We start from the raw sequence: 72,089 nt of genomic DNA on the forward strand, positions 1-72,089 counted from the left end.
GAGGTAATCATTGATAGCTATGCGTGAGAGGAAAGTCACCGGCCACTATTAGGTGTTTAAAGTGTAAGCTTTGTCATGTGATGTAAGTCAACAAGATTGGGATTATCTTAAAACCCAAAGACTTTTTCTTGACGGGAAATGTGATTCGCAAGGAAACCGTCTCTCAAAACAAAATTATCAAGATCGATGACTTGTTCCGGCAAAATAGAGTATTCATGCGGACACGCGTACAGAAAGCAAATGCATGCTGCACACGCGACAAGAAAGCAAACTTGCAGTGACGTGACAGCGAGCGGTAGTAGTAGGACCTGAAAGGTTTACGTGTCACACTCATTTGATCGGGCGACTTGTAACTTGCATTCTGGTCGAATTAAAAAATCGCTGCCTTTCACAATCCACCTTTTGTTGCTGCAAACCCATTGTTACAAAAACTGTTTGTTAGCGGTTTGGACTATAGACGACGACATCGACTGCAATATATTCAGCCAAGAAAGTTGATGCCCAGCGGTAAATATTCAAGCGAGGAAGAACACTCGCAGCATACAAATACCCGAGTCGGAGCAGCAGATGCTTGCTGGCTAGAAATACGTTGAGTGGACAAGAGGCACCTTCCAGAGCTCGTGATAAATCTTATAAGAGAGACCCAGTTGATTGGTACATCCTAGAAGCACGTTTTGCAGACGATACAAATTGTCGACCAAAACGTCAGCCAAAACAAGCTCCTAGCATTTAAAATTTGAGGGAAGCCGAATCGATTGAGTATATGCTAAGCAGTCATAGATCAGCCTAGTCACCTGATGGCCAATAATTATTAATCAGCCTGGTCACCTGATGGCCAATAATGATTTTAAACAGTTAGATACAGTTCTTCGTCTGGTTAATTTTATCTGCCTTCTTGCAGCGAAATCCGATAGCATTTCCTTGTCGGACACTCTTACCGCTTTCTCATTTCCGTCTCATTAATGCAAGAGCTCTATGGTCCTTCTCTCCCATTCTGCACTCTGTTGATTAAAACTGCAGGATTCGTCCCTCCGCTGCTAATTAGCTCGTTCTTTATCGTGACTCTTCAGCATGGCTTCCCCCTCTCTTCGAAGGTTATTCCTTCACCCCGCGGTTGTCGTCCTTGCTATAGTAGCCGGAGGATCGCAGATTTTTCAATCTCGGTATAATTACATCTCAGTTGCTCGAGCCGCCTTCTCCATCTCTTATCTCTTACGTCCCGTCGACGCACAACAGGTGCGAGGCTTCTTGCCATTAATAGTGGATGCTTGTAGATGATCTTACAAGTTACAAATCATAATATGCACTGCGATTGCTGTTGCAAGTAAAAAGGAGACTCGATTGCTACTGGATCGCTCTTTCTCCAAACTTCACTATAGAAGATAGCCAGTTATTCTTAAGAGAACGTCCCTTCCAACAAGTATATCATTTGTAGCAGCTGCAGGAATATTTAAATATTAGCATGTTGTGGAATTTTCACAAAGTTTACGTTCACTTGGGTCTAAAAAGCACTATGTTGAATGCACTTGCTATATAGGGTTTCTTAAGTTAAAGCCTTGGAGACAAATCTTGTTAATACGTATTATTAGGAGAACCAAGAGTTAAATAAGCAATACATAAGATAGCATGTCCAAGGAAATAAAACAAGAGGGAACATAAGCATATATTCATGTAGAAATCTTGCTAACAATGATCTTCTAGCACAAGTATTATTTTGAGGGATCTTCTAGCATCTAGCATATGGGAGGCATATGGTTACCAAGTAGCTATGTTTATTTTGGAAGAAGTTAAGTAGTTATGAAGTAGCTATGTCTATCTTGAAAGAAGATACTTGGTTATATCAAATACTTCCTTTCATAGTGTAGATAGATATTTTTTATCGAACCAGTGCTTACATAATGCAATGACAAATATCAAATACTCATGCAGCTCTTATAGGTGGTTGTGTGAACATTGGCTATATCAAAGATAGTGCTGATCTCCATTTGTTCTCCAAAGTCTACATTTACACTGGAAGGAGTGCCATTTCATTCTAGCTCCTCAATGTTGCTAAACAATAGCATTACAACCAATTCTGCTAGATTTAAATTTAGAAAAGAGGTACATAAATTCCTACCTTCACAACATGCTTCCCTATAATGGCTACAACTAAGAATCCACCTTGTGTTCATAATACCTCTCTTAAGAAGTTGAGAGATCTAAACATCGATGGAATTGTAAGGGGAAAAAAGCCTCTCTTAAGAGTAGGCATCTATTCATCGAATGAACTAAAGATAAAATAATTTTAGCCAAAACGAAGGGGCAAGGTGGAAGGAGGGTGGACGATGGAGACTCAAGCAGCTCTCAATATTCCCTTAAAATAAAAACCAGTGTTGAATGTACAACCATGAACCCCTATATCCTAACAAGGTTAAAAGCTCAAATATTGTGAAAATGGCAAACACATATAGTATTAGCACTCTGCACCCATATCTCCAAGCTCTCAAAGGCATCATGTTGCAATTATCTTTAATCGACTCCACAATGGATGATGTCGTTTATAGTACTGATAAGAGAGTGGTCATTTATATTTGCTCTATAAGAGAGTGGCCATTTATAGTACCGATAGAATTAGAGAATACTTTTTTTTCTAAGTGTAAAATGTGGTATTAGCATCAAATAGAATATATCACTACAATTGTTGACAATTGATATAATGGTAGTCACATTTTATATCAGTATTTCCATTGATCATATCATCATTATTTTTTTGATGATCGATGAAAATGTCAATACCAGGCATTTTGAGTTGCCCCACTATAATATCATTTATGAATATAATGGGAGATCTATACATAACCAAAGATCCCTTCATGGGAATACAGAGGGAATACATGACCAAGAACCCCTTGAATGGGGCAAAAACCATCTCAAAACCATTCAATGGGGGATACATAATGCTAAACCTAAGAGCCTCTCTCATCCTTAATGATGTATCTCTTGTGATCCATGTCATATGGCAACCTAGGACTTTAGGAGACACTCAGTATAACTGGGTGAACTCCCTACTAATAGGTCGGCTACCCACCCCATGACTAGTAGGATGTGTCAAAAAATTATTGTTGGGTAGGGGTATTAGCCTTGCTAGTTCAGCATAATAAAAACTAGCTATACGTAGGGGTGTCAACCCTACTAGTAGCAGACTCATCCCTAAGCCCTAAAATAAGAAATAGATGTATTACAATCTAGCTGAATTTTGATTTCAATCACTCAAAAATATATACATACTCACAATTGAAAACCGTACTCACAAGGCTATAAACAACTTTTTAAATGCAATGTAAAAGAGATGGAAGGAAGAAAGAACAAACCTGGTAGGAAGAAAGAACCAACCTGATAGGAGGAAATTGTGGAAATCTCACTTTATTACTCAAACAAGCATCATTGCTAGGAATATTAGAAAGTAGGACAGTAGGACAAAGACTTGTCTTATAAGAGAAAGACTTGTCTTATATGAAACATTCTGATTATTGTTATACATGCCTTTTATTGCAATTAAAATTGGAATAGTTTCAAATTAGTTGTCATGAATTGTTTAGGAATTTTTAAAAAGGACTTGGAATTTTTCAAACTAAGAGACTCGAAGGGTTTGACATTATGTTCTCATTGGGACTTGGGGTAAAAGCTTGGTGACTTTCTTTAAGCATATGAAAAGAACCTATACATTCATGTAATGCATACTTCTAGTTTACAAGGTATGTAGTTTACAAGTATGCATGTAATGCATACTTGTACAATGTAACTACATACCTTTAGTTACAATTTGCCTTGTCAATGTGTATAGGATGCATTTTGGACTTTTCTTTTAATTAGTATAAAGGGTACTTTTTTAATGTTGGTAGGGTATTGGATGTACAATGCATATTCAATAAGGGTAATAATACTATACTTTGCCTTGATGTGTATAGGATCCATTTTTTAGTTTTTCTTTAAAAGGCATAACAGGTACTTTTCTAATGTTGTTAGGGTATTGGGTACACAATACAAGGCATACTAATTCCCTACTTAAATATATAAAGATTTAACCTTAGAAGAGCCATGAAGATTCACAGACAAAAGAAAGAAGAAAAGACACAAAACTAATAAAAATTGAATATCTAGATGGAAAGTCATCTGGTGTCTATATCAAAGTAAGGTAAGTGAATGGGATCTTAAGGGAAGGTATACCATATAGAGAAAAGGTGCAGTGGCACAAGTCAACCAAGATATTCTATTTAAATAACAAGTAAATAAGCCACAAAGTGCTCCACCTATAACCAAACTATTCATCTAGAGTCAATTCACCAAGGCTAGGCTTAAAAGCTACCTAAAGAAGGTAAGGTCCATATAAGCAAGGTTAAGTGAATAAGTGATTGCTCACAAGCTCCACATGCAAGGAGCTCCAAGAAAACTCTATTAACTATAGATACAATATCAAATATCTCTCTATCATGGAGCAAAACCAAAGCATAGTCAATTGACAAGTGTAGAAATTAGTAAGAAGATAATTCCCTTCTACAAGTTACATTATTAACAAGCCCTTCTACTAATGTGAAGTACACATGCTATCAATAAGCCCTTTTACTAGTGTAAAGTACATACACAAAACCTTTACTTTGAGTTTTACATTGCCTAGTTCAATGGGCCCTTTGGTGTATATCTCAAGGAAATGGCCTCAAGTAGAATAGTAGGTTCATCTTTGAGAAGAGATCTTAACTCATCTTTTGGAAACTGTAGGATATTACTATATCCCATCATTATATAGGTTGTATTGTGTATGTTTGTTGTCTTGAAAGTGAGGAGATATAACTAGTTTAACAAGTCTAAAGTCACCCACCCATCGAATACATGGATGCTTTGAGTGAAGTCTCATTGCTTGGTAGGATGAAGGTGTGGAACATTGTGGTGTTTGTTACTTGATTGAGGAAAGAGGTATATTTGGTAAGGCACTAACAATTCCAATTAATTCAATGCCTTTAAGGGGCCTTTGCTTGGAAGTTTTATGAGTGGTTGCCTTTGTGTTTTGGCCTTTGTAAAATGGAGTTATGGACCACATGTGCATGAGAGTTTGCCTTCTGTTTGTCTAGTTAAAGGGCACTATGTGACTATATTAGTCAAGCCCTTTATGTTGGTTTTGTTTGGTAAAGATATGTATTGTCTTTTCTTCACAATGTAAATGTTTATGGTAAGTCAAAGTTAGAATGTGAAGATCTATATTGCCCTTGCCTTCTTTATCTCAAAGGTGCCTTAGGTATGTGGCCTGCCTCTATAGCAGAGATTAAATTTTAATTTCAAATATATCATTTGGTCTATTCCTAACTCGATGTAATTTAGGTAGCTCATGCCATAAGAATCTTTATATGATGCCTATGGTAAACTTGTTGGTTTTTAAGAAGGTTTGATGAAGCCTACGTTAGTCCATCAATCTTTTTGTTTTTTTTATGAGGGCAATATTGGCACAAACCATTGGTGTGTAGTGCTTTAGAGACTACTTGAATCTTACTTGGTTTTTTTTTTAAGTTAATCATGTGTTGTAGTGGGTTTCTTAGCTCTCTATGTCTCGTCTAGCATTGAACTCTAAAAGTGCTATGGGGAGCATGATCCATGCTCATTTTATCAAGGCATTATGCGGGAGACTTGGATGGTGATTTAGTTATTTTTCACATGGTTTTAATTTTTATAATCTTATTATTTTATGGAATCTCTCTCTCAGACGAGAGAGAGAGAGAGAGAGAGAGAGAGAGAGAGAGAGAGAGAGAGAGAGAGCACTCATGCTTTCTTTATCAAGGAGTGCTATATAGGGGAAACTCACATAGTGATTTTGCACATATTTTTGGCCTTTCAAAGGGTCTTAGGGATGAGTGGATTTTTGGGGTGTGGGTTGGGAACGTGGGGGTTTGTGAGTAGTCGATCAAGTTGACCAGTTTAGTGGGGACTAGGGTTAGGCCTTAGGTTAACCCAAATAGGAATGTTTGACCCAAATAGGAACTAATTCAGACCTTACTACATTTGTTTGACCCAATTTGAAATAGGAATGTTTGACCCAAATAGGAACTAACCTAGATCTTACTAAATTTGTTTTAGTAAGTTCTTTTATTGGAAGTACTTAGTACCTACCCCCTTAGCCTTGCACAGCAAGCAGTAGAAGAGGAGTAGGAGCAACAGTAATAGATGGTGAGTGATGAAGGCGAAGGTTACAAGCAGGGCCAAAGTGGTACCGCCACCTTGCTAAAATTTAAAACTATCTTGTCCTTTTAGAAAATCTCTCTCTCTCCCCGCCCTCACTAAACAAAGAGGGTGTGCCAAAGGACGTTCATGCTCTCTTGACAATAAGGTTTCCTAAAGATGAAATTGCTTGCTACTTGTTGTAGGAACTTGCATGCTTGGGGAATGCGAACAAAGCCCAAGCCCAAATGTTACCGTAGGCAGTTACACTTGTGACAACAACTCGGTCAGCTGAGCGTGATTATATGTGCTATTGCAAATGTTCCGTAGGCAGTCACACTTGTGACGAGTTAGAGCATCAACCTGGTCACATGAGCTTGGTTATACTAGGTGCTATTACAATTAAGAGCGAATACGTAAGTTACGCTCAGATTTGCGTGTTCTAACTACTTGCATTTGTGCGATTGAGTGTTTGCGTCGAGTGTAGAGTCGTTGCCTCTTATACTGCACCGTTGCTTGTTGAAAACCCATTCCAGCAAACAGTTAGTTGGAATGTCGACTCGACAAGCAGCAAACATTCAGTTGAGAGAGGAAAAGAGAGAGGCGCTAGAGTCAGAAGTCAGGAGTCAGCACTAGGTAGTGACCAGCGAGCGACCAATTGTTTCGATTGTGAGCTTACGTTCATGTATGTATATCGCGATAATTATTTTGTTGCGAAAGATAGGAACTTGAAAAAGGAATAAAAAGAAGCTTTCCCTGAGCAAAGAAGCCGCAATGGCGATAATTTGGCTCACAGATTCTGCACATGTGAACGCTTTACTATTCGACCTTCCGACACAATCGGTGTGTTCCAAAATTTTCACTTGTGCATGTATTCGTGAATTACTTCTAGAATCCGTTAACACGAATGCAAAGTACATGCCTGGACAGTTAGCACCATCGCCCACGATCCACGACACCTGGTTGACGCCTAGCCCTCCACATCGTCTCTAACTGGCGAATTACCTATCACTTACGTCTGTCTCTGTAGCATATTCTTGTCGAACATTCCTTGTGATCCGAAAAGCTATCAGTTCCTTGCAGTCCAGATCGACGCAAGAGCGTGATGGTCCTCCTTTTCTCTGTTTCAAACTAGCTCTCGATCGTGACTCTTTAGCATGGCTTCCCTTGCTGGCTCGCTGCGACGGTTCGTACTTCACCCCGCTGTTGCCGTCCTTGCTGTAGTGGCGGGAGGATCACAGATTCCTCAACCTCGAGACTACTGCATCTCATTTGCTCGGGCCATTTTCTCCGTTTGCTACCTCTTGCACCGGACGGAAGCCGGCCCAGAACAGGTGCGAGGCGCCCTTTCTTACTTGATGATACTCTTACAAAAGAACTGCGCTTCTGGACTGACTTTTAGTACTCGAAACACGGAAATATGACTCTAAGAAGAAAGGCCTGTCTCGGGCAACTGATCGCATGTTGTGTAACAATTTACAACAGCTGTTCATTAAGATTCTCAATTTGAGTATAATCAGGGTGGATAATAGTGCCATAATGCTTGTTAACTTAAGAGCGACGTCCTGAATCGCCATCCTTATAGATTTCATACATAGTTGTATGCTTTCTAGGTTTATAGTGTAGTACAGCGTGCTTGCTCACTCCTGAGAGGCGAACGTGTTCATCTTCATGCGTTAATGTAGCTGCGCATTGGGAGCGCTTTATATTGCCCTGCCATATAAAGAAGGCGTAAATATTATTTCACTCAGTGGTGTTCCCTCTTACTCAGTAAGCTGTTTGAAACACGAAATTGCAGCGGGCGAAGATCCGGCGTAATATCTTTCGTGAGGCCGGGCAGGAAGTGCGGACACAAATTATCTGCAAAGTCCTCGAATTCCATGGGCAATCTACCGCCGATCGAAAGACGATTGCTCGCAGAAACCTTTGGCGGTTCATCTAACAAAACTCGTGTTTGTTGGCTTGACATTCAATTCTCGTCCATATCATCTATCGCCGCGCCTTACATGTCCTATTGCGGCTGCCAATCCTGAATTTCCCTCGCGTCATGTCTGAGGAAGTCCTCAATCGAAGGTAATTGGAGAGCAATAATACACTTACGAGAGGTGGAATTCTTGAAAGCTTATTTCTGGCCTAGGTCGAGCCGCCCAAAATCTGGTGTGGTTGTGAGACGTAGAAGCATGGACGTGGAGATTTGATGATGGATGGGGATTGGAGGGTGGAGGAGCTAACAGAATGCGAAGAACATTAACGTGGAATCGTCGCTACGTTATGCAGCAGGTAGCCGCCAGCCCAAGATTTAAGGAAAAAAGCATTGGACTATCAACATGGTTTAAGAGTAATGCAAGTGGTTGGAAGAGATCCAATTTGTGACCATATCTCAACATGAGTCCATTGACCTTCGATCTCTTCCTTCCTCCCAAGGCTTAACTTCCATCTCCTTCATTCCATTCCATTGACCTTCTATCTCCTCCTTCCTCCCAAAGTTGTCTCTTGTCTTTCCACCTCCTTCCCACTCAAAGCAAAGCCTACCTCTTGTCTTTCCACCTCCTCCCCTTTTCAAGCTGCCTCCATCCAAGAGCTGCTTCTTTGTGACATGTAGGAGCCTCTTCTCTTCCAAGCTGCCACGTGTCCTCTCTTTTTTTTTCTCGTGTTCGTGGTTAATAGATTAAAGATTAAAGATTTGTAGATGGAGGGAACTCCAAAGGAGTATGGAAAAGAGGGGGATGACTCTTTCCTCCCTCTCTTAAGGTCTAGGTCGGGCTAAAATCTACCTCCATCGTCCCGCGTCAAAGGCTTGGGTCAGTTGAATCACGATCTGGACCGTCGAATTAATTGCACACCTACTGAATCAGACTAACCAAATTTGATTCTGATACTTGTCATGAGAATTTGGATCTGACAGTTGTCATGAGGTGAAGCCCCTTGCCAACCCTTCGATAGCCACAAATTGTGAGAGGGAGTACTCTTTTCTCCCTCCCTCAACATTAGAGGTCGGGCGAAAGATTATCTCCACCATTCCATTTTCTCACCTTCTTTTCTAGAAGATCGCATCTACAACCCTACAAGTCAACGTCACCGTCTTGGTCATTATAGAACTTTGCAACGTCGTTGTCAACTCGAGAAGATGGTTGGAAGGCTGACCTATTCCCTCGACGTCTATGAGAAGGCCCATGGTTGGCAATTCTTTAAAAAGAAGGCTCCCTATTATCATCGCTCGCCATCTCAGTTTTTTGAAATTACCTCCCTCAACCCATTTACTAAGGACATCAAAGCCAACACACGTCACACATCCTAGCTAAGACAGTAGGAGCAGCCTAAATTTGATTGCCCTTGAGGTGTTTCTTTGTCTATAACAAACTCTTGGAGAAAAAGAGAAATTTTTTTCCAAAAAATGTAGATATATATGATATTGTATTTGGTAGGAAGTGAAAATCTATGCTTGGACAAAACTTGTCATGGAAAAAGAAGGCTCACCTTGAATTTTAGGCATTGATTGGGAGGAGCACCTCACTTTCCAAGAGATTACCACAATTCGTTCAAAGCCTTTGATGTGTGACAAATCCATTCTAAGGTTTATCTTTAATGAAAGTGATATTCTACTACTAATTTTTTCCTTTCAACGACTAGGAGGGGCCAACCAATCTATTAGATATTGTAAGAGCACTTCTAAGCAGCCAAATTTCTATGTCCCAGGTTGGTTGGATTGCCACAACTACTCCCAACCCTACGTAACCAATCTAGCAGGCTTGTTTGAGCCCCTGCATTGCAATGCCCAAGCATTATAATTAGCCTAAAGACTTTGCTCTTGATGCAATTGGTTCAAAATTCTTTGAAGTCCTCATTAAAGCCTACCGTGGAATTAGGCAAGCCTCAAAGGGCATTAGTTTTGCATCCCATTGCTGGACTTTTAGCCTTGGCAACAACGTGAGGAAGCGCTCAAATTTTTATGACCCACGTACTTAGCATGGCATAGCCACAAGAAGCAATTCCAAAATAGGGACTCTCTCTCTCTCTCTCTCTCTCTATATATATATATATATATATATATATATGTACACACACACACACACACATGCATATATTAGAACAATTTTCTAAAATTGTGGTGGTAGCTAGGTAGGCCATGCTTTTTTTTTAAATGTGGAAAATGATTGTAGCTGTGTCATGTACATGTGGCTAGATATTATGCCTCATATTTTGCATTATTTCATAGATTTGCATTGTGTTGCATTAATTTTTTATCCATTTCTTGTTGAACCGAATGTCTTATAGTTTCTTTTTGTCATAGTACACACAACAACTAATACCAAAAAAGATGTGACTCTTAATAATTTATCAATGTTTTATAGGGAAAAAAAGAATGAGTAACTAGTCTATTCAACATATTTTTGTGCCTTTTAGAGTGGGAGATAACAATATACTACCTACTAGTTGATTTTACAAATGATAATAGGATGAAACATGTTGCAAATCTAGTGGTTTACATGACTTGGGAGCCTTTAGAAAGACCCATGTGTTGAAAGTTCTAAAGGTTTTCCTAAATACTCATCCTTAGAGACATGAAATCCCAATGAAATATGCGAGTCTCTATTCATAGAGTCTCCATAAACATAAGAAAATGTAAAGATATTGGGATGAAAATGAGAAGTAGAAGAACTTTGTAGCATTGCATCTATATCTGTAATGGGTGCATGCAAATGCAAAAAAATCAATTGCAAGAGATTATGGAGATGTTGAAAAGGGTAAATCCATTGGACCATTCCACACTATTGGGCCTTAGATCAACTTATGGAGAAAAGATTAATGGAGACCTTTCATTCATCCTACCTTTTTTATGTTTCCACAATCTAACCGTTGATTCCTTTATCTACTATTTTTATGTTTTTAGTATCATCTAGCTCCACTCTTGCACTATTTCCAGCTTAGAGAAGGTTTATATTCACCCTCATTGCCTAATCCATTCATCACTTGCTAACTGTAATATATTTTATTATCATGGGTTCATGATCCAAAAAACTTCCTTCACTCAAGATTGGTATTTTCATTCTAGCAAGCCTTTTATCTTATCAATACATGAGATCTCATTTGCCTTGAATTTCTTGCCGTAATTCCTTTTGATCCTCCTTTAGCATTTTTGTGCATGTCTTTTGCAATGCCCACCTCCAATGTCCATGTTGTACAAGCTTAGCTTTCACCATCTTTTATTCCCACCCTCAAACAATGCTTCTACCTTGTAAAGATGGTATAAGTGCATGATACACCAAACCCCATGATCTCACCATACCAATACATCAACTAAATGAATAATGAAGACAAAAAAAAAAGTGACTATAGTAGTTTCCATACTTGAAGCTAAGGATGTGTCAAAACTGGTAGTATGCTGGCACTCTCTCTCTCTCTCTCTCTCTCTCTCTCTCTCTCTCTCTCTCTCTCTCTCTCTCTCTCTCTCTCTCTCTCTCTCTCTCTCCAACTATTACATTGATGGAAGTGGAGTTTCTTACCTTTGCAACTCAACTATTGCGAGGTTAATAAGCCCCGGCAATTGAAGAAAATTCTACATTTTCTTAATTAGTTGAAGGGGGAGGAGGATGAAGTGTCTGTAAGGGTGGAGTGTAGGTCCCTCCTCCTTATCCTCCCCACTTTGTCTTCCCCCTCATGTCCTTCACCTCCATCTCTTCTTTGCCCTTCACCTCCCCCTCCCTCCTTTACTTCCACTCCATTGTTCTACTCCTTGCTCACCTTAGCTTGTTGCCTATTGAATCTGTCCCCCACTCTTTCCTTTGCTTAGCCTCATCACCCCTCCAAACTCTCCCCTGCCCCTACTCTTCTCATTGACATCTACTACTTAGTTTTGGCCACTAGTGTGTTTAATGGTGGTGTGTTTTTAGAGGATGAGTTTGGGAATGTTCTTGGATTCATCTATGTATATTGGTTTTCTTGTCCAATTGAGGTCGAATTGCTCTTATATGTGTTGGCCATAGATGTAGTCATAGCATAAATATGTTGCCACATGCATGTATCGTGGGCACGGTTAACTCCAAAGCAGCTTTCATGCTCATGAAATGGAGATCCATGTTAGGTTGGTTGGTTATCCTAGAAGGGGGATGAACAATCCATGTGGGACTGGTTAGTTCAAGGCCCTGTGTGGGGGAGGTGTGGGGCTGGCCTGGATTGGCAAAACAAGGTTATCTATAGGCATAATAGATAGACCTTGAATGGGGCATATATTATATAGTTTAGGTAAACTGATTCATTGATCTGACTTGGGAACTTATCTATGCCCTCGTTGGTGGTCCTATAGACCTGGTTAAGGGTCTCCTGTAGGGCTAAGTAGCCAAAAAAAGGGAGAGGGGATTCATCCCACCTCCTCCCATAGATAGGCCCATACTCTTGTGGAATCGGCAACTACATTGCAACCTTAGATCTAGCTACCATCATCCATGCTACCAAAATCAGGCAACACTGTTTCCTATCCATCATGTCTAATATTAATTAAGCTATACTCAAACCCTGGGCAATTATGATTGAGATCGAAAGAGCAATTGCCTACCTATAATTGCACGAGCTACAGGGATGGTGCTGCCAAAATTCAAAAGGTCTGCCTACAAATTTCAAGAGCTCTCCTAGCTAAGGCAATCTCTCAAAATGATATTTTTAAGATGCTACGTTGGCATGGATGTAAGAAAGAAGAAGAAGCTAAAGGAAGGCATGAAGAGAGCATATTGAATTGTATACGCTGAGATGCGGATGGGTAATTGAAATTTTCTCTCAAGCCATGCTTGATTCCAAGTTATAGATGTCGAGTAACAAGTTTTCAAAGATCTAGGAGCCAACATTGATTCAAGGCTACATCTTTTCCCCGACTAGTGTTTCAAAAGCCACAAGGGGAAGTGTGCTCATGCAACAATTGGACAATAGATCAAGAAGTAAAGCAATATGTTCAAATTGCCACATACATATTTGAACTTGTAGCAACAAAACCTCAACCAAACAAAAACTCAAAACCATCACTTGGAGAAGGAGACAGAATTATGCAAGAGGACTAGGAGTAGGAAAGAGGGAGAGCAAAGCACTAGTAACCTAGCAGGGTTTTGGAAAGCTTCACAAAACCGAACCCATATGACAGAGAGGGGTGCAACCAAGTACCAAATGGCCGATAATGCTAGTAATGACATAGTAATTAGAGAGTAATTACTTCATTTTTATTTGACCACGATGTTTGTAATGTTAGTGAGTGCAAATGTTAACAAATTGCAAGGCCACTAACCTACAACACCTCCATGCAAAGATGGCAAGAAAGACAAAAGCCATGTGGATCCATGATATGTTCGATGATGCAAGCATTCGTGAGGGCTAAATTGACAAAATACTAGGTCAAACCACTTCATTATGTCACCCTACTCAACTTTTGTGGCACTTCATTATGTCCCCCTATTGAACTTCATTATGTCCCCCCACTTCACAGGCAAAATACTAGGTCAAACCACTTCATAGGCAAAATACTAGGTCAAACCACTTCATAAATGAGGGGAGACAATACACTTGAGGAGTTCTAAAACTATAATGGTGATATGTGATGGCCAAGGTGGTTGAGACCGTCATGAAGGATTTTTAGCACCTTGTTTTGCTTAAAAGCACACCAAGTATCCACCCAATATAATTGACAAGATAGGTTCATTTTCTTCTATAATGTTTTTTTTCACACTCATGCACGTGTAGATGCCAACACTTCATGTCTTTAAAATAGAGGAGCATCTCATCAAGATTCGAATGTGAGCAGTCAGCTTAAGTGGGCAAACGCCCAAACATTCCAAGGTGTCGTTGCTTTGCATCACAAAATGGGTTCTTTTCCTCCACATCGAGGCCCATCTCAACTATTGGTCCAAGTAGGACTAGGACCATGGCGAGGCACATGGTGTGCACCCTACCTAAGACCATAGGTGTTTGAACCACTCGCACCCAAATTCATGAATCATTGCTTCTCAAAACTGTCATTCACTTTTGGTGAATAGCCAGCCATGAGCCAGCATGATAACAACTCGCCAACAGTGGCATTGCAACTGCCAAAACATTTAGAGGAAAGGCGTCGTCCAATTGCTGCCTCAGACCGGTACGTCGACCATCTGAATTAGGGGGTAGTCACTAGCTAATGATCAGGATAAGGAGCCTTACAGTCACTGACTCTAGCCATGATGGCGATCAGAACTCACGGGAGTTCACAAAAGCTACTTTCGACTGTCAAAGAGCGTGGCGTTGTGTATAGAAGACACGTTTGATGAGTAGGTACTAGGTAGAACTTCAGAAGTGCTGCTCTCGAAATTTGTGATAGTGGGGTGGGTGCCGAAAGTGATCGGCGTTCTTGGGATGATTTCTATAGTTGGTGCAGAACAGAGTAGCTAAACGAATTGTGCTTCGTTCGGAAATCATCCCCAGTCTCTCTTTCCTACTCATAGCAGCGTTACTTAACGCCGCGATAAGCTCAGCATCCTGTGCTAGCTTTCGCCATTTCGTTGCACCAGCTGCAAGGAGGATGCCTTCGCCTTTCAACCAAATGCGGTTCCCTTCACCGTGGTACCACTTTCTCGTCGCCGCCATTGTCGTCAGTTTTGGAATGCCGATGATTGCTGGTTCGTTTGCCAGCTCTTCCAACTCTCCTGAGCAGGTTCTTCCCTCTCGTCTTACTTTTACCGAAATCTTGCTCATGGTTTTCCTTCTTGCGATTACTGTGCTTCATAGGTGGCTAGCTTCTCCTACTAGCTGTCCGGCGTAATGTTGATCCGTAGGTCCCAATATTATTTCGAATTATCACGATAGATTTTTGCAACAAGCAATTTTTGTGTAGAAATGAGACGTTTCATATCTACTTTCATTCTAGCCCCTGGAACTTACAAGTTTGTGAGCTATTAACAAAATTAAATGCAGCATAGAGATGATGTAAACTATAAATCCAGTACATTAGGAGTACGGTTTCCAAGGAATTGTAAAGCTGAATGGCAAGGTAGCAACTTTTTTTAAAGCTAGACTACATAGTGAATTTAAATTTCTAAGGATGCTACTCTACTAGTTATTAAAGCATTCTCGAGTCCCAATTTGGGACCCTATTCTTCTCAAACAAGTCCATGTGCATAGTCATCTTCGATAATTTAAGATTTCCTTGTTGTATATCATACACGCTCCCATGAGCATCTCCCAAAAACATTCAAACTCGGACTACTTGCAATGAGTGTTGAATATTAAAGGGCTTGAGAGGGAACATATTTTTATTGGGTGTGCTCATGCAATCCATCAAATGAGCATAAATCCATCAATGCCATCTACGCACATCCAAAAGGTATAATAGCAAAAAATAAAGGTAGTGGTCTTCATTTATGGTTTGAGTTTACTCTTCATATTTTCAATGACTCGTGTGAGCTGTGCATCATAGTTATTAGCATGCCATATAAGAAAGCATGCATTTTTTCTTGAGTGAGCCTCCTCCCTCTGATAGCACATAACTATATATTTTATTGGAGGGCCCTAGTCCCATGGATTCCAAATGTAAAATTAGACTTAAAGGGGAGTAATGCTTGTCTTTACCCTAAAAAATATTCTCTGTGTCCAAGTGGGAACAAGGCTTACCAATCAATGCCTAAGTGTCCCCCATTAGGAGAGGTGCTTGATTCAATCAGGTGTAGTCCCATGGATTATGTGAACTCGAATTAAGTGGGAGCAATATTTGTCTTTACCCAAAAAAATATTCTCTGTATCCAAGTGGGAACAAGGCTTACTGATCGAGGCCCAAGTGTCCCCTATATGAGAGTTACTTGATTCAATCACCTTGTTACATGTAGATATTTCATTGAGATAATGTTTTAGCTAAGGGACCCATGCTTGTAGCTAAGGATGTACTCTATAGAGTAGGTTTTGAATTAATTAAGAATGCAATAACCATTGTACAAGGTATTGATGTTTCTATATAATTTTGGTCTTCACAACCTCAAACCTGTAATACATTGAGCATGCAATGTACCCCTTGCTATAGCCCACAAAGACCCCAAGTTTATACATCCTTCTCATCCAGCTTGTAGTCACTTTCCATGGTACACACAGTGCTATAGATTGTAGATTATAGACTTTAGGTTGTGGATCATTGCTCTTGTATGCTCTACAAACTCAATCTTTGTCTCTGCATCCTCCTCCCATCCCTTACAAAGTGAACATACCTTACGTGTCTAAATTTTTTTTCTATATGGCACAACGTGCTGGTTCTCATGCCTCCTCATGCCATACTTATGGTACATGAATAGTACCACGAGGGTACCACCTTGATCTATGGATTCCATATTCCCAGCATGCAAATGGTAACATTTCTCAAATCCCCCACTATGACACCTCACTTGCTGTCTAAATGGGAAGCCTAGACTGTTATGAGATTTAATGTTATATGACATGTTACTATGTCAGGCATTGTAAAATGCTCTTATCATACAATGAATAGATATTATTTTGGGAAAGGTAGCAGCGGGGTGATTAGTAGGCCGTTTGAGTCAATGAGTTAGTACTCTTTGGAGCCATGTATGATGTCATACATGCATTGTATTTGTTTTGGCTCAAGAATGTGGGATCATGATTCTTAATCTATGTTAAGAGTTACATAATCTGAGCACATCTTACTAGGAAGGTTGGTGCTCTCCTAGGGAATAACTACGCAAATGCTATGGTGAGCAATGAGCTTGTAATGCCCCCAATAAGGTTTAAGTTGCATTGGTAGTTTGCTAAAACCACATCCTCCATTGGCTACATCATTGATGCACATCATTAGTTGCTAAAACTAGCACATGAGCATCCATAGGTGAACCCAAAACTAGCAAACGAATTTTACTATACCCCATTATGTTGAAGTGGAGGGTGCCATCCGGACTCAATGCTTCATGAAGTAGACCCCACTTGACATCGTCCTTGCTCCTCAAGTTTACGACTCACTTCTAGCTACCTATCTTAATCCCCCTTGCTTTGCAAATATTCTTCCCTGGTGGCTCTCACATTATTCCTCCATTAGTTTGGAGATCTATACGTCCTATCTACCTATTCTAAAGGCCTTAATCTCAATTGATGATTCCATACATATAACTTGGCCTAAGGTGAAACCTAATTGAAAGGCCTTTATTTTAAGAAATCCAATTGATATATATGGTGAAAAGGTGGAGATAGCCCAATTAAGCTAAGGTCAAAGGGACAACTTAAAACATTCATGCAAAGGGGCAATTCGAACTCAGCATGTCCTTTACCCATGCATATGGTCTTTCCACTGTAGGCTACATAAGATGGTATGAAATGTGTGTGTATATAAAATTTTTATTTATGTGTGCGTGTGTAAAATTTATATTCATATAGTAGCATTGCCTGCTTAGAGGGAGTGCTACAGTGGAGGATTAAAGCCCCTTTTGTGAATTTCCACGTGCAATTTTTTAAATAAACAAATTAAGTTTGTTTCAAATAGCCAATTGATTAACGGAGATCATCTTACAAAAATTGCCTTTTGATAGCCCAAAAAATCATAAAAGCACTTTGCTTTATGAGGCAGTGCTTGTGCACTCTTGTTAAAGGGCTTTTAAAAGTTTTCATAAACCTCACCTTCACCTGGGGCTTGTGCACTCTTGTTAAAGGGCTTTTAAAAGTTTTTATAAACCTCACCTTCACTCGGGGCTCCCAACCCCGCACTAGTGGGCATAAGGTCCCTAGTTGACAGGCTCTTTTGAATTTTGAAGAAAAAAACATTATGATATTTAACATTAATATTAACATTATTATATTTTGTCAATGGTTGCACTTTAAAGATGTTAAGGATGGATAATAGCTGAGATCTGTAGAAAGTGGATAAGGGATGTTCCTAGAGATAGAACAAATGCCTGGATGATAAGATTGAGAAGAGTATGGAATGCTACCCCATCGTTTAAGTATAATCTGTTGCTATGGAGGTATTGGTTGGCAAGTTACCTGTGAACATAAGGGTGGCCAAGTGGAACTCGAAGGTCTCACCATTCTGTGTGTTTTGCAAATCAAGGGAGGAGAGTATAAAGCATGTGTTGTGGGAATGCCCTGATGTACTATTGTTCTGGAAAAGGACTACTTGTTGGTTCAGTTGAATGCACACTAATTAAGATGGAAGGTTGCTCTGCTAGGAGATAAGGAGGGAATGAATGATACTCTGTGGAAGATTTGGTAGATTATTAGAGCTGTTGTCATTAGTTGCATATGTTGACTTTTCAAAAACATGTTAGGTTAGAGGTGGTCCCAAGGTTTAGAAGCATCTTTGAGGATGGTTTTTAAGAGCTGAAGGATGGAATCTTTTCGCATTGTAAGTCATAAAGTTGAGGAGTGTATGAAACCCTTGTAATTGTTTCACTCGAGACTGACACAAGTTTCACACCACTCCGTCGGACATGGAGGAAGAAAATGGAGAGGAAGTGGTCGTGATCTGGTGGACACAATTTAAAAATTTAATGCCTGCTCCAGTTCAACTCCCAACCAGTGCGATTTTGTGCCTCTTTCTTCTACTCGCCCAAGTAGCTGGGCGGCTATCAAGGGCTGCCCCTCTTTTTCTTTCTCCATGTCTGGGCTTGGCTCATCTATTGGACCACGGAAAACTAGGAACTTGCCCACCATTTTTCATCCATGTCCGGTGGGATGGTGTGAACCCACCCTGAATTGTTTTTGAGGGATTTGCGCCACTTGGTAGAAATCTAGAGTCTCCTCTCTCTCCACGTTTTTAGCCACCTCCTCTCCTCTTCTCTGTCTCTCTCTCTCTCTCTCTCTCTCTCTCTCTCTCTCTCCGAATGGCAAGACCTTCCATCGGTAGAACCCTTGAGGGACTACAAAGCCAGTTTTGTGTCGATCTTCTGGTCGAAGCCCGATTTGCCAGAAGCTTGCCTTCAGATCAAACTTGCATCATTCGAGAGAAAGGAAGAGAGGGAGTATGGACTCAGAGGGAGGGGCGAGAAAGAAGAGAGAGAGAGAGAGAGAGAGAAGAGGAGAGGAGGGGGCTAAAAATGTGGAGAGAGAGGAGACTCTAGATTTCTACCAAGTGGCACAAATCCCTCAAAAAAATGAGCTTCTCAATGCCATCTGCTTTACTTAGGCCTCCATTTATGGCAGGCAGAATGGTTTCTTGGGCAAGTGACAAGTGTCAAGCAGGGCGGAAATACCGCTCTCAGTGTTTTCGTCTTGTGTGTGTGTGTGTGAGAGAGGGGATGCTGTAGCTCCTGGGAGATCGGCTATGGTCCTTCAGAGTTTGAGTGGGTGGGGTTTTTTAGCCCTCCTGCTTTCTTTATTCGGACATGGCCGCCCCTCCCTTCGATCGCATCTCTTCTTCAACAATTTCTCCATCGAAAAGAGCAATGCCCCGCTTCAGGTCCGTGTATCGCACCTTAATCTGTTCCGGCTTTATGAACGATCTCTCGGTTTCGCCTAATCTATTGTACAACTACAGCTCTAATTTCGCAAGCCGTGGTGAAGTGTCGCCGAATTAGAAGACCAATTAGCTGATATGACATCTGGTCCTCAATCTTTCTAGATGGCGTGGGATTGTCATAATCGATGCATAAGTTTCTTTAGATCATTTAATTAATAATTTAATAATGTTCTCGTTTGTTGTATGGAATCTGGATCGTGTTATGTGTTCCAGTTCTGTGAATTCCTGTAGAAAGAAGTAGAAACTAAATATTCAAGCTGAGAGAGAGAGAGAGAGAGAGAGAGATTGAACATTGTTCTTGACTTTTGTAGGTCCATATCTCCTTAGCAGGGCCAAATCACATCCGGGTCTCTTGGGTCACAGCTAGCTCTTCCGCTCCTTCTAGGGTAGAATATGGGAAAATATCAGGAGTTTATGATTCGGTCGCAGATGGGAATGGTGATGCCTACAGCTATATATTCTACAAATCTGGTCAGATTCACAATGTTGTGTTGGGGCCCTTAGAGTCAAACACACTTTATTACTACAGGTGTGGGGGCGCAGGTTCAGAGTACAGTTTCAAAACGCCACCTTCTGCTGGTCCAGAAGTTCCCATTACTTTTGCAGTTGCTGGTAAGATTCGTTTACCTCTCTTTGGTGGTGGCCAAATGAGGGCAAGATTCCAGGCAGAAATTTGTAGAACCCAGTCTTGCTGCAAAGGAGTCACAGATATGGTAATTGCTTGAGACATAAGAGAGATTGGAATCAAATGAGAGGTGGAAGGCTATTCCTCATGGTGTCTTTAGCTACCCAAAACCTTCAACTAAGTAAAAATATGCAACTAAATTTTGAGTACACTAATTCAATAGCCATGGACATGATACTTGTCGCAGGACAGTCCGCTAAGGATTGAAGTACAGTTCTCTTGGCTTAGTTATGATACTTGTCCGCAGGACATTCCAACATAGGATTTAAGTAACTTCTCTGGCTTAGTCATATCTTCTCTTTTAGGTCGCTGGAATTTGTGTTGAACAGACAGGGATGATCAACTCCTTTCTAGCTCTAGAGGCAGCTGGTGTTTGAAACACACTAGACACGTGAAAGTAATTAATGGAGTCCGTAAGTCAAATCTTTTTTTCAAATATGCAAAATTTTCCTATCCATCTAGTTGGCCCACCATTAGAGACGTCATCTTCCAACCAGCCATTTTCTCCCAGTATTGTTGGCCTGTAGATGCTACCCGTTTTCCTGATTGCAATGAAATGGTTAGCTCCTTTTGCAGCTCACTGATCTCTTTGATTATATCCTTTGGTGATGTGTCTTTTCTCAAATTTAGCTCAGCCTTAAGCTTAAAAAGCTGTCTTTGCGTTCTACACACCTAAATTTAGGAAAGGCTTGTACCTCTTAGCTTTCCTTAGCCTATGGCTCATAAACGGCCAATCACAAAGAAGAAATCCCTTTCTTCTTCTGCCTTCTATAGCTGCCAGCCAGCATCTGACAAATCACAATCAACTTGTTGTGTTTAGCAGCCAAATGAGCTACAGGCAGCGCTGTCAATACCCGTACACCCAAGTCTAACCGTCCATATTGCTACAAGACCTTTTGTTTTGCCCTTATCTTGTAGGTCTTCATGGTTGGCTTACACTATCCTCAAGCGCTTAAGATTTCAGCCAAAACCCTTCTTTCCCAGTTGTCTTATGAAAGAGCATATTTGTGTTGCGTCATCCACAGACATTGCAAAGGATGCTATTCCTTCGAAAGCATCTCATAGAGACGAATCAAAAAATACCCACATCACATGAGCACACAATATTTCAAGTCTTGGCTGTGATTCCAATACAAAGGCTTTGGCCTGCGGGTACTAACGTTGAGTAGGAGTCTACTGCCATGGCAAATTAAACAAATAGGGGTCATTAGGTGGCAGGACCTCTTTGGGATGAGCTAGCAAGTTCACTACCTAGCCATATGTTCAGTACCTCAAACTACCCCCAAGCTTGAGGCACTACAATGAGACTTTTGTTCCTATGGCTAGAATGAAGAAGATTTGGATGAACATAGCTTTTGCAGCACATCGCTTGAGGCCCATCTACCAAATAGATGAGAAGTCGATGTTTTTGAATTGGAACTTGGAGGAGGAATTCTAGGCCAGCCACAAGGATATCATTTTCAACATTAGGAAAGGTGTGTAGACTTCACAAAGCATTGTAGGGGCTGAAAGAAGACTCAAGAGCTAGGTATCAGAGAATCCATGATTTACTTAATGAGGCCATTCTCATGTGATTGTTCATCGAATACTATCTGTATGTCATTTTAAAGGCTGCAAAAGGAAGACAGTTTTTCTCTAAGCTGGTTACTTCTAGTTATGAGAGCATAAGCTGAGCTTTGCTTACTAACTTATTTTTATTTTATGGCTTCTTGAAACCCCCTTCTTCCCTTGTCTCTTTCTTTCTCTTATTTTTCATTTGTTCATTTTACACTAAACAAATAAATTAAAATTTAAGATGGGATATATTAATGGGTGATCACATCTACTCAAGGAGGTGTTTGAGATGACTGAACTGGATCTTCATTTTTCACTGTCTAGAGGTTCTGCAAAGATTCAAGATGGAGAATTGGTCACCCGGGCAAGCTGATTAATGACGATACATTCTTAGGCATTGGATCCTACTTAATATCAACAATAGTGGTCGAGAGTTGGTGGGTAGTCTGATCTATTTGACCATTTCTAGGTCGAACGTCAGTTTTTCGCTGGGGTCCATCATGCCAATTTCATGCAAGTCAAGGGGTGAATCATTGAAAGGCCGACATGACCTACTTAGCTATCTTAAAGGAAAGATTGGTATTCGATCGCTTATCAGATAGCCTTGGGTGGTCACTCATCTCATGGTTAGCACAATGTTTGTGCTTTCTTTGATAGGAGTAGTACAGAGTGGTGTGCACGCCAGCCTCTGAGTTTGTGTGTCGCAGTGGGCCCTAGAGGATATGGATGCTGTGATCCTTTGTGACAATCAAAGTTGCATGGTGATTGCCAAGAGAATGGTGTTTCATGCCTGAAGGAAGCCCATTAAGGTCCCGTACCATTCCTCAGTTGGTTCAGGACAAGCAGATGGAGCTTGCTCACTGCTCGACGGCAGAGAACACTTCAATGTCTTCCGTAAGGCTCTTCCTAGAGATGGGATGTAGAAGCTGAACATAAGGATGGGTGTGAACCCACAAACCGGTCATTGAGAGGGATGTAGAAAAAGGGAAATACCCTATCTGTGAGCCCCCATATGAGGTGGACAAAAGGATATTACATAAGGATAGGAGGGAAAATATATGTATATAGAGTCCTAGTGGGTCTTGTGCAGGTACAAGACTTTTTGCTACAAGACTTTTTGTTCTGCCGTTATTGCTATATAACCCTTGCAGGTCTTCATGCTTGGCCTACACTATCTTCAAGCGCTTAAGCTTTCAGCCAAAACCCTTGTTTCCCAGTTGCCTTACGACAAAGCTTATTCAGGTTGTGTCATCCATAGTCATTGGAAAAGATGCTATTCCTTCAAAAGCATCTCATAGAGAGGAATCACAAAATACCCGCATCACGTGATCCAGCAAAATCCTTACTATTTCAAGTCTTGGCTGTGATTCCAATATAAAGGCTTTGGCCTGCTGATTCCAATATAAAGGCTTTGGCCCTGCGGGTACTAACGTTGAGTAAGAGTCTACCGCCATGGCAAATTAAACAAATAGTGGTCATTAGGTGACAGGACCCCTTTGGGATGAGCTAGTGAGTTCACCCCTAGCCATATGTCCAGTACCTGAAAGCAACCCCAAGCCTGAGGCACTACAATGAGACTTTTGTTGCTATGGCTAGGATGACAAAGATTTGGACGGTCATAGTCTTTGCAGCACATTGCTTCGGGCCCATCTACCAAATAAATGGGAAGTCGACGTTTTTGAATTGGAACTTGGAGGAGGAATTCCAGGCCAGCCACAAGGATATCGAATTCCAACATGATTTTGGTCTTTAGAACAACAAAAATTTGAATTTGTACGATTGGATATATTCTAGTCTTACAAAGGTATATATATAAGAAGCTGTGTAGACTTCACAAAGCATTGTACAGGCTGAAAGAAGACTCAAGAGCTAGGTATCAGAGGATCGATGATTTACTTAATGAGGTTGTTCTCAGTTGATTGTTCATCGAATGCTAACTGTATCTCATTTTAGAAGCTGCAAAAGGAACACGATTCTTCTCTATGCTGGTTACTTATGAGAGCATAAGCTGAGCTTTGCTTATTAACTTATCTTTATTTTATGGCTTCTTTAAAACCCCTTCTTCCCTTCTTTTTTCTTTTGGTCATTTTACACCAAAAAAATAAATTGAAATTTTTTCCAGGAAAAGTACTCTCTAGAGGTTCTGCAAAGATTCAAGGTGGAGAATCTGTCACCCCTGCTGAAGTTAGGGGCAAGCTGATTAATGAGCATACATTCTTAGTTGTTGGATCCTACCTAATATCAACATTTGTGGTCAAGAGTTGGTGGTAGTCTGATCGATTTGACCATTTCTTGGTCGGACGTCAGTTTTTCACTGGTGTCCATCATGCCAATTTTTATCCAAGTCAAGGGGTGAGTCATTGAGAGGCTGACATGACCTACTTAGGTATCTTAAAGGCAAGATTGGTATTGGACCACTTATCAGAGTTACTACCTTGGGTGGTCACTCATCTCATGGCTCGGCACGATGTTTGCTCTTTATTTGATAGTAGTAGTACAGAGTGGTGTGCACACGAGCCTCTGAGTTTGTGTGTCTGAGTGGGCCCTAGAGGACATGGATGCTCTTCTCGATGATGCGATAGTGATCCTTTCTGACAACCAAAGTTGCATTGTGATATCCAAGAGAACAATGTTTCATGCATGAAGGAAGCCCATTAAGGTTCAGTACCATCCCTCAGTTGGTTCGGGACAAGCAGATGGAGCTTGCTGACTGGTCGACGGTAGAGATTGGATGGAGAATTTCAACATAAGGATAGGTGTGAGCCCATAAACCGGTTCTTGAGAGGGGATGTAGAAAAAGGTAGATGGCCATGGAGGACTTGGATATGTGAAACTAGAAGACCCGAGTCCTGTAGGGTATCCCTTGCAGGACTTTTGGGAGCTCTGAGGGCTATTGCACAGCTATGAGGCAGGATTGGCTCCCCATAGTGCTCACCTTGAGGATACGTGGCCCTCTCTTGGGCTCTGACATGCAGTTCTATTATTAATTTTATTCAGCTGGAATCTGACACGGATATGCCACTTTCATGTTCCTTTTTCTTAATAGAATATTTACCCTCCAGTCCCCAATATCTGAATGAACAGGGTGCTGCAACTAATACTAATTTTGCAAAGATTCTTATGATTCTATTCTGTTAACTTTTGAAGTATGTTCTTCAAGTACATTCTCATGTTTCTTGAGCTATCTTGAAATAATTTGGAGTAAGGTCAAGGGGAACAAGAGGTCAAGTAGGAAGCACCTTAATCATGTGGGATTATAATATGTGCTTTGAAACAGGTGATCTTGGACAGACAGACTGGACAACCTCAACACTAAGTCACATTCGGCAGTCAAATCATGACGTGTTCATACTTCCGGGTGATCTATCATATGCAGATTATTATCAGCCACTATGGGATTCTTTCGGAAAACTTGTTGAGCCATTAGCAAGCACGCGCCCATGGATGGTAACACAAGGAAATCATGAGATGGAAGAGATTCCTTTGGTAGTTGATTCCTTTAGATCTTACAATGCTCGATGGCAAATGCCATATAAAGAGAGTGCTTCGGATTCAAACCTCTATTACTCTTTTGAAGTTGCTGGTGTGCATGTCCTCATGCTGGGATCGTATGCTGATTGCAGCCGAGACTCTAATCAGTACAAATGGCTCCAGGTAAGTTACATAAAGGTTTCTTCTATTACTAATGTCCCATAATGCTCCTTTCATTCCTTTCTTTATACAATATACTTGCCTACATTTGTGTGCATGCATCTGTGTTTACATATGCATATGTAGGTATTAAATGTCTGAAGCAGATCAAGGCATATGTACATGGAAATTTATGCTCGCTTTGCTATTAACTTGCTGTCTGGATATATCTTTCTTGGTGTCGCAGGCTTCTATGGAATTTTCAAACTGTACATGGTCTGTCTTTTCATAAATTGTATGTGTATGCTATTTGGATACTAGTTTAGGATTCCCAATGTTTTTAAGTGGTATACACTGTATGTCCAGACTTATTCCTTTGATGATGTATAATCTCTGCTCTGTTTTGACGTGAATTTCTATTCTGGATCTACCTCAAAACTGTGTTAAGTCCATAGTTGGAACCAGACGCGTATGGTTACCCCAACTGTCACCGGCCTTTGGAATCCCCAATGGGTGGTAGATTCAATTAATGAGCAATTAACAGAAGTTATAGTGAACATCTGAAACTGCCGTGCAGGCATCATGAACATCAGGATTATACTGACATGTAACCAAGAAAGCCCAATGCGGGTCTTGTGCAAAATTAGCTGACTCATGTCGAGATCTTTTGCTCTAGAAGAACCAGATAATGCAAGACCAGACTCTTTCTTCTTTTTTTCAGATGCAACCCGCTTCTTGCATTCAGAAATATCATGCCCAGGTTTTCTGGAATAGTTACATCTCTTCTTCTTTTCGTTATCCCTTGAAAAAGAGGCACCATTTGTCATCAGCCCCAAGCATCCCAAAAAGGTCATCTTTGTTGCTAGCCATTGATGCAAATAGAGAAGCAGTATCACAATGGACAAAGGCAAAGAAGAGATGCAACTCTCAACTGCAAGAACTAGTGACTGCACAAGCCTCAAGGCTTTCACTTCAAGAGTGAATAACCGGTCCCAAAAGCTGAAATGTATGACCTTCAATGCACCAGAGTGCATCAACAAGGCCCAAACATCAAGGTAGATAAAGAGAGTTGCTCTAAAAATGCCTTAGCAGGCTCCAAAGCTGAGATTCAGTGGTGAAAATGACCTCAAACAAATGCCAAATGCCACTGTACGGCACTAGATACCTGCTGTCAATTCCGTACAGTCAATAAATGCATCAAAATATTGGCACAAGTCTCGAGATAGGCCTGCACATCATTCAATGCTCCTGGTGGCGTCTGTATTGCAGTCTGTACAGCTAGTTATGACCTGATAGCAGTCCGTACGGCGATTTAATGAGCCTGTCAGTCCCAAACAGCTGTACAGCTAATTATGAGCCTGTCAGTCGTCTGTACGGCGATTTAATGAGCATGTCAGTCTTGAAAACAGCCGTACAGGTCACACATGTGGGCAAAACAGGTCTGTACAGACATTAAATGCTCCATACTGCATTAAGTGCAGATCTGACAGCTCCGTACAGTCCATACGATTATATGGATTCACACGTGTGAGGAAAATGCAGTAGGAAAATGCTACGAATGCGCCTCCCTTCGCGGTAGCTACTCCAAAATGTGATCTTCTTGCGTCAAAATCAGGGTTTTCGCAGCAGAATTGCTTGGAGAGGCCTCAAACACTCACGGGTGTGTAGAAACCAGAAAGACCAGCAGGAATGAGGGCTCCAGAGGCTGCCAAACAGCTTGGGAAAGCTGTCAGTGGTTGGAAGAATGGATTCCCAACCTGCTCTGATACCATTGTTGGCTATGGCATACAATAGAAGCTTAGAAATGAGTGAGAGAAGGCAAAAAACGAGCTGCTGTATTGAAAATGCTGCTACAATGAATGGGGGCTTAAGACAGAGCCAATATGACAAAACCCTAGGGCTAAATGCCCTAACTGAACTAAGTATCCTAATTGACCTTGGTGGTACATGTACTAACTGTATTAATAGTCCTAATTGACTATAACTAGCCTACAAGGCACATACTAAGGAATAAGTGGCACCTATGGATAGCCCATAGAATGGCCTACAGAAAGCTGAGACTTAGCTTGATCTGGGGGAATTTCGTTTCAAAAATCAAGTAAGCAGAAGGATTCTTTTTCATTACCGAAGAAATGGCCGAAGCTGATACAACAGGAACAGATTCCCCTTTGAGTTTTACATCCAAAATGTGTTTTCTTCCCCGATGGGCCAGGGTGACCTTATTATTAAAAGTATCCATCGCCGCCTTTACCCTGTAGCACCAGGGTATACACAACAAAATGCCACGCCTAGACAAGAGCATGATATAAAATTCCTTGGAGTTCGTGTAGTTCTGAATCTGCAAGCAAAGCTTCCCTTCCCAATAACCGGAGTAATAGTAGAAGTGAACTCAAGGCTAGCCATATTTGCTTCACAGAGTGGCCCCATCTCCTCGAGACGAATACCTAGTTTACCTGCTAGCTCAGGTGAGATGGAGTTGGCGCGAGCTCTTGGGCCAAAGAAAATCAAACAGGTGTGGTCTTGAACCTTCCCCCACGCTCGACACAGCTCCGACTTGTCATCATTCTGTTCCTTACCGATAACATCAGGCATCAATGCTGCACTAGGTTTAGGCTTCTTCCTCTTTCGCTCACTCTTCTGCTGTTCCTCATTATCATTGGGCTCCTTGTGTTTCTTGTTTGGACAGTCAACTACTGTGTGGCCTTCCTCTCTACAGTAAAAGCACTTGTTTTGTTTCATTAGTTCTCCCTTCTCCTCAAAAGTTAATCTCTTGTACCTAGATTTATTGAACTTGCGTCGCTGACCTGTAACCTTGGAACCCTTGATAGGTTCTCCACCTTTCTTTGACTTACCCTCCTTGAAACTGGAGCACTTCCCTTGCATAAGGGCATATGCTATATTTGCGTTCTCAATCAATTGAAACATATTGTCGACCCTTGTCTTTGTGCAATAGTCTCTTAGCTCTTTGGGTACCACAACCATGCTTCTCCACCTGCTCTGATAAGGGCACAAACCTATATGAACTGACAGGTAAGAGAGCTGACCAGAATTTTCTGTTATAAGTCTCGAGGATAGCATAGCTCCTAGCATTGAGGTCATGGCAGGCCGTCATCATATCCACCTCAAAACTTGTGGTCAGCCATGAAGCATAAAATACTTGCTTGAAACCAACCCAAGTAACAGGAGCTAAACCTTGCAGAAGTAGATTGGTCCACCATTGGAGAGCATTACCTTTCAGAAAAGTGGCCGCCTTACGAATTTTGGAAGCTTCGGTGAAGTTTCCGCCAGAGTAGGCTGCGTCAAACTGTTGCAAAAAAGTCAGCGCCTTCAGCTGATCCTGCATCCCATTGAATATCTGAACTTGCACTTGAACCTCCCTCCTTGAACTCCTTCGCTTTGCCCTTAGGTGCCAGATTGTCGTAGATTGGGGGCTGTAAGTATGGTGGCTGCGGGGGCTCCATCATATTTCCTGTATTCAGTGCACCTGTTTTGGACTTTTGTGAAGGATTGACCACACCGGGCCCTGTAGGAGGCATCCTAAACATACCCATGGGATTACCCATGCCTCCTTGCATCCCTGGCCGCATTCCAACATTCCCATACATCATATTTGACATTCCGGGCTGCGTACCTCCAACCATCTGGCCCTGGAAGCCTTGAATACCAGGCTCAGATCCCATCGGGGCATTTCCAACCATGCCGATACCGTTGTTGGTCAGCCAACCATGGCCTGAAATACAGAACTGCCCCCAAAGTAGCTCGGGTATGAAACGGGCTCAGGAAGAGGTTGCTGTCCGGAATTCAAGAATGGGAAATTGCTGGCCTGCTCATTTGGTCCAACACCTGGACCAAAATCTGACTGCTGAATAGGAACTTGAGACATGGGATTAGGTGAAGGATTACCTGGCTGAGGCTCCGACGAGTGCCTGCGTGGCTGTCGATGTGTGTGTGTATTCCTCTTCTTCCCCCTAGGAGGGTTGAGGAACTTCTGAAGTTGAGGATTCAGCATGATCTGGGTCAAGATATTCATCGACTCAAACAGCTGCTCTCGTATCATAGTGTCAGCCTCATCTTCTTCTTCTTGCTCTGATTGAACAGGAGTTGCTTGACGTTCTTGCTGTCCAGGATCTTGCTGCCCATACACCTACGATGCAAACATCTCGGGCCCAAAATCTTGCTGCCAAGACTTCTGCTGTCCAAGGGGCTGCTGCCCATAGAATTGTTGTTTAGGAGCTTGCTCCTCCTGCGGAGAATCCTATCCCCAATTGAGAGATCAATCACTGAATACTGTTAACAGAAACCTTGTGCAAAACCCTAGCAGTCCAGGGTAGGACCTCAGGTCAAGCTCACAGATGAAGGGCATCAAGAACAACCACTGACAACTGCCCAGATAAACTGCAAAATGAAGGACAGCAAACCCTAACTATCCTTGGGCATCAGGCAAGATCTCTGGACAAAGCAATAACTGAAAAACCCCAAGAACATTGCCTGGCTGACAATTGCGATTACAAAGGTTGGCTCTTTTGATGAAGGAGAACACTGTCTGCTACCCCTGGCTGGTCCAGGCTAGTAACAAGATGCTGAAATCCTCAGCAAAACAGTCCCAAACTGATGAAAAATAGTGGTGAACTCCTCTTGACAGGTGCGGCTGCAAACGAAAGCTCTTTGATGCAACGAACTAACGACTGGCACCTCCAGATAGCTCTAAACAGCAATGATTCAGATACTGGCAGTTTGAAAACTCCACATTCCACTCCAAACAGTCTCCAGGTCAGAATAGGAGCATGGGATTGGGGAAAGGATAGCAGAAATGTCACGATCTTCGACGTATTCCTTTCTCTATACCTCAGACTTATGGATGGTTTGATGAATGGACACTTGTGGAAGGGTATGCCCTTTTGATGGGACACTTCCTATGAGGCACAACCCTTCACAAGAGACGCATTCTATTGAAGAGATACTGCCATTGTTATGTACCCTCTCATCAAGGGTAACACCCTTCACAAGGGGTGCACACCTCTTCATGCACATACACTTTGGAGTGCACACCTTTTCATGTGTGACTTTTCACTCTCTATATAAGAGAGGCCTAACTGTATGGATGACGCACTACAAACACTCAAGCAATACAAATATTCCTTGTTCTCTGCTATTTCAGTCTCTTTTGTGTTTCTTAGAACATTTCTAAATATAGTAAATCTAGGATTTCTTACAGTGGTATCAGAGCAAATTTCATTCCTGCCTGTAGGAAATGCCCCCCACCTTCTAGCACCTATCTGATACCTCTACTTCCGCTAGAAGGAGATCCACGCACGTTGTGCATGGAAGAGATGGAGAGAATGAGCGTAAAAATTTTTTAGCGCCTACCCCACCTAATTCATCAGTGGCCTTTCCATTTCCCTCACATCGCTAGTTGATGTGAATGGACACGACAAAAATCGTGTCTTTTGATGTGCTTGGGCTGTCCCAAAACCAAGAGACGCACCTTTTTCACCGTTGGACGCACCTTTTGATGAAGAGTTTTTGACTCCTCACCCAAGGGACACACCCCATCGTGAAAAAGACACCTTTTCTTGCAGGGACACCCCACCCCCTCATGAAAAGGTACACCTATTCCAAGGGTCATACCCCGTTAGAATAGGCACACCCTTTGGCACCAAGCACCCACTTATAAAAAGGTACCTAGAGGGCCTAAAAAGGGCAACCAGCCCTACATCCAAGGCCTAACCCTAGACTACCCAAGGGTTCATAGAACCCACGTTTTAATTTTTTGGCAACCACCAACCAGCAAGGCGAAAATGAATCGCGATTTTCGTTTGCCTTCTCCGCTCCAAAATGGCTATACGTGTTTCCACCTTCTCCTTTGCAGACAGGCTGTGCCCTTCGTCAGGCTTCCATCTTGCCTCTTCTGGATCGTTTTCAGAAGCTGACTCTCTCTGGTTCATCGCCATACCTGCTTGTGACCAACCACCCTTGCTGCCCATCTCTCACGATTCAGACCAGCCTGCCTCTTGCTGCTCATCTCGCCACCCTCGCCATTGAACTGTGGCCTTTTGCTGCCTTTCCAAACACACTCAAACCGGCCAAGCCCTGCTCTCCCATGGTACGCAGCAAATAGCACAGCTTCAACGCAGAAGACAGCGCCAGGTTCCACGCAATCTGCCCTCTTCTGTTAATCGCCTCTGCCACGCCTCAATCAGCCTTGAAAGTCTCGCCAGGCGCCTCTTAATCTATGGACCTCCGGACAAGAGATTTTCAAGCCTTGCTATGCAACTAACTGATCTATGCCAGGTGTATTCTTTCCATTATCTTTTTCAAAGGATTCTCTTTCATATTGATATTTGCTGCTCATTATCAAATTACAGCAAATGAAAGCCCTTTCTTTAAAACATGGAGACCCTTGGTAATGCCCCAGTATCTTCAAGGTCACTTCAGGCATCACCTATCACTCAATATCGTGTTCAGATTGCACAACCAACCCACTTTGGAGCCTTTGCATCGTGGGTCTTTTGTGTGACATGCCCTTCCAGTGACTTCTGCGTGAGGCACCTCAATTACACTACTTCCTCAACACACTACAGGTTGTGTTTCACGAGACACGTAGATACCGAGAACCTGATATTCCACACGAGTTCGCTGTCCATCTTTGGAGAGACTTTTACCCCTCAGCTTCAACATCTCCAGAGTACTCTCCACCTCCTTCAGCTCCCAGATATCCTCGAGCAGGTTTCACCTTCTCCAAGACAGTATTTACACTCTGAAGGTACTTCTCCTAGATATCCTCCTCTTTCGATAGCAGCTCCTTACCCTTTCTCAGATCCGTGGACTCTGCAACCAACTCCTGTCCTCTTACGAGCAATAAGACCCATTTCGGCATCACCAGTGTTACCTCCTTCAGGACCTCCTTTACTAGATTTCCACGGGTGGTTCCATCGTGCCTCACCTGCCCCATCCAACATGAGCAATCTCAGGGAGCAACCTGGATCTTCCACCAGGAATGGCATAAACTAGAGCGCAATGTCGTGCTCTTCTCATAGGGACCTCAAATATGTCAAACCGCTCGCATCCAATCTTTTCGGAGATAAGTGACTCTAATCCAAAAAAGACCCTTGAAGTAAATATACATGGCGAAGCATTACTTCAACTTCAAATTTATCAACTTCAGGACAGCATTTCCGATTTGGTCCAGAAAGTCCAACAACTCTAGGATTCTTGTAGTACCACACATACAAAGGATGACGTGATGCCACCAGACGACTATGTGGACCCGATTCCACTAGAGGTAGAAAACGTTAAACTTCGTGCCCTCTACCTCTTACTTCAAGCTTCCAAAACTAAAAGACTTGACATAAAACTAGTGGAAGCCTACACTGGTCAACGGAATCGCCAAACAGTTCACCAGTGGCTCGCTAAAATGCGCATGTACTTTGACACTGTTGACCTCACTGAAGGCAAGAAGATTGCCTTGGTAGCCTCTCTCCTCAAAGATAAAGCTTTTCTTTGTTGACGACGGCGCTTAAAGGACGGCAAAAGTGTGTTAACTTGGGAACGTTTTGAACATGTGCTTTGTAAGCAGTTCATACTTGCCAACGCAGACTTCCAAGCATGCTCAAAATTTGGACAATTGGAGCAAATGGGCTCCTTGTCTTTCTACATCTTCCAGTTCACCACATTGGTGCTAGAGATCGATGGTTTGACTGATGATGATTGCCTCCATGCTTTCATCTTAGGCCTAAATCCCTCGTTACGCATTGATGTCCTCAAAGCAAACATCACCACCACTGCTGGCACTATTGCTTACGCAGAGTGCATTACAGATTTTTAGAACACAGGGAAGCAAAATTCTAACAAATCATAGAACTCTGCTTTGGCCAAGGGTGCCCACCCTCAAGATAACTCAAAGTTCAGAAAAAACTCAGGTAATCAAGGTCATCGACAACCTCAAGATCCCAACAAGTCTCTGAAATCGTATGCTGGATCCCAACAGAAGCACTCCTCTAAGGATCGTGCCTCTTCCTCTTCACAAAGTCATGACCGTCATCACCAACATAAAGATGCGGCCTCTGACAAAAAGAACAGCTCTAGCACAAAAGGACTTTGTACCAGGAACCTAGCACTTCCCAGGGAGAAGATGCTACTCGTGCACAAGACAAGAAAGGCGAATGACAAATACCATCCACATGAGCCTTGCCAGCAACCCCGAACCTTCCCTGCCCACTCAAGTTTTTTGCGTCCAAGGATCGATTCGTGGAACAACGATCATTATCCTCATCGACAATGGCTGCTCTTATAATTTCCTAGCTAGTTCTATGGTTGAAAGACTTTAGTTGACCACCAATCCTAGTCCCGTGGACTATCAGATCGAACTCGCTAATGGAACTACCTTCTTGTGCAACATCAGGGTCGAAAACCTGTCCTTTCACATCCAACATTATACGAACAAGTTGAATTTTGACATCATGCCTCTTTCTTGGTACGATGTTATCCTCGGACAACAGTGGCTCTATGACTATGATCCATCAATTAGTTTTCGCAGCCATACTATCCAGTTTGTCCACTAGGGAAAACTTATCGAGCTAACTGGTTCTAGGAACTCTCCTTCAACTCCATTTGCCTCCGCCTTACAAGTAAAGAAGTGGATTCGTAAACGTCAAGTAAAGACTTCACTTCTGTTGGTTACGGCAATTGAGGAGACACAGACAAAGGATCCTCTTGAGTATCTCAACCAACCCCTTTTTCAGCCTTACCTTGAAAATTTCCCACAGGAATCGCCAAAGCAGTTACCACCTTGACGACCAGTGGATCATCCAATCGAACTTATTCCGGGTAGTAATCCACCGTCGAAACCTCCTTATGAGGTTTCTTACACTCAAAATGAAGAAATCCAAAGACAGGTGACCGAACTATTCGACAAAGGTCACATTCGGCCTAGTCGCAGCCCTTTCGGATCTCCTATACTACTTGTGGAAAAAAAGAATAAGTCAATGCGCTTGTGCATCGACTACCGAGCCCTTAACAAGCTCACTATAAAAAACAAGTACCCATTGCCTCACATTGATGAGCTTTTCAATCAACTTCTGCACGCGACACAATTTTCAAAGGTTGATCTTCGTTTAGGTTATCATCAAATCCGCATACGCGAAGGCGCTGAGTACAAGACAACTTTTCGAACAAAGTATGGACACTGTGAATGTTTGCTCATGCCTTTTGGGTTAAACAATGCCCCGGCCACATTCATGACACTAATGAACGATATCTTCAGGCCTTTCCTCGATAAGTTCGTCATCGTTGACCTCGATGATATCCTCGTTTTCAATAGATCCTTACATGAGCACAAACAACATCTTCACTAAGTTTTTGCAGTTCTCCGTGCAAATTCTTTCTACATCAATGTTGAGAAGAGTAAGTTCTTCAAAACCCAACTCAAATATTTAGGACATGTTATTTCAGCCCAAGGCATCTCTGTGGATCCCAAGAAGGTCGAGGTAATCCGAAACTGGCCTACTCCTAAGAACGTTCATGATGTCCAGTCTTTTCTCGGATTGGCAAACTTCTACCATATAAAGGTCTATTAGTTTTTCGAGATTGCAGCTCCGATGTCCGAATTATTGAAAAGCACGGCAGTTTTCCAGTGGCTTCCCGAAACAGAGTATAGTTTCCAACAACTCAAGCAAGCACTCACTACCACATCTGTTATGGCTATTGTTGACTCAAACCTTCCCTTTGAGGTCATGACCGACGCTTCCGACATTGCTACAGGAGCAATCTTGATGCAAGGAGGCAGATTTGTTGCTTTTGACAGCCATAAACATTCCGATATCTAAACCAATACCCGTTTTATGATAAGGAGTTTCTTGCCATTGTACATGCTTACCGCTCTTGGAAACATTATCTCATGGGAGCCGACTCGGTGGTAAAGACAGACCATCACTCTCTATAGTATATCTTTACTCAGTCAGTAATGAATTCTCGTCAAGCACGCTGGATTGAGTTTCTGGCAAACTTTCACATGACCGTTGAGTACATTCCAGGACTACGTAATGTAGTTGTAGATGCTCTCAGCAGGTCAACTCTAGCATCAACTATGGTAATCTCTACATTATTTGTGGATGTTCCAAATTCGTTCAAAGGGAAGTATCTCAATGATAAAGACTTCGGCACAGCAGTACAAGTTCTTTTGAAAGATTAACCTTCTACTTCCGAACAGAAGATCTTCTCATCCTATTCTTATACGAACGACCTTATGTATTATCAAGATCGCGTCAGTGTACCACATGACAAGGATGTTCGACGTCTTTTGTTAAAAGAGCATCATGTAGTTCCTTAAGCTGCCCATCCAGGCATCAACAACACTTACAGGTTTTTCAGTGCAACATACTAGTGGCCTCAGATGGAAAGCGATGTCATCAAAATCGTTACGTCTTGCTTATCTTGTGAACAAATGAAAGCAAGCCGACGACTTCCAGTAAGACTTCTTCAGCTTCTTCTAGTTCTAACTGAAAAATGTGAAAGTATTTCCATGGATTTTATTACAACACTACCATGATCATCCAGAGGTAATACTCAGATTATGGTAATTGTTGATCGATTGTCCAAAATGGCACACTTTGTTGCTTCCAAAAGCAGTGCACAGGCTCCGGACATTGCCAACTCTTCATACAACATATCTTTCGGCACCATGGATTGCCCAAGAACATCGTCTTCGACAAAGATCCTAAGTTTAGCAGTCACTTTTGGATTTCTCTATTCGAATCTTTGTGTACAACTCTATTTTTCAGTTCAGCCCACCACCCAAAATTAGATGGCCAGATTGAAAGAGTCAACCAAGTTTTGGAAGAAATGCTCCGACATTATACTCAGTCACGCTTAGTAGCTTGGGAAGAGTATTTGCCACTCCTCGAGTTTGCTTATAATAACTCTTTCCATAGTGCCATTAGCATGACTCCATTCCAAGCAGCTTATGGACACACTCCGATTTAAGAATGAATTTTGTACTTCAACATTGAGTGGCCCTAGTTGATCAACTGCTTCAAGAAATGCAAGATATTCTACCTTAAGTCAGGGATCATATGTGAAAAGCGCAAGAGTGGTATCAACGGTCCGCCAACAAACGTAGACGTCACCTTGAATTTGAAACTGGTGACATGGTGCTGTTATTTGTAGCCCCACATTGCTACAAGACGGTCAAGTCTGTGTTTCCTAAGTTGCGACCAAGATACTATGGACCTTTCCGGATCATCAAGAAAAATTCACCTTTAAGTTACAAATTGGAATTACCACCATCATGAGGTAAAATCCATCCGACATTCCATATTTCATCGTTAAAGACATATATTCCAGGTGATGAAGGAGTTCCTCCTGCAAGTGACTATGTCCCAGATATCGAAGACGATTATGTTCTCCTTATTCCTGAGCATATTCTGGACCATCGACAGCGAGAGACTCGACATTGACTTATCACGGAATTCCTTGTTCTTTGGCGAGATCTGGACGACTACAACACTACTTGGCAATCTGATGAAGGCTTACCGCAGTACCCTGACATATTACAACAATATTTTCAGAATTTACCATGATATTTTCTACACCAGCTCATTATCTCCACCATGGTCTTATTTTGAGTGGGAGGGGATGTCACGATCTGTGACGTATTCCTTTCTCTATACCTTAGACTTATGGATGGTTTGATGAATGGACACTTGTGGAAGGGTATGCCCTTTCGATGGGATGCTTCCTATGAGGCACAATTCTTCACAAGAGACACATTCTATTGAAGAGCCACTACCATTGTAATGTACCCTCTTATCAAGAGTCACATCCTTCACAAGGGGTACACACCTCTTCATGCACATACACTTTGGAGTACACACCTTTTTATGTGTGACTTTCACTCTCTATATAAGAGAGGCTCAACTGTATGGATGACACACTACAGACACTCAAGCAATACAAATATTCCTTAGTCTCTGCTATTTCAGTCTCTTTTCAGTTCCTTAGCACATTTTTAAATATAGTAAATCTAGGATTTCTTACAAGAAAGGAGAGAAGATGATGGAAGCTGGCGATAGAAATGAAGAGAGCTGCCCAAGATTGCGACTAGAGGGAGAAAGGGAGCTGGAGCAGGGCGCATGGAATTGGAGTGGGAGCTGTCCTGGAACAAATCGCACTATGGGAAGAAGAACCTTGCTTGTTCTTTTAAACCTGTTGGGAAAGCTTTACTTTCACTGCTCTCTTGCTTTGCCAAAAGTCACTTGCCCAAAATCACTTGTGCCATGTGGCTCTGAAAAGTTATGCTTTAATCCAAAGGAATTTTGCCCCTTCTAACCACTTGCCCCTTGGCCCTTTGCGCCAGGAATTCATTTACAACCTTGGCCCTGTTAGAAACAACCCCCAACAGAGGGTACGCACAGCGGAAGACTGATAGAATAGCCCAAGAGCTCACACAGTGTGGTGTGGGGTGTGGAATCACAAACTTCTTAACTTATGTGCATAAAATAGATGTGTAGACTCATCAATAGACAATGAACCAACCAGATAGAGAAACCACCAAAATAATATATTTCCGTCCAAAGCTATGGACACAATACAAAAGAGAGAGATCCGGAGTCCCACCAATGGTGTGGTCCTCTGATCTTACCACGAGGTACTCCTCCTATCTGCTGGCTATCTCTAGACTCGACCCTGCGTGCTCCACCTCGAGCGTCTGTAGACTTTCTGTCCAGAATGGTTCTCTCTACCTGACTGCCTGTAGATTAGCCTAGGTAGGCAGCTTTTACTAGATCGGTCTGCAGCCCTCTTTAGGTCTCCTTCACCTCTTGGGAAAAGGCCCAAGGAAGCCCTGTCTGCTGTAAATCTGCTGCCCCAGAGAATTAAGATATGAGGGCACAAAGGCCCTCCTTATATAGGGCACAAGGCCCTCCAGAACCAACCGACCAGCCAGCCCTAATTGGGCCGACTGGCTGGTCTGTAGCAGCCCTAACCAACCAACCGGATGGTTGGCTGGTTGGCAGCCTATCCAGCCCTATTTAGGGCCCTTTTCCAGCCCTTTGTTCCATGCAGGGCCCAGCCCCTTTGGACTGCTTACCCTGCCAGCCCTGTTTGCAGGCCATAGACCTGCCCAATACCTGCTGCAACAGTGCGACTCCATGCTGCTACTGATCCGTGTCTGCTCAGCCCTTGTCCGTACCCTGGCGCACCCTGCACACCTTCGGTACACTGCCCTGCAGCAGCCCGTACTGATCCATACAGTGGCTGTCCCCTTTCTTTGGGCATACCTTGCCCTAGGTCTCCTCTCCCTTCCCCATGCTCTCCTCATTTGGGGGCTTACAGATGGGGAGGTGACCTTTCCAACAGGCCCTTGGCCCTAGGCATTCATACACAAGGTTAGCCTTTTTATCACTCTAGGGCTTAGGCTGTCACACGTAAAACCCTAATAATTAAACTATCAGAATCTCACGCTCCCGTGACACCAGCTGGACATATAAAATCCTCCTTTCCATATGCGTATGGAAAGAAGCAAACGTACTTGACTTTTTGTGTATTAAAAGATCGGGGTCCTAGACATTTAAAAAATCACATTTTGCAAAAAGCACTGGTTGAATATTTGGGTGATAGCACCTACTATTCAGCCATGCATATGAAAGCACCCTACTATACATATCCTAGAATCCCTTGCAAGGATAGAGATTTCAGCCATACATATGATAGCTAAGGTGATACGTGTGCTGTTAGATGAGACAGTATGTGACGTGGAGTGGTTCTTCAAGGTTGTTAGTCAAGAATCTGCTCTGAAAATTCTGCAACTCAAATGTATACTTTCTTACTTTTTGTTTTTTAAAATGGGCTCACGGATGATTCAGGCCCAAGGGCTGAACCATTCTCAATCATAGCTCCATACCTGTTTGCATTTGCTGTATGAAAACGTATGGAAAAAACCATGGTTAGGTCACGGTTTGAGAGATATCCTCCCTCCACCCTAGTTTCAGAAAGAAAGAAAGAAAGAAAGAAAGAAAATTTATTAAAAGTCTTTGGAAGACCAAAGGGTCTATGAGACTAGAAAGAAACTGATACAATGAACTAAGGGCGGAGCCACTAAATGGGCATCAGCACCCATGTCGAATACAAATGAAAACCAAAAAGTCCTGAACATAGCGGCAACTGTATCTAGAGAGAAATCTCCGGGTTCTCGAAGTGGGAGCTAGCAGGGGCATCAACTCTGGGAGGGGGGCGTTGATGTGCGAGGCTGATGTGATGGCATGTAACCTGTGATAGGTCGCTGGATCCAAACGTGTGTCCGCTGTGGTCTCCTGGCTGTAGCCCTGCAACGGACGAGTGCCACCGTCACTCCTGTGGGTCAGCCCCCCAGTCCAGTGAGCATGGAGGGAAGGTCCCCTAATTTGATCTGCTATAGCTGTAGGTCTGTCAGAGCAACTTTTTTTTGCAAGGGCTGTGATCTAGGATAGCACAAGGTGGAACACTGCGTATCATATTCTGGTGCTGTGTGTAAGAAGTGATTGAGCTCTTATTCATAGGTATGCAAGGGCTTAGGTAACTATTCGCCATGGTACATATTTTCAGCACGGGTTGTCACTGTGAGTGGTTGGCTGTAAGGTTCTTATTAAGTGAATTACTTGGATGCCAAGAATCCTGAGGCTTGCCATCTGCTCTGACCTCTACCTGCTGTCCATGGCCTGTTGCAGACCTGACCTGCACCTGCAGCCTTCCATTGATTGACCTCCAGGCTGTTTGTGCAATGTTATTTCGCTGACACAAGTGCTATCTGTACCAGGGCATGTTCCAGCCTTTGTACAACCCTTTCTCTAAGCTTTTGATGCTAGCCCATGTCCTCCTCATATGGGAGCTCACAAGTGCGGAGGTGACCTTAATATTGAAACACGCCCTCTCATGGACCCACAGTTGGCCCACACCCATATGTATATGCAAATGCTCCATCAGATCCCTTGGAGAAGCTCTCTGAAACATTTGAAGGCATCTCTGAATTCGGGTTCCTGGCTCCGCAGCTTCTGCTCCATCAGGTCCAGCCCCAAACATGCAAGCCACCATGAAGAAATAGAGGCTCCATATATCTAGTATCAACCTCCTCTGCGGCCGACTATCTTGATCATGAACATGTTAGGTTCCAGGTGCATCTAGCTGCCCCCCAATGACCTTGGAACACTTTGAATCTTGCAAAGCGCCAAGTCTCCCAAGTCTGTTTCAACCCGTCTCTGAACTGAAACCATCCATAAATTAAATTAAGAAATACCTCCTAATGGCTTCATCATGGCTGAGTCTGCCCTTCACCTCCGGAGTGCCGACAGAAACTCAGTACGAAGACTTTGTATAAATGGATGCTCAAGTATGTGTGGGTGTGTGGATTTGTATGTGTGAGAGCATATTTTTATACTATGGTCTACACCCACTGTTGGGCGCTGATGACGTCAGTGGGGATGTCATAGTAGCTAGTCCCTGCTATGCATGATGGAGTTTATGGTTTTCAACCTTGTGAGTGACTATCATGAGATTGAAACTGCACTATGTTGTGTTTTTAGAGGATGAGTTTGGGAATGTTCCTGGATTCATCTAGGTATAAGAAATACCTCCTAATCTCTGGTGGCTATACGCCTACTCCTGCGGTCCTTTGGATCCCCAATCTCCATGTGAAAGGTTTCAATCGGTTCACCACTTGGTTCTTTCAGCATATTGCAATTGGCTAACCACTGTGAAGCCTCCTGATAACAGCTACTAGTCATAGTTCCAAACTCCTCAAAGGTAGCGCCACGAATCTGTGTGGCAATCTTGTAGGAAGCACCGAATGTATCCACAATGAGAACACCCCCTTTGTCCAGATGGAAGGTTTTCACCCTCCACTCTCCTTACATAGTCACTCCAATGCAAATTGCTAAAGTTTCCAATAAAGTAAATTGACTACATACCCAGGAAACGTAGATTGTTGCTTGCCATTGAAGCAAGTTGGGCGCCGCTTGAAAGTACCCTCCACCATCATGCTACTGTGTAGTTCTGAACTACCCATGGTAACCTTTAGTGTCTGTCCTCATCTTCGCCGATGGTATTGGCCTTGTCCTCAGGTCCTCTTACTGAGCTACATCTACCATCTTCTCCACAAAGTCAGAATCTGTGGACTATCCCACAACATCTTGCATGAACATTGTCACCCTCGGGTTTGCAAGCTTGACATTGGGGATGCTGGGAGCAACTGCTAAGAGAAGTGCTCAACTAGCACATTTGCTGTGTTATTTGATTCGTCGAGTTCGACCGGCTTTTCTTGATCTGCCATGTTCTTCCTGCAAACTTTAGCAAGGTGTCTTGGCTTGTCATAGTAAAAGCGTTTCTTTTGCTTGTCTTCACCTTTTGTTGAGTCCCCATCGTCCTTGGAATCCTTCTTCTTCCTTTGCCAGGTTTACTCTTGCCATGAAAGCCTGCTAATCATCATTTTACAACTTTATTGGAGCCTCCTCCTGAAGCAATAATGGACCTAGCTCTTCAAAATTGATTGGCCTTGTTTGCTCTCCAACTTTTGAGTCACCACCAACCTGCTAAAGCTCCTTGGAAGCTTAATGATCATTAGCATTGCCAACGTTTCGACCAACTACGCCAGTGATCCCTGAGAATTTTCAATTTATGATGATCATTAGGGTTTTCCCTATGCTCTTCAGCTTCGAGATGATCTGCACAAATGATGCCTAGAACCCCCACATTGGGCTCCTTATATAGGGCTGAATGCCCAAAAAATACACGAATAGTTCTAGGGTTCGACCGCCCTGCTGCAGACTGGCCAACCAGTCTGTTAGCCACCCAACCTGATCAATATACTGCTGCTGACCCAGACTGGGCCCACGGTCGACCTGCATGGCATGCCGACAGTTGGCATGAGGCCTGCCATCTGGATGGACCTGTACCTGCTTTCTGTAGCTTGTTGCAGACCTGATCTACTTCTGCGGCCTTCCCTTCCATTGGCTGACCTCAATCCCATGTAGAGTGCCTGGGCCCTGTACAGTGTTCTGTTGCTGAAGCAACTCCTACCCATACCAGGGCCTGTTTCAGTCTCTGTACACCCATTTCTCCAGAGTTTCTGACAGCCTTTGATGTTGGCCAGGGTGGTCCTTGAGGCTGCCCTAAATCTGACACAACAGGAACGTCTATGTACTGCCCATATGGCAGCCCTAAACATGCTCTCACTGTCCCATCTCACACTGTATGTCATCCTCCCCATGTCCTCCTCATATGGGGGCTCACAAGTGGGAGGTGATCCTATTATTCCGATAGATGTGAGGGACTTTTCCGGTTTGAAGTCAATTTTCAGCCAGGTATGGCATAGAAGTAGCTTGATGATTTTGGGGGTCACACTGAGTTGTATATGTTATGTAGAGGGAGGACTAAGGCACACAACGGTGACAATGAGCTGAATTTATAGAGGTGGAGCTATGAGCGAACTTGGTGCTCTATCCTATTGAGCTACACAAGTTTACCTTACCAAAAACTTGAGGTCATCAATGGGGCTACGACTTCCAGATGGAGCAAGAGCTTGTAGGGATGCATTGGCGAGGTGATCAAGAAGACGAATGTGGAAAAGAGTGAGTGGCCTAGATCACGTGCAAAGATTAGCCATAAAAAAAGTGGAAAAAAACTATGAGTCTAATCTAGTCAAATTGTGAACATTGTGACGTATAGCAATCTAGATTGATTAGGAATAGTCAGGAGAACAAAGTCATCTTGATCTAGGATGGGTTACTTAGCTAGGCCTTTAACATTTGTCCCATGACCCTCTCTCTTGTCATATAATTAAGTAAATTTGAGGATTGAAATCATAGGTAGGGCTGACTTACATTTTCAACTCTTACAGTGTAAGCTAGAGACTTCAAGAGTTTACACAATCATGGTTGCCTAGAGTGTGATTGTGAGTAAGTTGTGAATGAGTCATAATATTCACTAAGCTTTTCCATGCGTGGATGGTCTTAAATCTATGTTATAGGGTTTCTTCCCTCCATTGTTGCAAATCTTATCCTCCAAGTCATTGAAGAATTATTGTAGAGAAACCAATAAGTAGGCCCTTGCAAGCTAGGGTGCATGTTGATTTAATAAAGAGGCGAGATCTAAAACCACCTCATATGATGCCCACCAATGAATGTTCAGTATTTCTTTGAACTGAAACTGGTGATCCGAGCCATGTAGAGATCTAAGACAAGGAAACCTTCACACAACTCAATAACATGTGTGTGAAACTTAATAATAAATGCAGCATCTGAAATATGCCACTATCGTGAGATATATTAGGAGTATTGTAACCGAAGAGTTAACTCAATTACAGCACATTTACATGCAATAAACTTCTGTAGGACTTCCAAAGTGCAAAATGCAATGGCACGTTTATTTAGAATATCATATTTTTATTAAGACCATCATCTTGTTCACAACGTACTTTTGGGCTGTCGTATGTTGAGTTTTTGTTGCCAAGGACTTGGGGGAGTGGGAGTGCATCTAAATTACTAGTAAGCAAAGTGGGTAGTTAAGACCTTTGGAGTCAAGAATAAATTTTACTTTTACAGGAGAAGTAGGGTCACAGTTTTTGCTGCTCAGGAGTTGGGAGAAGGCTTTATCCAGATCTATTTTCAATTTGGGGAAGTATTATTGAAAAACTAGTTCAAGGCATTGTTATTAATGCTAATTAAGATTTGTTTTAGATTTTTGATACAGCATTCCTTAAGAATTGAAAACAACATTGACCTAGTCTGTGCTGGAAAGTTTAAGAAGCATTGGTTTTTAATAAGGCAACGTTGGTGCAAGTTCTCATACTTGCAAAACATGTTTTTAAAGCAGAGTCTGCTGTCATGGTCAAATTCCAAGACTTTCTTCCGTAATAGTAGTCTCATAAGGACTTTGCATGCTGCTTTGTTATCACTTTGCTAATAAAAACTCCATTATAGTAAGAGTTCATTTGCTCCGTGATGAGATCCTAGTTGTTTTCATGTCTTCTCAGGCTGACTTGGCCAAAGTGGATAGAAGCAGAACTCCTTGGCTTTTTGCAGTTGTTCATGCCCCTTGGTACAACAGCAACTCTAAACATAGGGGTGATGGTGACGAAATGATGAAGGCCATGGAATTTATCTTGAAAGAAGCAAAAGTGGATATCTTGTTTGCAGGCCATGTTCATGCATACGAGCGCAGCGTAATGCTCTTTACCTCTGCAAAGGGAGTGATTTGTTTTGCAAATAACAAATTTCTTAAAAAGATGATGCGGTTTTTTCTCTATGCAATCTTGGAAGTTGTTTCATGAAACAGATGTGCTGTTTCATTCAAAGGTACTTACATTTTTTGCTTACATGGACATTGCAGATTAGGGTGTTCAATGGGCAACCTGATGCATGTGGCATTATCCATATTACAATAGGGGACGGTGGAAATCGAGAAGGGCTTGCTAACACGTACTGATCTCATCATTACCAGTCCTACAGACATTGAATATTTGAAAGGACAATCTAGATGAGAGAGAGAGAGAGAGAGAGAGAGAGAGAGAGAGAGAGATGTGTATTAACGTCTGTAGGACGCCAGAATGACCTACGAGACCAAGACTGGAATACATCGTGAGATTACCATCCCCTCAGCACGGAAGTAGAGTTTCCTATTGCACATTTAAGATCCAACAAAACCTTATCATCTAGCTCTCACATAGTTTGCAAGACAATACTAAAACCAAACATCAGTTTAAATTGAGTACTTTAGATAATACAGGTTTAGCCTTAAACTCTCCTGGCTTCCAGCTCTATTGAGAGAGAGAAAGAGAGAGAGAGAGAGAGAGGGAGAGAGAGAGAGAGAGAGAGAGAGTTTATTAGAAGTCTTTGAAAGACCAACGGGTCTATGAGACTGAAAGAAGCTTGATACAATGAGCTGTAAGGGCGAGGCCTCTAATTGGGCATGATCACACACAATGAGTAAAACATAATCAAATTACATAAGATCTAATACATGAGAAAACTTTGGACCTGTGCCCAGGGTGGAAACTCAAGGGGGCCTGGTGAGGTTGTGGTGACAGGAAACTAGTGATAGAGCGCTGACAGTGGTCTGTGTGTGTGGTCTGTTGTGTCCTCCTAACAGCGATGACAAGAGCCACTGTAACCCCTATTGGTCGTGTCCCCGGTCTGGTGAACATGGAGGGAAGATCCTCAAGCATGATCCATGTCTAAACACGCTGTCGAGTCTGTCGTGTCACTCACTCTGGATCTCATTCTCGCCGACCAGGCCCTAAATGTGTGTAGCTGTAGGAGGTCCTCTCAAATGACCCGGTTGATCTCGTGATAGTGAGCTGGCTTGAAGGAGACTCAATGCTATATTGGAAAGGGGGTAATCTCACCATACGTGAGTGGGACTCAAGGAGCCGCAATACTATTTTGGAAAGGGGGTAATCTATCATGTGGAGTCCCGAACTGTCAAACCGCTTGCATGTGTGCGCATACCAACATCTCTGATCACCTTAAGCTACTAAGGTCATGGAGGAAGATAGGGCCAGCCAAGGTAGTCTACCTCATCCTGAGGTGCAAGAGCCGTACTCTCTAACTCGATAAAGGTATGTGATGACCTGAAATGCTGCATCAAGCTGCAGTGGAGATGCCCTACTCAGCCGGAACAATCTGATTTGGAACCGATGGCTTGCTGCGGATCATTCGTGACAGCAAGAGAATGTGAAGGGATGTGAAGTCTGCGTTTGAAAAATCACGCCCCCAACAAGGGCTGCCATACATATCCGCTGGGCGAACCAAGGGATAAAAAAGAAGAGACTTGGTTTGGGGATCTTGGAAGTGGAAGTGGAAACACTGCTGCTCTAGTTGGCAAGTGTGGCACCGCACATGGGGCCTGCATCGCGGGTCGCATCGTGAAAATCGGGCTGGAGAAGAGAACGCCCAAGAACCACCTACCTGTCCAGTGTGAACCGCCCTGTGTGCATGGCTGCTTGAGATGTGTTGAAGATCATGGCCTTGGTCTTATCAAGGCTGACCTTCGAGTCGCGTGACTCACACAGACGTTCCTACCTGCAGGTTACACATTTCAGGGTGAAGAGCAAAGGGAGATTAAGGATATACACCAACAATTCTTGCAGGGCAGAAGTCCCACACATCTACAGCACACCTAGGTGCAGATCTATACACATTGTAGGAGAGCATAAGGTGGTGCAAGAGAGGCAGATTTGGCTGCAGGGAACACATGAGCAGAATATCGCAGTAGTACTCTATCTCAAGCAGCCACTGAATTCTGATGGAGACACGGGGTGATCTAGGAGAATTCTACAGTAGGGGTCAGCAAACACTGCCTGAGTTTGGTGCCCTAGCTCAGCGGAGGGGACGAGCATTTTCTGAGCGAAATCTTCCGAGCGTCTGAGCGAAGGAAAAAAAAAGCTTCCAACTATGCATAAATATGGCAAAAATCGATCAGAAGAAAACATAGTTTCACTTAGAAATATGCAAAGTATTATAGCAATGCCTATTTTATACAAAAATCTTTAGGTGAATCTGTAGGAATGGTGAGAGCATAATGGGATGGCTTTTGAAGAAACCCACATGTAGAGTAGACTTCTCTATGAAAATTCCCTTATGATCCTTGTTACAACTTTTACTTAATAGGGGGTGACATTGAAAACCCTCTCTTAACCTATCTTCATGAAAGAGTTTCTTCAAAGAAAACTCATTGAAGCAAGCCATCCAGGTAGTTTCGCCAGCGAAACTCCTTTGAAGCAAGTCTCCCAAGGTAGTTTCGCTGGCGAAAGTACCTTGGACAGCACTTTTAAAAGTGACATAACTTTCATATCCAATGTCCAAATATAGTCATTCAACCACTCAAATTGATCGGAATACCCCATTTGAACACATCTATGGAGTTATATTTTGGAAAATCTTTCATATATAGTATTAAATATTACATGTATTTTATGAGAGTGATATATAAGCCCAAGTTAATACTTATTTATAGTAATTTAAACTTCTTTAGAAACATGTCCATAAATATGCTATAAAAACACTAAAAAGATATTGCCATATGATATAAATGTGTTAATAAGTAATTATATATGCATAGTATTATTACATTGAGAGTGATTATGAGGAATGTTTCTTAAAGGAATCAACACTTTTTTAAGGTAATAACAGGGGTACAAAGGGATGTCTCTAAATAAGAAAATTATGTTGTGTAAAAATGAATGAGTGACTAGTCTGTATATTTTTATGATAAAGGGATCTAGTTCTAGTGAAAATAAAAGTGTAAAAACCATGTTTCCTAAAGAAAAACATTTCTAAAAATCTCTTGAAAAACACGCTCGGATAAACTTGCTCATAGGTTTTTGCTCGTAAAATTGACGCATCCCTCAGCGGATGTTTGCTACAGGTTTGTTAGGATTCTGTACTTCTATCTATGAGTATGTTTAGCTGTACATGTGTGTGTACTTTCTCTGTATCTGAAGTGTTCTCTCTATAGGCACACGCAGTGAATTGACGTTCAAAGTTTGCATTGTGAGATCTCAAGACTTTCTTTATTCCCCTGCATAAGGTTGGCTGTAGCACGGTATGGACATCTATATGTGGATTCTTTGTGTGATGCATAGACTTTGAATGGTAGGTCTACCTGCCATCCATACTTCACTAGAGATTTGTGCTACTTGCACGATAGGAAGCAACAGAGTCAACCATTTCCCAGCAAGCCAACCTGAGGGTTGATTGTGTCCTTCAGTTAATCCACCAAGATATTTGTGGTGACATGAATACCGCTTGCCTTGTAGGAGCGGTATATTTTGTATCTTCATTGTGTGTACTTTCTCTATATCTGAAGTGTTCTCTCTATGCCCACACTCAGTGAGTTGGCATTCAAAGTTTGCATTGTGAGATCTCAAGACTTTCTTTATTCCCTGTGTAAGGATTGGCTGTAGCAAGCTATCCTTTTCTCTTACACGGTATGGACATCTCTATGTGAATTCTTTGTCTAAGATGCATAGACATTGAATGGTAGATCTACCTGCCATCCATACTTCACTGGAGATCTGTGCTACTTGCGCGATGGGAATCACCAAGCAACCATTCCCCAGCAAGCCAACTTGAGGGTTGACTGTGTCCTTCAGTTAATCCACCAGGATATTTGTGGTGACATGAATACTTCTTCCCTTCGAGGAGCAATATATTTTTTATCTTCATTGAGGGCTTCAGCGAGTAGATTTGGGTATACTTCTTGAAAAAGCAATCAGATGCATTTCACTAGTTCAAAGAATTGCTTTCGATGGTGAGAAAAGAAACTGAAAAAAATGACGATGCTCGAAAGGGGACTACCCATTTTGTGATGGAAGAATGAAAGCTTTCGTTAACTCACGCTGGAACTCTCATGAGTTGTAGGACCAATCAAACTCCCTGGAGGTGAACCGGTGTGGAAGAACAGCTCCATTACAGAGAGTGGTATTGTCAGTGCTCAATGACAAAGGACTTTCCAATCGATTCTGAGCTGAAGAAGTACACACTGCATGTTCTAGTCAATTGGAGTTGTAAGGGAAAGATTCCACATGAATTGTATTTAGTGAAAGGCTTTCTTTCAAACATTCAAAGGTTTTTGGTACTAATTGCTTTATGAGCATTCCAGTAGAAAAAGTCAAGAGTGCTTCAATCATAGGGTGCAGTGTGGAGCCAAAAGGATTTTGGCTGTACAACTCATTCACTTGGAGATTTTTGTCAGCAGGGTACACTTATATAGGGTAACCTGTGGCTAGGCAGTAGGTACTAATGGTGTTGCTGAAAATAGATGGAGAAGAAAGGTGAGTGCTGAGAGTGAGGCTTGTTAAGGAAAGTGAGGGCTGAGGTCTATATGAAAAAAGAAGAGGGGGAGGAGATGCATAGAAAAGGGAGATGATGATTCTAACGTCTTTTTCAAACATGCTCATGGGACCTTAACTGATACAAAGCCTAGAATCAACAGCCCTTATGGTGCCCTGCTGAGAATTTACAAGGGAAGGATTTAGTGGTTGTCCTGCCACACTCCAATCTCTCCGTCATTAGCCTGCCCCCCCCCGTCCCTCCCCTCTGCCTGCTCGCCCACAAAAACATAAAAAAAGCCACAACCAAGGAGAGGGCAATGCTAGAGTGCTGCAAGGGAAGGAAAGCGAAGACAGGTGGAGGAGGCTACTTGGGGGCGAAACGTGCTTTTTCACGGGGTATTGAAGAGCTCTGATGCTTAATTTTTAACTGCAAGCTCTACTGTTATAATATTGAGCAAGCTGCTTATTCTCAGAAACTCCGTGGGCATGCTTATGTGGACAGATTATCTTACGTAATTTGATTACTTGATGCATGTAGGGCAATATGGTGTAAAACTATATTGGCTAATGATCCTATAGTGACTTCCAAGAAAATAAAAGAATATTTAACATCAGCATGCTCCACAAAATGAGATGCGTCCTGGTACCATGCACATCCCAAAGACATTGTAGGACATTAATATGCATACATTAAAAAAACAAAAAACAGAACATCTTTAAAAAACAAAAAGCAGAACATTCTTAAATGCTCATGCACTGCTGTGCATGGAAAGCAATAGTTGGATCATCTCTTCAATTAGTTGCTTATAAGACCAGGAGAGAAGCAGCTTTGGGAAAGTTGTTGGATCACCATCGTTTGTCAAGTTTCATGTTAATGAGCTGGGTTTCTTGGGCAAATTTGCCCACAAACTGTAGAACTCTTTTCTTACTCTGGACTTGCTAAGGTTGTAACCAATTTTGAATCGGTGGGAGGCAGTCTATAATGTGTGTGTGTGTGTGTGTGTGTGTGTGATTGCTTGCAGACAAAGTGCATAGATCATGATTTATATCTGTCTTATATTAAGGTTTTCTCTTGATGTATTTCTCATCATCCTATTCTGGGATGATGACTTTGTAATATAAAGCAACTCAATTTTCACCAAAAAAAAAAAGGTGTGTGTGTGTGTGGACAGATTTCATGTGCATGCATACCCATGCATGAGAGAGAGAGAGAGAGAGAGAGATGCTGGGTGGAGGATCTTGTTTTGCTTATGATAAACTTGGTTGTTAATGCAGCTTCTTAGATCCTAAGCCAGATTGGTCTGTGTACCGTGAGGCAAGTTTTGGTCATGGTTTGTTAGAGGTTGTGAATGCGACACATGCACACTGGAGCTGGCATCGAAATCAAGATAACGAAACAGTTGTTGCTGATAACTTGTGGATAACTAACATAGTGGATACATCTAGTGCGTGTGGAGCAGGAAAAATGGGTTGACCATTGTACTAAGCCTTTCAAATTTATAATATATTGTTGAATGACAAACATCAACATATACCATCATTGTAATTTCTTTTAGGTTGAAAAAGAAGTTGTACAGCATCTACAATTTTGAAGGGTATGAGCTTCAAGGGGAAAATCTGCTTTAAATCATTACCTCTGTAGTATAGTAGTGATGGTGGTGTAGCTGCTCACCATTGAAAAGATTTCTGCTTGAGTTACATGTTTAAATAGAGCCGATGTCTGTTTTCAAACCTAGGTCAACATAGAAGGCATGAAAAGATTCTATTGTATTTATAGCTGCATGCACAAGTGTGCTTTTAAAAGAGGACAATTATTTTAGGTCATATCCACGAAAATATTGTTGGGGCAGTGGGAAGTGAGCGGGAATGAGAGACAGCTGGCTTGTATTGATAGAACCCTCGCAATTGGGACACTGTACAAAACGTGTGAGAAGTACATCCGTTGACAAGACAGTACAAAATTCTGTAGATATAAAGCTAAGGTTTTTAGATCCCATGATGATGTGGCAGTGCCACGTCGCAAACATTAAAAAGAAACATAAATACATGATGAGCTGCCCTAGCTGAGCTTAATTGATGTCAGATTTGAAAACAACAATAGTTTCCCCAAAAGGGACATTAGAGAGTTTATAAATTGAACATTAACCTAATTGATGTCCTACATGCCAAGTATGTTTTTGCACTATTCAAACTTTTTGCTATCCAATGGATTTGTGAGAATATCAATAGCTTGTTAATTTATGGTGCAAAATATATCTTTTTCCCATGTTGTACTTCAATGTGCTTAGTTTTGCATGAAACACAAGCTTTATCTATGTGGCTTCACATATTGCCATGTTGGTTGGTTTGTACTTTGCCATAGTGGAAGTTACTTCATTTGAACCTGTCTAGTGTGCATTTGTAATGTCGTGAACATCTATCTCTAGCTTTTGCATATACAAGAAAAACTTACATTGTACCTCTAAGATTCCTCGACCTCTCTAATTTGTTATTGCATGAGTAATGACTAACTTTATGGGCTACATGATTCATATCAAGCCTAGTAGTAGGCACTTAGATGATGCTACCATTCATATCAAGCCTAGTAGTAGGCACTTAGATGATGCTACCAACAAGAAGATGGCATCAATCAAAATGCATCTCGCTTGGAATTGTTGCATTGAGCTTCTTCACTCTTTAAGACCTCCTAGGTCTCGATGGTGTTTCAAGAGTTTCTTGTACATTAGAATCCTTTATGAAGTCCATGTACCTGTTTGCAAGCTTCTTTTCAAAAGTATCATGGAGATTCCTCCTCTACCATCTTTTGCTCTCATTTACCAAGCTGTTTGCATGTCTGTACTTACATGCCAACTTGCCTTAATCACACTATTTGGGCTATTCAACCTCATCTTCAAGTTGTCCATCTTTTTTCTTCAACATTAAGTGTCATCGATTGCTATTTCCATTGTTATTTTTCAGAGTCATCGGACTTGTCAAATACAACATCCATATTGATTATCTGTTTCCTAGACTACATGTCATATATATAGCTTCAATACTCGGGAACATTCTTAATCTCTTGTGAATTCTGATATGCTCTGGTTTTGCCTTTCAGCCACCCCATTTTTATTGAGGGATGTAAGCAATTGTATACTATCTCTAAATGCCTTATTGTTTTTGATAATCAATGAATGCGACAATTTTATACTCTCCATAACATCAAACGTGGGAATCGTTATCTTCTTGCTTGTTTGATTCTCTACAAGATTGTTAATCATTTTGAAAAGCGCATACAACATCAAACTTGTGTCCATCATGTACATCCAAGTTTTCCTGAACAAGTTATCAATTGAAAGTGATGAACTATTGGGAACCTAGAGAGCTAACCTCTATGGGTCCCACAACATATATATATACAAATGCAAGTACTTCTCTTTCCCCAAGTGCGTGACCTTTTGGGAATGGATGTCCATGTTGCTTTCCATATTAGGGTCGAGAAATTTTTTGGACTTCATCAGTCACATGTGGTAGCCCATACACCAATACTTCTCCATGAACTTTTGCCAAGCTTTCAAAATTTACAAGCCCCAACTTGATGTGCCAAAACTTCGTCTTCTCATCATCTTGAGAGTGATCTACGTTATAGATTGTATTATTTCATTGCTCTGGCAATACCCTTCATATCCTATAATTTGTCTAAGACAACGCACTCATCACTATCAAACTCTACCTTCATTGTTGATTTGAAATTAGTCTCATGGACGACAAATTCATGCATGAGCTTTGCACATAGAATACTTTGTGGATATATCTAAGGTCACCATTAGCCAAACTAGTTGGAATATCACCAATTCCCTTAATCACAAGGTCCTAACGATTTCCATAAGTCACAATGGGAACTTTAACTTTCGATCCGTATTCAAGTAAGTCAATGACACCTCTTGGGTGTCATGCGATAAGAGGCACTTGAATCCACAAGCCATGAAAAAAGACTTGATGAGAACTATGACCTCACAACTGTTTCTCATATGAATGTGAGCATTTTGGCATATTTGCAACAAGAAATCTCATGCCACACTTGAAATCCTTCTCATCCTTTTCAGTAGGTGATGAAGTGGTAATTGGAAGCTCCTTCCAATTTGTTGGCAGTAATGATAGCTTGATTTGTCACATATGGATGATTGATCAAATTTTAACTTGTTTCCCTCACAGTAGTGCAAAATCTTCCCACAAAACAAAAGGGGTAATCTCAGAGGGAGATAGAATGCAATTTACCATAAAATGGAAACAGCCTAAAAACTTTTATGGAAACCTTTGTAATTTTTTGTATTTTAAAATGCATCCCAATGAAAATTTTATTATCGAGACCAATAACAAAACAAATCCAATCTATAGAACATTATACATAGCTATACTATATGTTTCTTACTTGGCACATGCAAGGTAACTAAATTGAAATAAATCAACTGATTCTTGACCAAGTTTTTGCATAGCAATGCGCATCCAAAACAATCTCAACTACTTAAATTTCACATGTGGGAACTAAAATCTACATTTTTCATATGCATAATTAACCTACAAATGCATACAAAACAATCCCATGTGGGAACTATTTAAAATTTGCAAGTATTTACAATTTTCTTACCAATTTGCAACTGACAAGTATATTGGTAGACTTTATAGTTCATTTCCTCTATCTTCGCATATTTGCTTGTTATGCCTAGCTCATATTGGTGATATACCACAATAATGGCCATGTTAAGGAAGGTGACTTTCGTACCCAAGGGTTCATTAAGGGGCTCCAATGAGTATGCTCTCATGGTTTCCTTTATCTCCAGGAATTCTAGAAGGTAGATCCAATACAGATTATGGTGGAGTCCTGTTGCACCTGTATAAAGTTCAGGCTATTCAGTCTTTCCCATGGTAGTGAGAAAACAAATTCTCTACATATGAATGCTGGAGTAGAAGCTGATTTCTCTATGGAAGTAATTAAAAGAGTGGAGGTGATCTAATCAATCTTCCTTTTTATCTCATTGGAGTGACAAAAGGTTAAGGGATATCCCTTGTAGGGAATTTAGAGTCCATCAAAGTGTAGTAAGAATCTCCTTCCATATTCTTGTAAAGACATCATTAAACCTCAAAGTCGATTCATATCCTGCCTTATCACAAACATTGACAATTGATACCATGCATCCGTTACAATACCAAGTGAACTTTCAAGGTGGAATCTTTCCTTGGGAATATGGTTTAAACCCTTCTGTAATTCATTTCTGAGCTGCTCACTCTGAATCAAGTTTGTGTAAAGTGAAAATACATGGTTCCATGTTTTCTTTATAAAGTGGGTCAATTTTGGGTCCGAACAATGATGGGAAAGGTTCCCTTTATCCCTAAAAGTTAGCCAAGGTTTCATCAGCATTGCCCCGATATTATCTCTAAAAGACCAAACTAAAGGAAATATCTTTTAATGTAGAGCTAACAAGCGGTAGGCCATTTTCAATAAGAAAAATTAGAATTCCTTCAAGGAGAAGCAATCCATGAGGGGGTTAAAAAACTTTAAAATTATTAACCTTTTGTTTTTCTTTGGGATCTAATTTACCAAGGTTAAGTTTCCATGGGGGAGGGTTGAAATGCCTTTGAAAAAGGTGGTAGAGCATACTTGCAATTAATCAATCCGTTTCATTATAAAGTAGGTGCTTCACCGGTGGTAACTTGCTACTGGTACTTTGAGTACCAAAAATTGTCTTGCCACCTCTCAAAATCTTCGAATGTCTCACCTAAGTTTCACAAGTGACCAAATGGACCAAGCTCTCTAATGAAGGTCCCCATTGTCCTCTCCTCTCACATCAAAGTGAATGTAGTCACATATCAAGCAACACTGTGAGCCAAAACAAAAAAGATAAAAGGGACCCAAGTGCAAAGAATTCACCCAATATTTGAGAAACAAATAGAAGAGAAGTGTATTGCTAAGAGAAGACTTTATAGCTTAGTATGACATGAATGGAGATGAAGCAAAAGGCTACAGGGTGATTTTTTATGACAAAATGGATTGCATCAAAACATTTGGGGCTCTTCACTTTGATCTCATGCGTCATGAGAGCACAAAACTACCTTGCAAACTTGTGACAAAGAGATGATTATACCTTTCTTGTACATGCAAACTTGTGATACAGGGTGCATCATTGAAGCACATACTTGCTATACCTCCTCAGTGTAGTCTTGATATTGTCTTGAGAAGAAGACACATATATATGAGATATGGAATGTAGATGATCTTAGTCAATTTCCTTTGTCATTGACATATACTCTATGATGACTTATACTCTTGATGTTTGGGCAATACCATACATGTCTTGTGTAGATATGGTACTTGCCTATAATGACACCTATTTTGTGGTATATATACTTTTCTATACCTTAAGACACACAAATACTCTTCCTCAATATTAAATATCTAGAGGTGGGTGACATCAACACCAGAGTGCCTTGAGAAGTACTAGTGCCTAAGATTTTAAATTTGACTTGTTTTTATATTGATAATCTCAAATGATATTTGACATGGATAACAAGTGGAGCTGTAATTTAAAGTCTACAATTCCCTAAGAGAAGGTTTTTTGTTTAGCCTCCAAAACCCTAGGAGGAAATAATGGATTTGTATAAGTAGGACCTGAGTTCCTTTTTACATTGGTCATGGGAGTAACCATCAAATATGAGAATATATTTTCTTGTTCATCTTGGGAAAGTCCCTCCAAGTTGTAGAAACTGTGCTGGGGGATAAATGCTAAGTTTTGTGGGGGGTTAAAGCATTTTAGTCCCATGTTTTCTGTTGAGACAGGGCTGACAAGGGGGTGAGGTTGTAATTCAGGAAGAGATTCCTCTCATGATTCTTGGGGAGTTCTCTACAAAGTCCAATAAAGCTTTATTATCTTGTTTTATAATCTGGTCCAAAGTCTGTTGTCATTGATTAATCAAGGTAATAGTCTCTTTCGTCCTAGGATTAGAACTGTTATGACATGATTATTTGTATTAGATCCTAGTGGATCATTCTAGGGAATCTGGTGATTACCCTATGACTGTAACATTGTAAATTGGCCAATTGAATATAATAAAATATGCACATATAAATTAGGTCCTAGGATGGTTAGGAAAGGGTAGCATTGTGCATGGGTATTGCATTAATCAATGGTAGGCATAAAGAGTCATAGGCTAAGGGTAGAATAATGGGGTATGACCAAGGGATGTGATCCCAAGAGGCATGAGGGTTGCACCCTCTCGTGTCAATCATGGTGTCCAAGTATGGGCATTTGCATGCACATGATTTGTGGCTTGTGTGGAGCATGTAGAAGAGTCTAGCAAAAATACACTCACATGGGCTCTCCTTCCACCCCATTTGGAGGGCCTATCTACCTCAATTTATGCATCATCTACACACATGTGCATTCCTGCGTTTAATGGAAATGTCCAATCCAATCAAGGAGTTTCTCCGAATGCCTAGCCCCATCGTACTTCGGAAACTCAAGCCGCTCCTTAGGATCAAACCTTCTTTTCTTTGTCTTTTCTAAAGGGTTTGCCTGATCCTCAAATAATTTCCTTTTTAATGGCATTTCTCTTTGAATTGTATCACTTATGACTTCTGACAATCCTTGAAGAAATTCTTGGATTGCATTGTCTGGGTAGTATGGTGGTGATAGTGCCTTTGGCGGAGGTTCAGTAGGTGGCTCAGGGTTATCAGCTAATGAATTAAATACATTCTGGTAAATACGGGTGTAAGGTGTTGTTACCATGAGGTTTAATTTGAGTTGCGGAACATTTTTTGGTTTGAATTCTTAATTATCATCCATGTTTTGGAAATGCAAATGGAACTAATCAAGTTTTCAATTTAAACTCGTGATGAGCTATGAGTGTGTGAAATGAATTTAAATGTGATAGAAAAAATGGTTTTAAATGAGAGAAAAAAAGAATAGTGGTACTTCCCCTCGCCCGTTCAATGAAGCACCCACTCCACGATCTTGTCGTGACTCTACGGTGCTTCCACGACCCTTGGAATGTACAAGGGCCCCTTCTCTTTCTCTTTCTCTCTTTTTTTTAATTAAAAAAATGGCAAGGTGGGGGGGCGGGGATTTTTTTGAAATGCAAGGGGAGGGGGGGCCTTTAATGGCAAAGTAAGGGGGGGGCTTTAATGGTGACAGCTGTACAGCGGCACCGGCAGAGCCGACTGGCGGGCTGCAGGCACGGTTGTAGAGGCGACATGGGTGCAGAGTTTGGCGACGATGGTTGATGTGGACGCGGGGTTACAGGAGGCAAGACAGCTAGTAAGGTCAGCATGTGGTGGGGCTGTAAGGGCCACCGCTATACGCGGTGCAAATCACACATAGGCTACGTAGTGCAGAGCGCACTGCCAACTACAACAAAGCGACAGGGTCCGAGCCTCGGGGAGTCAAGGACTATGTGATGACAAGGGGTTTATGATGTGGGCTATTCGCTGCACTACCGCATGTGGTGGCTACTGTAGCCAAGCCCTAAAGACCTGCGATTGGTGACACGGGGCCCATCTCCCTTTTCTTCCAAATCAGTCTACTGTTTGCCTCCTCGCGTGCAAGAAGAAGGCAGGGATTCAATTTTAATCAAATTTCAGAGAGGAAAAGAGAACGAAGTCCCTTGGTATTTTCTTCATCGATGACTTAAGTTAGCACTAGCTACTCTACATGTTACTTTGGTGGTCCGTATGCCAATCGAAAAGTAGTCCAATCAAGGAGTGGTATAAATTATTAGAAGAATTAAAGACAACATTTCTGCTGCTTAAGTATAAGGAGGACCAAATGTTTAAATGGGAGAAACTACGACAATTTGATAGTGAGACAGTGAGTAAACACACTACAAAATTTTGGCATTTATCTCTAGAGTTCACAATGAAGATGGAAGAGGAGAAATTCTATAAGTATCTCTTGGGTCTTAGACCAAACATCCGACATGAGTTGGAACTCCTAAACTCGACTAAATTAAAGGACGCCATTAGATTGGCTGAGGCAGCAGAAAGGAAAGTCAATCCTAGAAGGAGAGAAGTAACATATGAGGCATCAACTTCACAAAGTAGACACTTTGTTCGATCAAGTAATTCTAAACAAAATGGACGACGCTTTCCTAGGTAAGCGGGAGCACGAACAATTAGTAGCAAACCAACAGGGAAACCTACTCTAGGTGGACGTTTGAAACCTCCATTCATGTCTCCTCAAGAAAGGGATAGATTGTTTAAAGAAAGAAAAATTTTTGGATGCAAAAAGGTGACAGATCATAGATTCTATGATTGTCCAGAGTTAAAGAAGAAGATGGGTAAGACCAATATAACTAGGGCTTCTCACCCTAAGCAAGAGTGTGAACCTTCTTGTAAAAATATTAAAAATAATAAAAAGAGCAATAATGCTAGTTTGCATTACACCTTTGGTCGACACAACTTATTTAAGTTACATGGATATGTTGGGGGTCAAGTATCATTGTCCTCACGGATGATGGTAGTAACTATGATATTATCTCAGTTAGGTTGGCTAATATAGTCAAAGCTAAGAAATGGCCTTTGAGGGATATGAGTATTAGTGGTGCATTTAGAGGGAATGAAGAGCAATGTACTTCTAAAGTCAAGAACTTGCTCTTCAAGATCCAAAAGAATGAAGATCATAGAGACTTTCTTGTTGCTTCTCTGCAGGAAGTCGACATTATCCTAGGCAAGTCTTGGAGGTATGATTTTCAACCATCTATGGATGTAAGGAAACATACTTGTACCTTTGAGCACCAAGGTATGAGAGTCACCTTAAAAGATGAGGGAGATATTTCTGATATTCTGCTCATATCTCATACTAGAGCTAAAAGAGAGTTACGTAAGGGAGTGAGTTGTAGTGTGATATATGTTAGGGAAGTGAAGCCTGAACATAGTGATTAGGAATGTCAACATTTAGAGTTCCTTAAGAAATTTGATGATTGATTTGCTAGTGAGGATCGGCATGAGTTGCCTATCTCTAGACCTAAAGATCATACTATTGAGGTGATTCCAGGGTCCTCTCATCCATGTAGAGCTCTCTATCGAATGAATAAGGTAGAGCTAGAGGAGGTAGAAAAGCAAGTTGCAAACTTGCTAGAGAAAGGTCTAATCAGGCCAAGTAGTTCACCTTTTGGGGCTCCAATCCTTTTGGTGAAGAAGATGGATGGAAAAGACTTGCGATACTAAGAGAAGTATCTAGCTGGTTTAAAAACAATATGAGGGGAGAAACAACAATAGCAATGCCCAGGAAGCGCAAGCCATACGGAATCAAGAAAGTGCCATACAGGAGAAAATTTAATTCCTTAGTTCTGTTATGTAGTTTTAACTACATCGACCATGATGAGATGGTCTTAGCTCTTGAATGGGTTGAATCTAGGATATCAATTGCAAATATTAATGCCTTCTAGTGAGAGGCTTATTGTAGCTTTTGGTGTTTGTTAACACGATTATAAATATTGTGAGAGTTTGCTTAATATTGTAACTTTTGAAGGTGTTTGTTAACACCATTGTAAATATTTAAAGACAATCCGAGGAAATACCAAGTTTGTAAAGCTAGCAGTAAAATACTATGGACTTTTCCAAATTTCAGAGGTTATACATCAAGAAGGAACTCCAACATCATACAAATTGGCATTTTCTACCTATTGGAGGATGAAGAATGGTTTCCATGTTAGCATCTTAAAGCCATTTAAAGGTGCACCACCAATGAGGCCTATTGAAGAAGAAGAACCAGAACTTGAAGACAGGGTAGAATTACTTTTTCTAGAACAATACTATTCCATGAGGTTAGGAGTACTAGGAATAGATAGAGATCTCGATATTTGGTAAAGTTTAAAGGATATCCTATGGAAGATGGTCAATCGTTCGATGAATATCGCTTGAAGGATTACCCCACACTTGTTGAAGATTATTTGAAGGCACACAGATGAGGACATCCACTTCTCTAAGCAAGAGGGCATGTCATGACATGATTATTTGTATTAGATCCTAGTGGATCATTCTAGGGAATTTGGTGATTACCCTATGATTGTAACATTGTAAATTGGACAATTGAATATAATAAAATATGCACGTATGCATTAGGTCCTAGGATGGTTAGGAAAGGGTAGAATTGTGCATGGGTATTGCATTAATCAATGGTAGGCATAAAGAGTCATAGGCTAAGGGTAGAATAATGGGGTATATCCAAGGGATGTAATCCCAAGAGGCATGAGGGTTACACCCTCTCATGTCATTCAAGGTGTGTGAGTATGGGCATTTGGATGCATATGGAATGTGGCTTGTGTGGAGCATGTAGAAGATTCTAGCAAAAATACACTCACATGGGCACTCCTTCCACCCCATTTGGAGGGCCAATCTACCTCAATTGATGCATCATCTACACACATGTGCATCCTTGCATAAAAAAAGTGACAAGAACCCTGCACCAATCATTGAATGATAGATGCATGGTTAGCAATCTTCTTAAATATGGGTGGTTGCAGATTTCCCTTAAATCCAAGTCAGTTATGGACTCATGAATCTTATGGCTAGACATAGTCATGATGGCCTAGCACGCTGGTGAAGGGGTTGGTAATAGATCCTCATAACCAAGTTTGGTTAGGTCCTCAAATCAAGAATTGGCCTGGGGGAGAAACATGCCAATTTGACAAGTTAGGACCTTTGAAATCCACATTGAATCTGCAAGGGGTATATTGCCTACTGTTCTAATTAAGATAAACCTCCACCCTTCCACAATTCTCAGTCATCATTTCAAAAAGCCTCTAGCATCCATTGCCTTATCAAAACTATGATCAAGTTTGAAGACTTTTTGAAAAATAGTAGCACAGGGGCTTATCTACAGTTAATCCCTTGCTTCTTTATTCTTGTAGTTCTCTATATGTAAAGAATTCCTTTGTATACCTTGTTGTTCCTAAAGTAAAAGTGAACAATAAACTTTGTAAACAACAAGATAATGCAAGGGAATTTTCAAAATTGATGTCCATTGTATGCCCACAATATATGTAAAGCATCATACATGGTGTAGATTCCCAATCCATCCATAGTCCATCTTGATTGCTCAATGCTTGCTGCTTGGCCTTGTGAGTGCATCATGAGAAGAGTTTGCATCATGACTCCTTTTGGCCCCTTAGTTTGTGAAGTACTTCCCCTATCCAAGGAATGTTGGCATGAGGTAACCACCTACTCGCTTAGAATAGATGATCATAACCCATGAGTTTGACCATCAATGCCATCATTATTTGGTGGTTGTCAGCAAGGTATGTTGTTGAGATGCTCGCCTATAATTGAAAAGGAAAATTAGATGTTGGAGCTGCTGATACTTGTCCACCTTGACCTATAACATTGTATTTGCCTCTCTTAGTGCATCCCCCTCTACGAGGGCTATCTCCCTTCAGTGTGCATTTTCTTGTTGAAGAGCCTTGAGTTGGTTCAGAGTTATACATAGGTGTAGATCCTCATAATCTGAAGCATTTTTGTATACAACTTGACTTGAGAGAGAGGGAGGGGGAGAGAGAGAGAGAGAGAGAGAGAGAGAGAGAGAGAGAGAGAGATTATGTATGGATGATTCAATGCTTGTACATAAACACATGCACATGAGCACACATACATAAAATGTACATATTTACACACCATACATGTCTGCTATTCTCATACATGCATGCACATGCATCCACGAGACAAACGTTGTAATGTAGCAACACAAATAAACACTATAATGTAGCAACACATAGGTATCATACTTGGGTAGTTGTCTCCAAACAACAAAAATGCCTACAAGTATATGTTTGTATATGTATAGATGTGTGTCTAAGATGACTTTGTGTGTGTACACATGTAAAAGTACATACTCCTCTCTCTCTCTCTCTCTCTCTCTCTCTCTCTCTCTCTCTCTCTCTCATCCATAGATATGTTGGTCTCCTATGGATTTGTCCTAGTAGAGATTCTTTCTTCCTTTTTCTCTCCCTCTCCATCTCTCTAAAATATGTTTAGTATACTACAAAATTTCTAGTGCCCTAAATAGTTTTTTGCTTATATTATTTGATCCAACAATCATTGAATTGATATAATGCCACAATAGCATGCATGTTTCTTATAAGAATAAAGTAGAAACCATGTGTTGGAATACAAATTCATGAATGTCAACTCCCACCATTCTCAATCTAGTTATTGTCTTGTTGACATATGGATTGATGCCAAATTCAAAGTCTGACAATTCAAAGAAAGCCTTTAAAAGAGCACTCCACACTTCAAAGACACCAGAATAAGATCATATGTAATTATAATCTAGAGATAGAATACCAAATGAAAACTCCATGCATGTCACAAACACCACCCCAATAATAATACTCTAGTGAGATGACATTGTCCATTCACAAAATATGCCAGCATAGTTTAGGTGTTTGTTGAACATATCATAGAAGATGAGAAAGTCTGGTTGAGCATTGCTTCTTTGAAGAAACTCAAAGATCATCATGTGAGGAGACTTTTGGTCTTCACCTAGTGTGCTGCCCCTCAACTTAATTGGTCTCCTCATAGATATTTCAAAGGCATTGGCCTTCTCCTTCCCACTTGTCTTCCCCTCGTCTTCTGCCTCTTATCTACATGAAAAGAGAGGATTATACAAACATATATGCAATAATAAGAAAAAATTATGTTCTCAATAGAAAGTAGCCCATTTGGAGTTTCCTTTCCCTTGAGAACAACAGTTACAAAATGTGATGTCCTCTTGGTTGGAGTCTCTACTTTGTCTCCTCGATCTTGCGGAACAAGTGATATTGACTAAGTTATATAGGTATGCAATGACAAGTGCATACCAATGTAAAGAATCAAAATAGTGAACATATTACCATGTTATGAAATAAAAAGAAACTTTGCATAGTTCTAAAGAGTGTACAATAGAAAGCAATATGGACAGTTAGAGATTGTCCAATAGAGTAAATCACTTTCTATTGTATATTATGTAAAAGAAATACATACTTCTTTTCTCTTCTCACACTTTTATGTAATAATAACTCGTTCCACTTTTGTATAGTATGTAAAACAATGCATACTTCTTTTCTCTTCTCACACTTGTATATAATAATAACTTGTTCTAGTTTGGATATCATCAAAGCATGAACGAAGAGGAGATCTTAAAGGAGAAACTATGCAAAAAGCTTAATTTGAGGAATCGTACAATAGAAAGTGATATGGGTAGTTGGAGATTGCCCAATAGAGAAAATAGCTTTCTATTGTACAGTTTGTAAAAACTAGCATACCTCCATTCTTGTCTCACGAGTCATTATTTGCTTGGGTGTAGCCCTTTTCTGTGAGGTTTAAGGAATTTTCTATATATAGGTATCTTGCATGACCCATAACTTATGCATTGCTCAACGGAATTCGGCAAACTTTGTCTTCAAGTTGTAGTACACATTCCAAAATTGAAAATGAGACCAAAAATTTATGGAATAAGGATTTATAATGAGACCATTAAAGCATTATAAGTGCTATCTTACATGTGAATCATGCATCCTGAAGACTATAAGATATAGATATTTATTCAAAAACATCAAAATTTTGTTATGTACATACATGCAACCAAGGAATCATTCAAAAGTACACTACGTGAGCTTCTCCTCAACCCAAGGATATACCCAAATGAAACATGAGTCATGGATTAATGGGCCCCCAATGTTGTGCTAAAGTGATGCGCACCCATTTGAGGGCATGCTCCATAACTTTTTTTTAAATTTATTGAAAACCAAAACAGATTGAAAATTTGGAAACCAAACTAGTGGGACTACTGCATGGTCATCTTAAAACACTGATAGTTGTTGGTATTGGCATCTAGATTCACCCTAAAAGGGAAGAAGTTAAAAATGTGCGCTTTGTGCATGTGCAAAGATCATTTAATAAATCTAACACTATTGACAATTTTGAATTGTTTCTTTTTCCATGCACTTGCTTGCTATATGGCTCATAAGCATGCCAAATTTCATTGCATTTCATAATACACAGCATCAAATAGCATGCCCTTTAGCCCATTTGTGTTTTGAAGCATTTGAGGCCACATTGCACTTGTTTGGGATATCCAATTCTGATGACAGTTATTGCTAGAGGGGGGAAAACTGATGCATGGGGCTGAAAATTTTGCTACTCCAGCGAATTTTGAATTTTCACACCTCTTGCCCATCAAATCTTGGAAGATTAAGTACTTGCAACATGCCCCCGCCTTGCAAACACCCAGCAACTTGCATGCACCTTGATGTGACCTTGCACGGTCTATTCTAGACTGATTATGGCCATGGCATCAATGGCAACATGCATCTCACCATGGCTTGCAAGAGAAGCAGATAGATGCTACGAGACATGAAAGCTAAAAAGCCTAGTCAAGGCACAAGGAACAGATTGCGGGTCAAGGAAAGCAATGGCATGGTATCAAAACGGCAACAAAAGACACTTTTGTAACATTTGCGAAGGGAGAAACAACAAGAAAAAAGAAGACTCCTTATGGAAGCAATAGGTAGCAGTTGCAAATGCATGCATTTGATCATTGCCATTGGAGCGATGAACATAAGCCATGGTGTCATAATTGGTGGGAGCAATCGAGGCAACAACATCAGGCCATTCAAATGAATACTAGTCTCGAGTCTTAACAAGCTTCAAGCTTTAGCTTGCACCCTAAAGTCTTATAGAGTAATAACCCTACCAACACTCGGGAGATGCACGCCCAAGAGGCGATGCTCTCTAACCTGAGAAATGACCTATAGAAAGTGAAAGGGGTGCACAACTTAGATCAACTAGCTACAAAGAGGGCAACATTAGCTATGTTGGTGTCCCTTGAAAGAAAGGAGAAACAGCTCGGGTGCACAATGTTGAAGATGTTGTCAATTAGGACCAACGTGGCTCCAGCGGTTGATTGTGGTTGATTGTAGAGCAGAAGTAATGCACGATTGTCCTAATCTAAGAAGTCTATGGGCTTCAGCAGAATGCAAGAAAAGGAGAGGCAACCTAGGTGCGGAAGTCATTGCTACAGTGACGACATTTTGGCACAAAAATACGAGAGTTTCTCCGAATAAAAAGGACATCTATAAAAAGCAAATGGGATGTAAGGTGTTTGAAAAGCACATCATACACATGCTTAATACAATGCAGGTTAGTGGTGCCTAAACTAGCTCGGTGGTTGTTTGTGATTGAGCTTTGGGATAGTTTACTTATTTCATTTCTTAAACTAGGCTTATACTAAATGTGATTGTCCTAAACTAGCCTAGTGGTTGGAACATCATGCAACCGTAGGCTAGTTCAGCTCAAACACCAGTTATGTGAATGTCCTAAACCAGCATGGTTAAACAGACATTAGTTGTTGACCAACCCGGTGGCATGGTTGAGCAAAAATTAACAGAAATATATTTCACAACAAAAAAGTAATATATTGTTATTTTACTAAACCAACCCGATGGTTGGAACATCATGCAACCATGGTTGGTTCAGCTCAATCACCAGTTATGTGATTGTCCTGAACCAGCATGGTTGAATAGACATAAGTTGTTGACCAGCCTGATGGCGTGGTTGAGCAGAACTTAACAGCAATATATTTTGCATCAGAAAAGCAATATATTGTTCTTTTACTAAACCAGCCCAATGGTTGGAACATCATGCAATCGTGGCTACTTTAGCTCAATCAACAGCTATGTGATTGTCCTAAACTAGCGTGGTTGAACAGACATTAATTGTTGGTGGTCCTAGTGGTTGAAATTATTGTGTTTCTTAGTACCTAAATTAGTTGAATTTAATGTCTACTATTCAAGTCATATACCACTTAATTTTTAGACCGGGATGGCATGGACTTAATCTAATTATCCTAAACAAATCCGGTGCTAGTTCAAGACAAACATGTTGACTATCCTAAACGTGTCCTAAACCAACTCGGTGATTATAGTTGTGACTATCCTAAACGAGCCCGATAGTTGAAATTGTGACTGTCCTAAACCAGCATGGTGGTTGAAAATTATTTTGCTTTATAAGATACTTTAATTAGATCGCATTTTTGCATGTAGCATGTTTTGCCTTATTTTAGTAGTGCAAAAAGGGGGCTCACTATATTTTTGTTCCATTTAAGAGAGGGCTCACTATTCTATTGTTCCTGCATGTTGGGTTAACAGACAAAGTTGTATCTCAAGTTTATGAATCAGAATCTTGACATTTCAATTGGGCAGAGGAGCTTTGAGCATTGTAAGCCCTTGTACGCTAGGAAACTCAAAGACAAGAATGTTTGTTGTTGCAAACCACACAGACTTTGACTTGTCTTGGCAAGCTTCTTGAGATCTAGTCGTGTTGGAGTATTGCTCCATGGGGATCGATGCCCATGTCTCCCCAATGAATGCATAGTCTATAGGCCACCTGGATCCTCATCATATGTTGCAAGGGAGAGCAGGTTTTGTAGCCTAAGGTCTCTGTGGGAGCTAGTGGTTTGTCCAAATGGAGACTGTGAGTAGCACCACATTGAATGCATTTGTGGCACATGCAAGCATTGCAGTCTGAAGCTGAAGAAGAAGACATTTCATGTCTATCCAAATGAAATGAGGAAAGATAACCATGTTACTCTAAAATGGAGGAGATTTGAAAATGTCAGTGTTGAAGGATCCGATAAAAAGAGATTGCTACTATCACATAAGAGCACTTAACCGAGAGAGCTTATAGGTCATGTGGTTCAATCCATCCGAAAATATGTGCTTCACAATTTCACGACCAGTTGCTGGCAGGATAAGCAGTTCAGGCCGTGCCTTGCCAATTTTCCCCATGACACTATTGTCTCTGTCATAGATTTTGCTGAAAATTATTCATTTCAAGAATAAGATGAGATACAAAGTGCTCACTAGTACAACAAGCATATAATAATTTGTATTCATATCACATACAATCATTTGCTTAATTCTTCTACGATGATTGATGACAATCTATTTGCTGACTCACAGGAGATGATGTGGAATTGGTTTGGGTCTAGCCATGGCAAGGGTGAACATGATGGATGTGGTGCTGTTATTAAGAAAGCTCTATTTAAACACTAATTGACATGCCCTCAAGAAAAACTCAATGATGCCCGTGATGCTGTAACATGGATTACAACCAATCTCTCCACAGGCATGCATTCAACATATAGTAAACAAAGCCTTAAGAATATTATAGTACGTAGAGTGTTCCATGAAGTGAAAGTGGATGAAATGCAAAGGAGAAGCCGGCACGATTGTGAGAAAATTAACGCTTCTTTTAATAAATCCCAAACTAACCACCACACTTGTTTTTGTAAATACCAAACGATAAATCCCATGCTTGTTTTTAGTATATCCCAAACAACCACCGCGTTGGTTTTATTGAATCCCATAAAATGAATCCATAAATCCATTCATCTTGTAATAATAGAAGCAAACCACCACACTGGTGGATGTTAATATCCTAGTGTGCAACTAACCATGTGCAACTAACCACCACACTTGCAACCACTTATCCTGCACTATCGCCGTGCTATCCTAAGATTCGTTACACAGTGCTATACTAAAATAGTCCCCTTTAGATTGGTTATCTTTAAATGTTAGATTTCAAGCACCGGGTTACTTGAAACATTTCAATATTAACATGGAAGCAGGTCGACACAAAATCATGTATTACTAGCACCATAGATCATGGATGATGGCAGTCCAAGAAAGTCCATAAGTCCAAGAAATTCCTACAAGATTTTACTTTTTAAAAAATACAATGACATTTTGTGGCTCAAGGAAATTCCAAACTCCCAACTATCTTATCAACCTCTCTATAGCAAGCATCTACTAGCTCTTTAGGCCAGTATGATGAACTATTGCAAACCTCATTACACACTCGGACCACCAACTGCTTACTTGCCTTTGTCGACTTGTACATGCATAGTAACTCCTTTCACTCGAGGTCCTCTTCATCCTAGTATTGGTGCTCTATACAACTTCGTGCCACCATCATGTCCTGCCAAAAGAAACCTACATCATGAGCTTGACAAGTACCTTAAAGGAGCAGGAAAAATGATAGCTAGGGAAATTAATATTCACCGTCTTTGCCGACTCCAAGTCATATCCTTGTAGCTATTTTCCTTTCTCTTCTCTGGGTCTATTTCTACGAGAAGGTCATCCAGAGTTTTGGGGATAGATTTCATTTTGGGCTCTTAGTTGTGTCTGCATTGCACTTAAATAGGGAGGGAGTTCATTGAGCCCGGCCTTCTCATTCTTCTTTCATACAACCTGACGTGTCCACCTCTCATCGTTTGAATTTTTAATTGAAATCTTTTGTCTCACATTAGTTGTCTAATCGAAATCTTTCGTCTGTTGTTGTTTATAGAAATCTTTCATCTCACATTATGGTCCTTGGCTTGTCAAAGGACACTATTTAGTCACATAGCTGAGAAAACATTACTTCAGTCACTTTAGAAGTATTATAATATTGCATATATATACATATACATATATTACAATATGTATATAAATATAAATAAAAAATATGTATATATATATATATATATATCCTAACAATTGCACTTACATTGAAAAATATGAAATCCCATAACTAATCCACAATTCTTAAATGAATGAATTGTAGAGGAATTGTATGCCATTCTTCTTGTCTTGTAATAATAATAATAGAAGCAAACCACCGTGCTGGTGGCAGTTATATTCCTAGTATGCAACCAACCACCATGTTGGCGACCAACCACCGCACTAGTGGCAGTTAAATTAATATCCTCATAATAATAGAAGCAAACCACAGTGCTAGTGGCAGTTAATTTTCAGGTGTAGCCTTTTTTGGGTGCAGTGAGATTGGTTGTACCCAAGCAAACATTGACCCACATAATAATAGAAGCGAACCACCGTGGTGGTGTTATCCTAAAATAGATACATGGCCCAAGTAAACTCTGGAGAAAATTAATAATTCAATAGATTACACACATATTACATAGATTACAACTCAAAGACTCCTTTCCTTCAGATTACATCTCAAAGACTCCTTTCCTTCAAGGGGTTGGTTCCACATTGCTTTGAGAAGGTCACATTTTTTAGCTCCCTGATTGCCGGTTCGGCCCTCCTTGCTCCTTTTCTGAAGGGGGTTGGTTCCTTCCTTCAGGGGCCCGGCCCCTCCCTTCATGTCGCTTCCTCTTTCCTTGATTTAAGCTTCCTAGTTAGCAGGCTCGTCCCTTCTTGCTCCTTTCCTAAAGGGGACTGGTTTCTCCCTTTAGGCTCCTTTTTCTTCAATCATGGCCTTCTTCAATTTGAGCTCCTTGTCTTTTGTAATTTTTGCCCAAATGACAAATTGAGCTACAGCATCTACTTTCTCATCATAGATAGTTGTAGCAGGCAGGCACATTTGATCTGTTCATGACCTAGGCAATGGCAAATGACATTCCCTACATAGCGATCTTGCATGCACAAACACCCCAAAGCAAAAAACATGCACAGGGTGGTAGCACGCAGGCCATCGGATCATGCAGTCATCTATTATGGGGGTATGGCAGACCATGCATTTCAGGCCATGCTGCATAATAGGGTAGGCATCCGATTTAACTATTGTGGCCGTCAATACCACATTCTTGCTCTATAATATGATGAAGTTGCTTCTTGATTCCTTCCTCCCTCATCCTAAGGCTGCAGATGTTCTCCTTCATCTCCTCCACTCTTTGCTCACTCCGTGCAACAGCTTCATCAGATTCCCTTAGCATCTCTTGAAGCTACTTAAATTGCTCAAAAACATCATGGGCTGTTTCGAAGATTTCCACTCTATTTTGGAAATCTCTCTCAATGACGGACTACTTTTCAAAACTTTTGAAAGCCACTGCAAGCTCATGCACAACCCTATCGTAATCTTGTTGCAAGGTCTTGTAGCTTATTCTTTGAACTTCCAACAGTGTTTCAAAAAACAACCCCCACTATGGCTACTACAACATGCTCCACCGTGGCTGCTCTCTCTGCATCCTTCGTGGCTTGGAGAGCTGCCTCATTGTCTTTTCTGCACCTTGGCTGCTCTCTGCCCTATCCTTACTGGCCTTGAAGCTCTCTCATAGATCCTGCATCACCGCTCTAGTTTCTGCATTCTCCCTTTCCAGTTCCTCCATCATCTAGTCTTTTTCAATGTCCAATGCATCCTGCATGTTGCAGAGCCATTTATAAACACCCTCCTTTTCGGCTCTTGATCTTCAAGCTCCTTGTGCATCATTGCTAGCTCCTTGTCCGTGATGTCCCCATCACTTCTAACTTCTTCAAGCCTATCTCAAAGCTCCTTGATGTGCTTCTCTACTTCTTCTCTTCTATGCCTTTCCATGTCAACCATTTTTGTAGTGACCTCAGCTTGCTCTCATGCTTGAAAAGCCCCCGCCTCTGCCTCCCTTACTTTGGATTTTGCACTCTCCTTGAGAATTTTCTCATGTTGCATTGCCTTTGTTGCATTGGTGGCCTTCTCTTGTAGAAAAGTCACCTTCTAAGACATCTTCTTATCGTATTGCTCAAAAATCCCTTTGAGGGTAGATGTCATCAAGTGCATTGCAACTCCAGCAGACTAAGATGATAATTGGGATTTGCAATCTATGCAATTCTTCAAGTTGGTTAGCACGCTCTTGGAGATCGCACCCTTGAGAAAGATACATCACGTCCTTTCATTTGGTCTACTGCTGCTTGAACCTACCAGAACTTCACGGTTCCTCTTGTATCAGGAAAGAAGTGCATTGTCTTCTTCAGCACATCTTGGAGGTTTGTTGGCAAGCTAGAAAGCTTGACTACACTATCTTTATTACTATTATGAGCATTGGGGTATACATCTAGAATATCCTGTCTCTTCCATTCCTTCTGGAAGAAGTGTGCTTGCAAATTACCTCCAAGAATGCCTAGTGCATTTTCAATCATGCTTTCAGTGTCTCGTCTATCCTTGTAAGGTTTGATTGAAATTTCTAGATCCTTGACTTCTCTAGTGCAATTATACTTCATCTTGGTGAAAGCAGCGTTAACTTTATAATGAGATGGGAATGACTCTAGGTTTAGCTTTGCTAAAGCTCTTTCTGAGATGAAATCATGTGTACCACCATCATCATGTAGAATAACAACTTCTTTGCCATTTAATAAAACCTTTCACTATCAAAAGAGCATGACAATTACACTTACCTCCACCTTCGGAATGGTTGGACATGGTGTCTCCCTCTTGCTTGGCTGCTTCGTTCTCAATCATATGTACTTTTGTTGTTGGAGTCTTCTTCCTTTCTATATGTCCCACCTTGTTGCACTTGAAGCACCTTATTTCCTTCTTGTGAAAATTTCCACTATTCGACTTCGAAGAAGAATCTGTCTTCTAGGGAACAAAACCAGATTTAGATTTGAAGAAAGGCTTTTTATCAAACCTCCTCTTCTTATGGAAGGGTGCAGGCTGATCCATGCTCTTCCCTTCTTTTGGGATTCCATTCTTCCTTTCACAATTCATTGCAAGTGAAATAGCAAAGTTCAGTGAATGATGATGGAACCTATTGATCTCAGCTCTCAATTTAGATTTTAGACTTGCCACATACTTTCTTCATTGATCTCGCTCACTCACTTTCTTTAAGGATTGTAATTGGATCAACGTTTGCCAAAACCTATCAGTGTATGTCCCTGGGGCACCAACTCCCTTTAGTAAGAAAACCTATTAAAATCTTGAGTATGAGATGAATTTAATAATATGCCATGAGTAGAAATTATTAAAATTAACATGGTTGTGTTCTACACTAAAAAAGCATCGAATATGTCTTTACATCTTGAAATTT

At 41.2% G+C, this 72,089-nt stretch overlaps 1 protein-coding gene across 2 annotated transcripts; it reads left to right on the forward strand.

The window, feature by feature from the left end:
- Positions 1-14,398: 14,398 nt before the first annotated feature.
- Positions 14,399-51,121, forward strand: LOC147879778 (purple acid phosphatase 18-like). Of its 2 annotated transcripts, none has more exons than XM_087371488.1 (6): positions 14,399-14,848; positions 19,948-20,248; positions 25,153-25,529; positions 44,503-44,691; positions 44,859-44,947; positions 50,578-51,121. In XM_087371488.1, exons 1-6 carry the CDS (start codon positions 14,717-14,719, stop codon positions 50,774-50,776), a joined length of 1,287 nt encoding a protein of 428 aa, XP_087227614.1. In that variant the 5' UTR covers positions 14,399-14,716; the 3' UTR covers positions 50,777-51,121. The 2 variants fall into 2 exon arrangements, with proteins under 2 accessions (XP_087227614.1, XP_087227613.1); XM_087371487.1 differs by lacking the exon at positions 14,399-14,848 and adding an exon at positions 19,307-19,576 and having other exon boundaries at positions 50,578-51,119.
- Positions 51,122-72,089: the final 20,968 nt, after the last annotated feature.

Source organism: Dipteris shenzhenensis, chromosome 33 (assembly GCF_047967505.1).
Source record: "Dipteris shenzhenensis isolate YYH24624 ecotype China chromosome 33, Dip_SZ_1.0, whole genome shotgun sequence".
In the NCBI taxonomy this organism is placed as follows: domain Eukaryota; kingdom Viridiplantae; phylum Streptophyta; class Polypodiopsida; order Gleicheniales; family Dipteridaceae; genus Dipteris; species Dipteris shenzhenensis.

What these genes read in the sequence shown, in the direction of transcription:
- LOC147879778 (XM_087371487.1), top strand. Translation starts at nt 19,442, where the DNA reads ATGGTCCTTCAGAGTTTGAGTGGGTGGGGTTTTTTAGCCCTCCTGCTT. An exon ending in CATTACTTTTGCAGTTGCTG is followed by an intron (nt 20,249 to 25,152) that starts GTAAGATTCGTT and finishes GCTTTGAAACAG; the next exon opens with GTGATCTTGGACAGACAGAC. An exon ending in TTCATGCATACGAGCGCAGC is followed by an intron (nt 44,692 to 44,858) that starts GTAATGCTCTTT and finishes TGGACATTGCAG; the next exon opens with ATTAGGGTGTTCAATGGGCA.